The sequence below is a fragment of the Scylla paramamosain genome, chromosome 24 (assembly GCF_035594125.1).
Source record: "Scylla paramamosain isolate STU-SP2022 chromosome 24, ASM3559412v1, whole genome shotgun sequence".
NCBI classification, from domain to species: Eukaryota; Metazoa; Arthropoda; class Malacostraca; order Decapoda; family Portunidae; genus Scylla; species Scylla paramamosain.
In genome coordinates, this window is record NC_087174.1 from 15,796,100 (window position 1) to 15,868,188 (window position 72,089).

Sequence of the window (72,089 nt, forward strand, 5' to 3'; positions counted from 1 at the left end):
AGTGTTTTTGAGCTCCTTATATACTAAACCACTAAAACGCATGTAAAACAAACTTTATGGGGAAACAGAATAAAATTACCAAAAACATGTATTTTGAGTGTTTTTGATCGTGTTATCTATAAAAACGCTTAAATACATGCAAAGAACCTTATGTTTGGGAAAGAAAAGGACATTACGAGAAACGTATATTATGAGTGTTTTTAAGTTTGTTAAGTACCAAAAACCTAAAACCCACTCTTTATTTAGAAAAATAAATAAATAAAAAAATAAAAAAATAGGAATTTTTTTTTTTTTTTTGTTATTCATCTTCATAGGTACCGAAATGCCAAAATTCAAGGCAATTATATGATAAGAGAATATTATCAAAAAAGTTGATTTTAGCTTTTTTTTTGGACTGTTATGTACCAAACCCTAAACTGCCTCTTATATAAGGAAATTAAACGACCTTACCAGAAATCTGTCTTTTGGGTGTTTTTCAGCATGTTAGTCACCAAAATGATAAATAATAAGGAACTCACATTATATGGGAATGCAAAACAAAATTACTGAAAACGTGTCTTCCCAGTGTTTTACGTAGAAAAACGCTAAAATAAATGCAAACCAACCAATATCAAGAAATAGAAAAAACATTACCAAAAAGGTATATTTTGATTGTTTTTGAGCTTGTTACCTACAAAAAAAAACGCTAAAATTGATACAATGCACTCTATATTGGGAAACAAAGGGACATTGCAAGAAAAGTATATAATGAGTGTATTATAGTTCAAAAGAACAACAAGGTAAAAAACGCAAAAACTCGTGTATATGGAGAAGTTTCTTAGATACCAAAATGCTGAAACTCATGAATAACACATGAGAAACAGAACAACCTTACCAAATTCGTGTATTTTGAGTGTTTTTCATATTCTTAGTTACCAAAAACCCAAATTTCATGCGAAACCAGATTTATGTGCGAAAACATGACATTTCCAGAAAAATGTCTTTTGAGTGTTTTTGAGCGTGATAGGCAATAAAGCACTAAAAAGTAGGGCAATAACTTTTCATTGGAATAAAACCAATTTTTTTTAGCAAGAACTTGCCTTTAAATGTTTTTGAGCTCCTTATATACCAAACCGCTAAAACGTATGCAAAACAAACTTTATGGAGAAACAGAATAACATTACCAAAAACATGTAATTTGGGTGTTTTTTATTATGTTATCTATAAAAACGCTTAAATACATGCAAAGAACATTATGTTTGGGAAACAAAAGGACATTACGAGAAACGTGTATTATGAGTGTTTTTTTTAAGTTCCTTAAGTACCAAAAAGGTAAAACAATAACACTCTTTATTTAGAAAAAAAAAAAAATAGGAATTTTTTTTTCATCTTCATAGGTGCCGAGATGCCAAAATTCTGGAAAAATTCAGGAAAGTTATATGAACAAAAGAATATTATCAAAAAAGTTAATTTTAGCTCTTTTTTTCGGACTGTTATGTACCAAACCCTAAAGTGCATGCAAAGTCTCCTATATGAGGAAACTGAACGACCTTACCAGAAATCTGTCTTTTGAGTGTTTTTCAGCATGTTAGGCACTAAAACGATAAATAATAAGGAACTCACTCTATATGGGAATCCAAAACAAAATTACTGAAAATGTATCTTCTCAGTGTTTTACATAGAAAAACGCAAAAACTCGTGTATATAAAGAAGTTTCTTAGATACCAAAATGCTAAAACTCATGAATAACAATCTTAATTGAGAAACCGAACAACCTTAGTAAATGCGTGTAGTTTGAGTGTTTTTCATATTCCTAGTTAGCAATACCCAAAATTGCATGCAAAATTAGCTTTATGAGGGAAAAAAATGAAATGACCAGAAGTGTCTTTTAATTGTTTTTGAGCGTGTTAGGCAATGAAGTACTAAAAAGCAGGGCAATCACATTACATGGGAATAAAACCAACTCTTACCAAGAACTTGCCAATATGTGTTTTTGAGCTCCTTACATACCAAACCGCTAAAACGAGTTTTTTTGAGCTTGTTACGTAAACAAACGCCAAAATATATGCAAAGTCCTCTATTTTGGGAAACGAAAGGACATTATGAAAGATCTATTATAATCGTTTTCTTTTTTTTTTACCTTTTTAGGTACAAAGACGCTAAAACGCATTGACAGCACTTAATAAAAAAAAATATATTACCTAAAACTTATATTTTAAGTGTATTTAACAAAATGCCAAAATGCATGCAGAGCAACGTATATGGCAATATAAAACATCATTACGAAAAAACGTGTCTTTTGAATGTTATAGAGCTTCCTACGTACAAAACGCTATAACGAATACAAAACACTTTATGGAGAAAACGAATAATATTACAAAAAATAACTATTTCGAGTGTTTTTAGCGTGTTACGTACAAAAATGCAAAAATGCATGAAAATAACGTTATATGGGGAAACGAAAGGACATTACGAAGAAAATCTATTATAAGTGTTTTGAACATCACGAGGTAACAAAATGCTGAAACTCAGGAATAGTACTCGATATCGAGACCAAATAACGTGTATTTTGAGTTTCACATTAATAAATAGCAAATCGCCAAAATACATCGAAAATCCTCTATATGGGTAAAAACGAGATTTCCAGAAACGTATCTTTTAAATGTTTTTGAGCGTGTTAAACACCAGTACGCTAAAAAGCATGGAAATCACCTTATTTGGGAATACAAAACGACTTAACGAAAAACATGACTTTTTGAGTGTTTTTGAACTTCTTATGTACCAAAAAGGTAAAATGCATGCAAAACACCCTTTATGCAGAAAACAGAATAACATTACCAAAAACAAGTATTTTGAGTGTTTTTGAGCTTGTTACAGAATAAAACCAAAATATATGAAATGTATACTATGTGGGGAAACAAAAAAGACATTAGAAGAAAAGTGTATTACAAGTGTTTTTGAGCTTCCCAGGTACCGAAATGCGAAAACGCGTTAATACCACCTTATACAAAGAAACAGAACAACATTACCAAAAACCGCGCAATTTGAGTGTTTTTTTTTTCCACATTGTTAAGTACCAATATATTTGGAAACGATACTACATTTCAAGAAATGTTTTTTTTTTAGTGTTTAAAATGCAATGGTAAACACCCTAAATGGGAATAGAAAACAACTTTACCAAAAAACGTGTCTTTTGAGTGTTTTTCAGCCTCTTACGTACCGAAACCCTAAAAAAGCATGCAAAACACCTTTAATGTAGAAGAATATCATTACCAAAAACAAGTATTTTGAGAGTTTTTTGAGTTTGTTGCATACAAAAACATTAAAATGGATGCAAAATAATCTTAATAGGTAGACGTAATGACATTACGAAAAACATGTATTATAATTATTTTTTTTAACATTTTAGGTATTGAAACGCTAAACCTATAAACAGCACTCTATGAAGAAACAGAACAACATTAACAAAAACGTGTGTTTTGAGCATATTTCACATTATTAGGTACCGAAACGCCAAAATGCATGGAAAGGCCTTGATATGGGGAAATGAAATTGTTACAAGAAAGCATGTTTCGAAACGAAAAGACTTTACGAGAAACGTGTATTATGAAAGTTTTTGGTTCTTAGGTACAAAAACGCTAAAACGCATGAATAACACTTTATATGAAGACACATAACATTATTAATAACATATATTTTGAGTCTATTTCGCTCAAAAAGACCGAAGAGAAACGTTTTTGGTAATGATGTTTCTTTTTTCCATATAGGGTACTTTTCATGCTTTTTTAACCGTTTTGGTGCCTAACACGCTCATAAACACTCAAAAAACACATTTCTGGATATATCGTTTCCTTTTCCTATAAAGTGTGCTTTGCGTACATTTTGGCATTTTGGTACCTAACCATGTGAAATACACTCAAAATGCAAGTTTTTATAATGTTAATTTTCTCCATATATTTAGGCGTTTTAGCGTTTCAATACCTAAGAAACTGAAAAAAACACTCATAACACAAGTTTCTCGTAATGCGTTTTTGTTTCTTCAGATCGTGTAATCAAGGATTTTGGCGTTTTTCTAGGTAATAAGCTCAAAAACTCTCAAAATACTTGGTTTCAGTAATATTATCATGTTTTCTACATGAAGAGTGTTTGCATGCATTTTTGCGTTTTGGTAATTAACAAGATCATAATCACTCAAAAAAACATGTTCCTGGAAATGTCTTTTTTTTTTTCCTCATATAGGGTACCTTACTTATATTTATGCATTTAATTACTTAACAGTGTAAAAGAATACACAAAGCACGTTTGTTTTTTCTTTTGATGTTGTTCTGTTTCTCCATTTAGAGTGTTATTACAGGGTTTTCGCGTTTTCGTAGACAGGAAACTCAAAAACACTCATAACACACATTTCTCGCAATGTCTTTTCATTTCCTCATTCTTTGCATGCATTTTGGCGATTTTGTACGTAACAAGCTCAAAAGCATTTAAATACTTGTTTTTAAAAGGGTGTTTTCCATTCCTTTTATGGTTTTTGTACATAAATAGCTCAAAAACACACCAAACACACGTTTTTAGAAATGTTGTTTTGCTTTCCCCATGGAGGAACTTTTCCATGCCTTTTAGCGTTTTTGTGCCTAACACGCTCATAAACACTTAAAAAAAAAAAAAATACATGTTTCTGGAAATTTCGTTTCGTTTCCCTAGAGAGGGCACCTTGCATGCATTTTGGCGTTTTTGCTATCTTACAATGTAAAATAAAACTCAAAAATCACGTTTTTGGTAAGTGTTTTTATTTTATTTATTTTTTTTTCCATATAGAGTAATACTATTTATGTCTTTTAGCGTTTTGGTACCTAAAAAGCTTAAAAACACTGATAATACACTTTTCTTGTAATGTCTTTTCGTTTCTTAATATTAGGTACTTTGGATACATTTTGGCGTTTTCGTAGGTAACAAACTGAAAACCCTTAACACACTTCTTTTTCGTAATTTTATTGTTTCTCCATAAATCATGTTTCACGTGCGTTTTAGCTTTTTGGTATGTAAGAAGCTTAAAAACATTTTGGTGGCTAACACGATCATAAACACTCAACAGACACGTTTCACGATATATCATTTTCTTTCCCAACTATAGCCTATTTTTCCTGTTTTTTGGCTTTTTGGCACCTAATAATGTGTAATACACATAAAACGCAAGTTTTTGGTAATGTTTTTTTTTTCCACTGATACCTTTTAACATTTTGGTACCTAAGAAGCTCAAAAGCACTAATAATACACGTTTCAGGTAATGCCCTTTCGTTTCTCAGAGTGTAGTTTGGGTGCATTTCGTCGTTTTTTGTAACAAAAACATTTTTTTTTTTTCGCAAATATATAATGTTTCGCCATAAATGTTTTTTTTTGCATGCGTTTTAGCATTATGACACGTAATTACCTGAAAACACTGAAAAGAGACGGTTTCGGTTACGTTTAGTTATCCATATAGGGTGTTTTTTTTTTTTTTTTTTTTTTTTTTATTTATTTTTATTTATTTTTTTTTTTTTTTTGTCGTATCAGAAAAGTGTCTTTTGAGTGTTTTTGAGCGTGATAGGCAATAAAGCACTAAAAAGGAGGGCAATCACATTACATTGGAGGAAAACGAATTTTACCAAGAACTTGCCTTTAAGTGTTTTTGAACTCCTTATATACCAAAACACTAAAACGTATGCAAAACACTCTTTATGGTGAAACAGAATAACTTTACCAAAAACATGTATTTTGAGTGTTTTTGATCATGTTACCAATAAAAACGCTTAAATACATGCAAAGAACAGTATTTTTTGGAAACAAAAGGAGATTACGAGAAACGTGTATTATGAATGTTTTTAAGCTCATTAATTACCAAAAAGCTAAAAGCCATTGAGAAACAATAAATAAATTTAAAAAATACAATATTTATTTTTTCTTTCTTATTCATCTTCACAGGTACCGAGATGCCAAAAATCGGGCAAAATTCAGGAAATGATGTGAAATAAGAACATTATCAAAAAAGTTAAATTTAGCTTTTTTTTTCGGACTGTTATGTACCAAACCCCTAAAGTGCATGCAAAGCGACCTATATGGGGAAATTAAACGTCTTTGCCAGAAAACGGTCTTATGAGTGTTTTTCAGCATGTTAGGAACCAACACGATAAATAACATGAAAGTCAATCTATATGGGAATCCAATACAAAATTACTAAAAACGTGTCTTTTCGGTGTTTTACGTAGAAAAACGCTAAAAGGGATGCAAACTAACCAATATGAAGAAATAAAATAACATTACCAAAAAGGAATATTTTGAGTGTTATTGAAATTGTTACCTAAAAAAACGCGAAAATGGATGGAAAGCACTCTATATTGGGAAGCAAAAGGACATTACGAGAAACGTGTATAATGAATGTTTTATAGTTTCACAAGAACTACAAGGCAAAAAACGCAAAAACTCGTGTATATAGAGAAGTTTGTTTACATTCCAAAATGCTGAAACTCTGGAACAACACTCTTAATTGAGAAACAGAACAATATTACTAAATGCGTGTATTTTGAGTGCTTTTCACATCCTTAGTTACTAAAACCCCAAATTGCATGCGAAACCAGCTTTATGTGGGAAAAAAATGACATTACCAGAAAAAATGTCTTTTGAGTGTTTTTGAGCATGTTAGGCAATAAAGCACTAAAAAGCAGAGCAATCACATTACATTGGAATAAAACCAATTTTTAACAAGAACTTGCCTTTAAGTGTATTTGAGCTCCTTATATACCAAAACACTAAAATGCATGCAAAAAACACTTTATGGTGAAACAGAATAACATTACCAAAAACATGTATTTTGAGTGTTTTTGATCATGTTTCCAATAAAAACGCTTAAATACATGCAAAGAACCCTATTTTTGGGAAACGAAAGGACATTACGAGAAACGTGTATTATGAGTGTTTTTAAGTTCCTTAAGTACCAAAAAAGCTAAAACCCACAAACCCACTCTTTATAGAGAGAGAAAAAAAAGAAAATAAAGTATATATATTCTTTTTTTATTTTTGTTTTTCATCTTCATAGGTACTAAGATGCCAAAATTCTGGCAATATTCTTTGGGAATCGAAAACAAAATTACTGAAAACGTGTCTTTTCGGTGTTTTACGTAGAAAAACGCTAAAACAGATGAAAACCAACCAATATGAAGAAATAGAATAACATTACCAAGAATCAGAAAAGCATTACCAAAAATGTATATTTTTAGTGTTTTTGAGCTTGTTACCTACAAAAAACGCGAAAATGGATGCAAAGCACTCCTTATTGGGAAAGAAAAGGACATTACGAGAAACATGTATAATGAGTGGCTTATTTTTTTTGAGCAAAAGAACTTGTGGTTCACAAGAACTACAAGTCAAAAAATGCAAAACTCGTGTATATAAAGAAGTTTATTAGATACCAAAATACTGAAACTCATGAATAACAATCTTAATTGAGAAACAGAACAACATTACCAAATGCGTGTATTTTGAGTGTTTTTTCACATGATTCGCAAAACCCTAAATAGCATGCGAAACTAGCTTTATGTGGGACAAAAATGACATTACCAGAAGTATCTTTTCAGTGTTTTTGAGCGTGTTAGGCAATAAAGCACTAAAAAGCAGGGCAATCATATTACATTGGAATAAAACCAACTTTTACCAAGAACTTGCCTTGAAGTGTTTTTCAGCTCCTTATATACCAAATCACTAAAACGCATGCAAAAAACTCCTTTTTGGAGAAGCTGAATAACATTACCAAAAACAAGTGTTTTGAGTGTTTTTTATCATGTTACCTATAAAAACGCTTAAATACATGCAAAGATCCCCATATTTGGGAAACGAAAGGACATTACGAGAAATGTGTATTATGAATGTTTTTAAGTTCCTTAAGGACCAAAACGTTAAAACCTACAAATAACACTCTTTATAGAGAAAAAATAAAAAAAATAAAAAAATAGCATTTTTATTTTTTTGTTATTGATGTTCATAGGTACCAAGATCCCAAAACTCTGCCAAAATTCAAGGAAATTATGTGGAAAAACATTATCGAAAAAGTTAATTTTACATTTTTTTTCGGAGTTATGTTTCAAACCATAAAGTGTATGCAAACCCACTTATCTGATAAAATTGAACGAATTTACAAGAAACCTGTCTTTTGAGTGTTTTTCTGCATGTTAGGCACCAGAACGATAAATAATGTGAAATTCACTCTATATGGAAATCCAAAACAAAATTACTGAAAACGTGTCTTTAAAAAGATTTACGTATAAAAACGCTAAAACGGATGCAAACCAACCAATATGAAGAAATAGAATAACATTACCAAAAAAGTATATTTTGTGTGTTTTTGAGCTTGTTACATGAAAAAAAGCGCGAAAATGGATGAAAAGTACTCTATATAAGGAAAAAAAAAGACATAACGAAAACGTGTATAATGAATGTTTTATAGTTTCACTAGAATCACAAGGCAAAAAACGCAAAAACTCGACTGTATGGAGAAGTTTCTAAGATAGCAAAATACTGAAACTCATGAATAACACTCTTAATCAAGAAACAGAACAACCTTACTAAATGTGAGTATTTTGAGTGTTTTTTTACATTCTTAGTTACCAAAACCCCAAATTCCATGCGAAACTAGCTTTATGTGGAAAAAAATGACATTACCAGAAAAGTGTCTTTCAGTGTTTTTGAGCGTGTTAGGCAATAAAGCACTAAAAAGCAGGGCAATCACATTACATGGGAATGAAACCAACTTTTACGAAGAACTTGCCTTTTAGTGTTTTTGACACCCATTTAGTAAGAATGCTCTTTTTCTCAATTAAGAGTGTTATTCATGAATTTTAGCATTTTTGTATATAGGAAACTTCTCCATATACACGAGTTTTTGCGTTTTTTGAATTGTGTTTTTTTTTAACTATAAAACATTCATTATACACATTTCTCGCAATGCCCCTTTATTTCCCAATATAGAGTGCTTTGTATCAATTTTCGCGTTTTTTTGTAGGTAACAAGCTCAAAAACACTCAAAATATACATTTTTGGTAATGCTTTTCTGATTCTTGATATTGGTTGGTTTGTATCAGTTTTAGCGTTTTTCTACGTAAAACACTGAGAAGACACGTTTTCAGTAATTTTCTTTTGGATTCCCACATAGAGTGAGTTCCTAATTATTTATCGTTTTGGTGCCTAACATGCTGAAAAACACTCAAAAGACAGATTTCTGGTAAGGTCTTTAATTTCCTCATATGGGAGTGTTTGCTTGTCTTTTCAGTATTTTTGAGCGTGTTACGCAATAAAGCACTAAAAGCCAGAGAAATCACATTACATGGGAATAAAACCAAATTTTACCAAGAACTTGCCTTTAAGTGTTTTTGAGCTCCTTACATAACAAAACGCTAAAACGCTTGCAAAATACATTTTATGGAGAAACAGAATAACATTACCAAATACATGTATTTTGAGTGTTTTTGATCATGTTATCTATAAAAACGCTTAAATACATGCAAAGAACCTTATGTTTGGGAAACGAAAGAACATTACGAGAAACGTGTATTATGAGTGATTTTTAAGTTCTTTCAGTACCATACAGCTAAAACCAACAAATAACACTCTTTAGAAAAAAAAAAATAATAAATAAAAAAATAAAAAAATGGTATTTTTTTTTTGTTATTCATCATCATAGGTACCGAGATGCCAAAATTGTGCCAAAATTCAGGGAATTTATGTGGAAAAAAGAACATTATCATAAAAGTTAATTATAGTTTTTTTTTCGGATTGTTATATACCAAACCCTAAAGTGCATGCAAAGCCACATATATAGGGAAGTTAATCGACTTTACCAGAAACCTGTCTTTTCAGTGTTTTTTCAGCATGTTAGGCACCAAAACGATAAATAATATGGAAGTCAGTCAATATGTGAATCCAAAAGAAAATTACTGAAAACGTGTCTTTTCAGTGTTTTACGTAGAAAAACGCAAAGTGGATACAAACCATCCTATATGAAGAAATAGAATACCATTACCAAAAAGATATATTTTGAGTGTTTTTGAGCTTGTTACCTACAAAAAATGCAAAAATGGATGTAAAGCACTCTATATTAGGAAACAAAAGGACATTACGAGAAACGTGTATAATGAGTGTTTTATAGTTTTTAAAGAACCACAAGGCAATAAACGCAAAAACTCGTGTATATAGAGAAATTTCTTACATAACATAATGAATAAATGCATGAATAACACTTTTAATCGATAAACAGAACTACCTTACTAAATTGTGTATTTTGAATGTTTTTCACATTCTTAGTTACGAAAATGCCAAATTACATGCGAAACTAGCATCATTTGGGAAAAAAAAATGACATTACCAGAAAAGTGTCTTTTGAGTGTTTTTCAGCGTGATATCCAACAAAGAACTAAAAAGCAGAACGATCACATTACATGGAATAAAACCAACTTTTACGAAGAATTTGCCTTTAAGTGTTTTTTAACCCCTTATATATTAAACCGTTAAAACGCATGCAAAACAAACTTTATGGAGAAACAGAATAACATTACCAAAAACATGTGTTTTGAGTGTTTTTGATCATGTTATCTATAAAAAACGGTTAAGTATATGCAAAGAATATTATGTTTGGGAAACAAAAGGACATTACGAAAAACTTGTATTATGAGTGTTTTTTTTTTAAGTTCCTTAAGTACCAAAAAGCTAAAACCCACAAATAACACTCTTTATTTAGAAAAAAAATAAAAAATAAAAATAATAAAATAAAATAAATAGGATTTTTTTTTTCTTATTCATCTTCATAGGTACCAAGATGCCAAAATTCTGGAAAAATTCAGGGCAATTATGTGATAAAAGAATATTATCAAAAAAATTACTTTCAGCTTTTTTTTTTTTTCGGACTGTTATGTACCAAACCCTAAAGTGCATGCAAAGCCTCCAATATGAGGAAATTAAACGACCTTACCAGAAATCTGTGTTTTGAGTGTTTTTTTTTTTAGCATATTAGGCACCAAAATGATAAATAAAAAGCAACTCACTCTATATGGGAATCCAAAACAAACTTACTGAAAACGTGTCTTCTCAGTGTTTTACGTAGAAAAACGCTAAAACTGATGCAAAGCAACCAATATCAAGAAATAGAAAAAAGTTACTAAAAAGGTATATTTTGAGTGTTTTTGAGCTTGTTACCTACAAAAAACGCGAAAATTGATGCAAAGCACTCTAGATTGGGAAACAAAAGGACATTGCAAGAAAAGTGTATAATGAGTGTTTTATAGTTCAAAAGAACCATAAGGTAAAAAACGCAAAATCTCGTGTATATGGAGAGGTTTCCTAGATACAAAAATGCTAAAACTTATGTATAACACTCTTAATTGAGAAACAGAACAACCTTACTAAATGCGTGTATTTTGAGTGCTTTTAACATTCTTAGTTACCAAAACCCCAAATTGCATGCAAAAATAGATTTGTGGGAAAAAAAAACTACCATAAAAGTGTCTTTTGAGTGTTTTTGAGCGTGCTAGGCAATAAAGCACTAAAAAGGAGGGCAATCACATTACATTGGAGTAAAACGAATTTTTACCAAGAACTTGCCTTTAAGTGTTTTTGAGCTCCTTATATACCAAAACACTAAAACGCATGCAAAACACACTTTATGGTGAAACAGAATAACATTACCAAAAACATGTATTTTGAGTGTTTTTGATCATGTTTTCAATAAAAACGCTTAAATACATCCAAAGAACCCTAGTTTTGGGAAACTAAAGGACATTACGAGAAACGTGTATTATGAGTGTTTTTAAGTTCATTAAGTACGAAAAAGCTAAAAGCCACAAATTACACTCTTTATTGAGAAAAAATAAATAAATAAAAAAATACGATATTTTTTTTTTCATTCTTATTCATATTCACAGGTAACGAGGTGCCAAAATTCGGGCAGAGTTCAGGAAATTATATGAAATAAGAACATTATCAAAAAAGTTAAATTTAGCTCTTTTTTTCGGACTGTTATTTACCAAACCCCTAAAGTGCATGCAAAGCCACCTATATAGGGAAATTAGACCTCTTTGCCAGAAAACTGGCTTATGAGTGTTTTTCAGCATGTTAGGAACCAACACGATAAAACCCAAGGAAGTCAGTCTATATGGGAATCCAAAACACAATTACTGAAAACTTGTCTTTTCGGTGTTTTACTTACAAAAACGCTAAAACGGATGCAAACCAACCAAAATGAAGAAATAGAATAACATTACCAAAAAGGTATATTTTGACTTTTTGAAATTGTTACCTACAAAAAACGCGAAAATGGATGGAAAGCACTCTATATTGGGAAGCAAAAGGACATTACGAGAAACGTGTATAATGAGTGTTTTATAGTTTCCCAAGAACCACAAGGCAAAAAACGCAAAAACTCGTGTATGTAAAGAAGTTTCTTACATTCCAAAATGCTGAAACTCATGAATAAGACTTTTAATTGAGAAACAGAACTATCTTACCAAATGTGAGTATTTTGAGTGTTTTTAACATTCTTAGTTACGAAAATCCGAAATTACAAGCAAAACTAGTTTTATGTGGGAAAAAATGACATTACCAGAAAAGTGTCTTTTGAGTGTTTTAGAGCGTGATATGCAACAAAGCACTAAAAAGCAGAACAATCATATCACATGGGAATAAAACCAACTTTTACCAAAAACATGCCTTTAAGTGTTTTTAACTCCTTACATAACAAAACGCTAAAACGCATACAAAGCACCCTTTATGGAGAAACAAAATAACATTACCAAAAAACATGAATTTTAAGTGTTTTTGGTCATGTTACCTATAAAAACGCGTAAATACATGCAAAGAACCCTATGTTTGTAAAAGGAAAGGATATTACGAAAATTGTATATTATGAGAGTTTTTAGGTTCCTTAAGTACCAAAAAGCTAAAACACACAAATAACACTCTTTATAGACAAAAAATAAATAAATAGAACAATTTTTTTTTTTTTTGTTATTCATCTTCATAGGTACCGAGATGTTAAAATTCTGGCAAAATTTAGGGAAGTTAGATAAAGAAAAAAAATAAAACAAAAAAAATAATTTTTTTCTTTTTTCCGGAGTTATGTACCAAACCCTGAAGTGCATGCAAAGTCACCTATATGGGAAAATTACACGAGTTTACCAGAAACCTGTACCAGAAGCAATTTCAACAATATTACTGAAAACGAGTCTTTTCAGAGATTTACGAAGAAAAACGCTAAAACGGATGCAAACCAACCAATATGAAGAAATAGAATAACATTACCAAAAAGATATATTTTGAGTGTTTTTAAGCTTGTTACCTACAAAAAAATGCAAAAATGGATGGAAAACACTCTATATTAGGAAACAAAAGAACATTTCGAGAAACATCTATAATGAGTGTTTTATAGTTCCACAAGAACCACAAGGCAATAAACGCAAAAAAACGTGTATATAGAAAAATTTCTTACATACCAAAGTGAAGAAATGCATGAATAACACTTTTAATCGAGAAACAGAACTACCCTTCCAAATTGTGTATTTTGAGTGTTTTTCACATTCATAGTTACGAAATTGCCAAATTACATGCGAAACTAGCTTTATGTGGGAAAAAAAATGACATTACCAGAAAAATGTCTTTTGAGTGTTTTTGAGCGTGATATACAACAAAGCACTAAAAAGCAGAACAATCACATTACTTGGGAATAAAATCAACTTTTACGAAGAACTTGCCTTTAAGTGTTTTTTTTAACTCCTTACATACCAAAACGCTAAAACGCATGTAAAACAGCCTTTATGGAGAAACAGAATAACATTACCAAAAATATGTATTTTGAGTGTTTTTGATCATGTTACCTATAAAAACATGTAAAGAATCCTATGTTCCTATAAGAAAAGGACATTACGAAAATCGTGTATTATGAGTGTTTTTAAGTTCCTTAAGTACCAAAAAGCTAAAACTCACAAATAACACTTTATAGAGAGAGAAAAAAAATTGTTATTCATCTTCATAGGTACCGAGATATTAAAATTCTGGAAAAATTCAGGGAAATTTTGTAAAAAAAAAAATCATTATAAAAAATAATTTTAGCTTTTTTCCGGAGTTATGTACCAAACTCTGAAGTGCATGCAAAGCCACCTATATGGAGAAATTACTCGACTTTACCATAAACCTGTCTTTTGAGTGTGTTTTCAGCAAATTCAACAATATTAATAAAAACGTGTCTTTTCAGTGATTTACGTAGAAAAACGCTAAAACGGATGCAAATTAACCAATATGAAGAAATAGAATAACATTACCAAAAAGATATATTTTGATGTGTTTTTGAGCTTGTTACCTACAAAAAAAAAATGCGAAAATGGATGAAACGCACTCTATATTAGGAAAGAAATGGACATTACGAGAAACGTGTATAATGAGCGTTTTATAGTTTCACAAGAACCACAAGGCAAAAAAACTCAATAGCTTGTGTACATAAAGAAGTTTCTTACATACCAAAATGCTGAAACTCATGAATAACACTTTTAATTGCGAAACAGAACTACCTTACCGAATGTGTGTATTAGAGAAGTTTCTTACATACCAAAATGCTGAAACTCATGAATAACACTTTTCATTAAGAAACAGAGCAACCTTACTAAATGCCTGTATTTTGAGTGTTTTTCACATTCTTAGTTACCAAAACCCCAAATTCCATGCGAAACTAGTTTTATATGGGAAAAAAAATAATATTACCAGAAAATGTCTTTCGAGTGTTTTTGACCGTGTTAGGCAATAAACCACTAAAAAGCAGGGCAATCACATTACATTTGAATAAAACTAACTTTTACCAAGAACTTGCCTTTAGGTGTTTTTGAGCTCATTACATACAAAAACGCTAAAACGCATGCAAAACACCTTTTATGGAGAAACAGAATAACATTACCAAAAACATGTATTTTGAGTGTTTTTGATCGTGTTATCTATAAAAATGCTTAAATACATGCAAAGAACCTTATGTTTGGGAAACGAAAGGACATTACGAGAAATATGTCTTATAAGTGTTTTTTTAGTTCCTTAAGTACCAAAAAGCTAAAACCCACAAATAACACTCTTTATTTAGAAAAATAAATAATTAAAAAATAGAAAATACGATTTATTTATTTATTTTTTTTGTTATCTTCATAGGTAACGAGATGCCAAAATTCTGGGAAAATTCCGGGCTATTATATGATAAAAGAAAATTATCAAAAAAGTTAATTTTAGCCTTTTTTTCGGACTGTTATATACCAAACCCTAAAGTGCATGCAAAGCCTCCTATATGAGGAAATTACACGACCTTAAAAGATATCTGTCTTTTGAGTGTTTTTCAGAATGTTAGGCACCAAAACGATAAATAAATAAGGATCTCACTCTATATGGGAATCCAAAACAAAACTACTGAAAACGTGTCTTCTCAGTGTTTTACGTAGAAAAACGCAAAAGCGGATGCAAACCAACCAATATAAAAAAAATAGAAAAACATTACCAAAAAAGTATATTTTGAGTTTTTTTGAGCTTGTTACCTACAAAAAAACGCGAAAATTGATGCAAAGCACTCTATATTAGGAAATAAAAGGACATTATAAGAAAAGTGTATAATGAGTGTTTTATAGTTCAAAAGAACCAAAAGGCAAAAAACGTAAAAACTTGTGGATATGGAGAAGTTTCCTAGATACCAAAATGCTGAAACTCATGAATAACATTCCTAATTTAGAAACAGAACAACCTTACTATATGTGAGTATTTTGAGAGCTTTTCACATTCTTGGTTACCAAAACCCCAATTTGCATGCGAAACCAGCTTTATGTGAGAGAAAAATGATATTATCAGGCTCAAAACACTCAAAATGTCCTTTGAGTGTTTTTGAGCCTGATAGGCAATAAAGCACTAGAAAGCAGGGCAATCCTATTATATTTGAATAAACCCAATTTTTATCAAAAACTTGCCTTTAAGTGTTTTTGAGCTCCTTATATACTAAACCGCTAAAACGCAAGTAAAAAAAACTTTATGGAAAAACAGAATAAAATTACCAAAAACATGTATTTTGAGTGTTTTGATCATATTATCTATAAAAACGCTTAAATACATGAAAAGAACATTATGTTTGGGAAACAAAAGGACATTACGAGAAACGTATATTATGAGTGTTTTTAAGTTTGTTAAGTCTAAAATCTAAAACCCACTCTTTATTTAGAAAAAAATAAATAAATAAAAAAATAAAAAAAATAGGATTTTTATTTTATTTATTTATTTTTTTGTTATTCATCTTCATGGGTACTGAAATCCCAAAATTTTGGGAAAATTCAAGGCAATTATATTATAAGAGAATATTATCAATAAAGTTGATTTTAGCTTTTTTTCGGACTGTTATGTACCAAACCCTAAAGTGCATGCAAAGCCTCCTATATGAGGAAATTAAACGACCTTACCAGAAATCTGTCTTTTGTGTGTTTTTCAGCATGTTAGGCACCAAAACGATAAATAATAAGGAACTCACTCTATATGGGAATCCAAAACAAAATTACTGAAAATGTATCTTCTCAGTGTTTTACGTAGAAAAACGCAAAAACTGGTGTATATAAAGAGGTTTCTTAGATACCAAAATGCTGAAACTCATGAATAACAATCTTAATTCAGAAACAGAACAACCTTAGCAAATGCCTGTATTTTGAGTGTTTTTCATATTCCTAGTTAGCAATACCCAAAATAGCATGCGAAACTAGCTTTATGAGGGAAAAAAATGACATTACCAGAAGTGTCTTTTAATTGTTTTTGAGCGTGTTAGGCAATGAAGTACTAAAAAGCAGGACAATCACATTACATGGGAATAAAACCAACTTTTACCAAGAACTTGCCAATATGTGTTTTTGAGCTCCTTACATACCAAACTGCTAAAACGCATCGAAAACAAACTTCATGGAGATACAGAATAACATTACCAAAAACATGTATTTTGAGTGTTTTTGATTATGTTATCTATAAAAACGCTTAAATACATGCAAAGAACCTTATGTTAAGGAAACGTAAGGACATTACGGGAAACGTGTATTATGAGTGTTTTTAAGTTCCTTAACTACCAAAAAGCTAAAACCTAAAAATAACACTCGTTATTTAGAAAAAAATAAAAAATAAATAAATAAATAAAAAGGTTTTTTTTTTTTATTCTCCTTCATAGGTACCGAGATGCCAAAATTCTGCGAAAAATTAGGGCAATTATATGATAAGAGAATATTATCAAAAAGGTTGATATTAGCTTTTTTTTTTCGGACTCTTATATAGCAAACATTAAAGTGCATGCAAAGCCTCCCATATAAGAAAATTAAACGACCTTACCAGAAATCTGTGTTTTGAGTGTTTTCAGCATGTTAGGCACCAAAACGATAAATAATAAGGAACTCACTCTATATGGCAAATCAAAACAAAATTACTGAAAACGTGTCTTCTCAGTGTTTTACGTAGAAAAACGCTAAAACGGATGCAAACCAACCAACTTCAAGAAGCAGAAAAACATTACCAAAAAGGTATATTTTGAGTGTTTTTTAGCTTGTTACCTACAAAAAAACGCGAAAATTGATGCAAAGCACTGTATATTGGGAAAGAAAGGGACATTGCGAGAAAATGGTATAATGAATGTTTTATAGTTCAAAAGAACCACAAGGCAAAAAACGCAAAAAAACTCGTGCTAAAACCTCTTTATAGAGAAAGAAAAAAAAAATAATAAAAAAATAGGATTTTTTTTTTCTTCTTCTTTATAGGTACCGAGATGCTACAATTCTGGCAAAATTCAGGGAAATTATGTGAAAAAAGAACATTATCAAAAAAGTTAATTTCAGCTTTTTTTTTCGGACTGTTATGTACCAAACCCCAAAGTACATGCAAAGCTAACTATATGAGGAAATTAAACGACTTAATGAGATACCTGTGTTGTGAGTGTTTTTCAGCATGTTAGTCACCAAAACAATAAATAATATGGAAATCATTCTATGTAGGAATCCAAAACAAAATTACTGAAAACGTGTCTTTTCCGTGTTTTACGTAGAAAAACGCTAAAACGGATGCAAACCAAGCAATATGAAGAAATAGAATAACATTACCAAAAAGGTACATTTTGAGTGTTTTGAGCTCTTTACTTACAAAAAACGCGAAAATGGATGCAAAGCTCTCTATATTCGTTAACAAAAGGACATTACGAGAAATGTGTGTAATGAGTGTTTTATATATTCTGAAGAACCACAAGGCAAAAAACGCAAAAAACTCGTATATATAGAGAAGTTTCTTAGATACCAAAATGCTGAAACTCCTGAAGAACACTCTTAATTGAGAAACAGAACAACCTTACCAAATGCGTGTATTATGAATGTTTTTCACATTCTTAGTTACCAAAACCCCAAATTGCATGTGAAAGTAGCTTTATGTGGGAAAAAAATGACATACCAGAAAAGTGTCTTTTAAGTGTTTTTTTTTTAGCATGATAGGCAATAAAGCAATAAAAAGCAGGGTAATCACATTACATAGGAATAAAATCAACTTTTAGCAAGAACTTGCCTTTAAGTGTTTTTGAGCTCCTTATATACCAAAACGCTAAAAAAAAGCATGCAAAACACCCTATATGGAGAAACATCATAACATTACAAAAAACATGTATTTTGATTGTTTTTGATCATGTTACCTATAAAAGCGCTTAAGTACATGCAAAGAACCTTATGTTTGAGAAACGAAAGAACATTTCGAGAAACGTGTATAATGATTGTTTTTAAGTTCCTCAAGTACCAAAAAGCTAAAACCGACAAATAACACTCTTTATAGAGAAAAAAAAATAAATAAAAAAAATAGGAATTTTTTTTTTTTGTTATTCATCTTAATAGGTACCGAGATGCCAAAATTCTGGAAAAATTCAGGGAAATTATATGAAAAAAGAACATTATGAAAAAAAATTAATTTTATCTTTTTTTCAGACTGTTATGTACCAAACCTTAAAGTGCATCGAAAGCCTCCTATATTGGGAAATTAAACGATTTTACCAGAAACCTGTCTTTTGAGTGTTTTTTAGTATGTTAGGCACCAAAACGATAAATAATATGGAAGTCACTCAAAATGGGAATCGATCACAAAATTGCTGAAAAAAAGTGTCTTTTTACGTTTTACGTCTTTCTACGTTTACGTAGAAAAACGCTAAACAGGATGCAAACCAACGAATATGAAGAAATAGAATAGTATTACCAAAAAGGTATATTTTTAATGTTTTTGAGCTTATTACCTTAAAAAAATGCGAAAATGGATGGAAAGCACTCTATATTTGGATACAAAAGGACATTACGTGAAATGTGTATAATGAGTGTTTTATAGTTTCACAAGAACCACAAGGCAAAAAACGCAAAAACTCGTGTATATAAAGAATTTTCTTATATACCAAAATGCTGAAACTCAGGAATAAAACTCTTAATTAAGAATACAGAACAGCTTTACCAAATGCGTGTATTTTGAGTGCTTTTCACATTCTTAGTTACCAAAACCCCAAATTGCATGCGAAACTAGCTTTATGTGGAAAAAAAATGACATGACCAAAAAGTTTTTGAGCGTGATAAGCAATAAAGCAGTAAAAAGCACGGGAATCACATTACATGGGAATAAAACGAACTTTTACTAAGAACTTGTGTTTTTGAGCTGATTACATACCAAAACGCTAAAACGCATGGAAAACACCCTTTATGGAGAAACAGAATAATATTACCAAAAAACATGTATTTTGAGTGTTTTTCATCATGTTAACTATAAAAAAAGCTAAAATACATGGAAAGAACCCTATATTTCGAAAATGGAAGGACGTTACGAGAAACGTGTATTATGAGTTTTTTTTTAAGTTCGTTAAGTATGAGAAAGCTAAAACCCACAAATGACACTCTTTATAGAGTGTTTTCGTACCTAACAATGTGAAAAACACACAAAAAGCACATTTTTGGTAATCTTGTTCTCTTATCCATATAGACTGTTCTTCAATGCGTCAAATAGGTCTTGGTACCTAAGAAATAAAAAAAAAACTTATTATAAAAGTTTCTTCTAATGTCTTTTCGTTTCCTTATGCAAAGTATTTTGCATGCATTTATGTTTCTTTTTATATGTAAAAAGAAAAAAAAATTGTTTATGGTAATAAAGGGTGTTTTGCATACAGCTCAGCGTTATGGTACGTAAGTAGCTGAAAATACCCAAAAAATAAATTTTTGGTTGACTTGTTCTTTCATATAGGTAGCTTTCCATGTTTTTTATAACTTTGGTACCTAACAACAACAATCGACACTCAAAAGACATGTTTCTGGAAATATCGTTTCATATCCTCATAGATGGTGCTCTGGAGTCATTTTGACGTTTTGGTACATAAAATTGTGAAAAAAACACAAAATAAACGTTTTTGGTAATGTTCTGTTTCTCCATATACAGTGGTACTAAATAGTTTTCGCGTTTGGTACCTAAGACGCTCAAAAACACTAATGGCATCTTTCTCGTAATGTCCTTTATTTTATCCATATTGGGTGATTTCCATGCATTTTGGCGTTTTTGTTACGTAACAATGTGAAAAAACACTCAAAATATTCGTTTTCTGTAATGTTCTGTTTCTTCATATATAATGTTATACATGCGTTTGTGCATTTTGCTACCTAAGAATATCAAAAACACTGATAAATGAAGTGTCTTTATTTCTTTTCGTATCGCCATTTAGGTTACTTTGCATGCATTTTTGCTTTTTTTTTATACGTAAGATAAAAAAAAAACTCAAAATGCATATTTCTGGTAATGTTATTCTGTTTCTTCATAAAATGTGCTTTGCATGCATTTTAGCGTTTTGGTACGTACGTAGCTGTAAAAACTCTCAAAAGACACGCTTTTGGTAATGTTTTGCTTTTCCAAATAGGGAGCTTTCGTTGGTTTTTAGCGTTTTGGTATCTAATATTCTTGAGTTTCTCTAAAGAGAGTATTATTTATGCATTTTCGCGTTTTGGTACCTGAGAAGCTCAAAAACGCTCTTTATATAAATTTCTCATAATGTCATTGGTTACTTCTTTTTTTTGCGTAACAAGCTCAAAACACTGAAAATACACGCTTTTTTGGTAATGTTATTCAGTTTTTCCAAGGCGTTTTGGATGCGTTTAAGTGTTCTTGTATGTAAGTAGCTCATAAGCACTGAAATTAAAAGTTTTTGTAATATTTTGTTTTCTCCTATATGGTGCTTTCCTTGGTTTTTAGCTTCTTGGCACCTAACATGCTCATAAACAGTGAAAGGACATGTTTCTGGAAATGTTTCCTTTCCCCATATAGTATGCTTTGCATGCATTTTCGCGTTGCGGTACCTAATAACGTGAAAAAAGCCTTAAAACACAAGGGTTGGTTAATCTTGTTCCGTTTCTCCATATAGAGTATTATTCATACGTTTTAGTGTTCTGGTACCTATGAAGCTCAATACCACTCAAAATATACGTTTCTTTTAATGTTTTCTTTTCCCATTTTAGGGTTATTTGCATGTATTTTATCGTTTTTGTACGTAACAGGCGCAAAATCTCTCAAAATGCATGTTTTTGGTAAAGCTGTTGAGTTTCTCCATAAAGAGTGTTTTGCAACCGTTTTAGCGGTTTGGTATGTAAGTACCTCAAAACACTTAATTTTTTCCCATTTACGACACTTTCCATGCTTTTTAAGAGCTTTTTGTGCCTAACACACTCATAAACTCTCAAAAGACATATTTCTGGAAATATCGTTTATTTTCCCCATATCGAATGCTTTGCATGCATTTTGGCGTTTTGATACCTAACAAAGCTAAATACACTTAAAATGCACGTTTTCTCCATACAGAGGGCAAATCGTGCGTTTTATCGTTTCGGTACCTAATAAGCTAAAAAAAAAAAAAACTCATAATGCTGGTTTCTCTTAATGTCTTTTCGTTTTCTTATATAGGGTACTTTGTATACATTTTGACGCTTTTGTACAAAACAAGCTGAAAAATTGCCCAAAATGCTCGTTTTTGGTAATGTTTTTATATTTCTGCAAGAAAGGAGTTTTGCATGTTTTATCGTTTTGGTACATTATAAATTTAAAAACTACCAAAGCGTGTTAGGCAATAAAGCACTAAAAAGCAGGGCAATCACATTACATTGGAAAAAAAAAAAACAATTTTTAACAAGAACTTGCCTTTAAGTGTATTTGAGCTCCTTATATACCAAAACACTAAAATGCATGCAAAATACACTTTATGGTGAAACAGAATAACATTACCAAAAACATATATTTTGCGTGTTTTTGATCATGTTACCAATAAAAACGCTTAAATACATGCAAAGAACCCTATTTTTGGGAAACGAAAGGACATTACGAGAAACGTGTATTATGAGTGTTTTTAAGTTCATTAACTACGAAAAAGCTAAAAGCCACAAATTACACTCTTTATTGAGAAAAAATAAATAAATAAAAAAATACTATTTTTTTTTTCATTCTTATTTATCTTCACAGGTAACGAGGTGCCAAAATTCGGGCAAAGTTCAGGAAATTATATGAAATAAGAATATTATCAAAAAAGTTAAATTTAGCTTTTTTTCGGACTGTTATGTACCAAACTCCTAAAGTGCATGCAAAGGCACCTATATGGGGAAATTAAACGTCTTTGCCAGAAAACTGCTTTATGAGTGTTTTTCAGCATGTTAGGAACCAACACGATAAAACCCAAGGAAGTCAATCTATATGGGAATCCAAAACAAAATTACTGAAAACGTGTCTTTTCGGTGTTTTATGTAGAAAACGCTAAAACGGATGCAAACCAACCAAAAAGAAGAAATAGAATAACATTACCAAAAAGGTATATTTTGAGTGTTTTTGAAATTTTTACCTACAAAAAACGCGAAAATGGATGGAAAGCACTCTATATTGGGAAGCAAAAGGCACCAAAAAGTATGTTAGGCACCAAAACGATAAATATTATGAAAGTCACTCTATATGGAAATCCAAAATAAAATTACTGGAAACGTGTCTTTTAAAAGATTTTCGTAGAAAAACGTTAAAACGATGCAAACCAACCAATATAGAATAACATTAACAAAAAAGTATATTTTGTGTGTTTTTGATCTTGTTACATAAAAAAAACGCGAAAATGGATCCAAAGCACTCTATATAAGGAAAAAAAAGGCCATAACGAGAAACGTGTATAATGAGTGTTTTATAGTTTCACCAGAATCACAAGGCAAAAAACGCAAAAACCCGACTGTATGGAGAAGTTTCTAAGATACGAAAATTCTGAAACTCATGAATAACACTCTTAATCAAGAAACAGAACAACCAGAAAAAAATGCGTGTATTTTGAGTGTTTTTTTACATTCTTAGTTACCAAAACAATAAATTCCATGCGAAACTAGCTTTATGTGGGAAAAAAAATGACATTACAAGAAAAAGTGCCTTTGAGTGTTTTTGAGCGTGTTAGGCAATAAAGCACTATAAAGCAAGGCAATCACATTACATAGGAATAAAACCAACTTTTACGAAAAAAAACTTGCCTTTTAGTGTTTTTGACACGCATTTAGTAAGGTTGCTCTGTTTCTCAATTAAGAGTGTTATTCATGAGTTTCACCATATACAAGAGTTTTTGCGTTTTTTGCCTTGTGGTTTTTTTGAATTATAAAACATTCATTATACACCTTTCTCGCAATGTCCCTTTGTTTCCCAATATACAGTGCTTTGTATCCATTTTCGCGCTTTTTTGTAGGTAACAAGCTCAAAAACACTCAAAATATACATTTTGGTAATGTTTTTCTGCTTCTTGATATTGGTTGGTTTCTATCAGTTTTAGCGTTTTTCTACGTAAAACACTGAGAAGACACGTTTTCAGTAATTTTGTTTTGGATTCCCACATAGAGTGAGTTCCTTATTATTTATTGTTTTGGTGCCTAACATGCTGAAAAACACTCAAAAGACAGATTTCTGGTAAGGTTCCTAGTTTCCTCATATAGGAGGCTTTGCATGTCTTTTTAGTGTCTTTTGAGCGTGTTACGCAATAAAGCACTAAAAGCCAGGGCAATCACATTACATGGGAATAAAACCAAATTTTACCAAGAACTTGCCTTTAAGTGTTTTTGAGGTCCTTACATACCAAAACGCTAAAACGCATGCAAAATACATTTTATGGAGAAACAGAATAACATTACCAAATACATGTATTTTGAGTGTTTTTGATCATGTTATCTATAATAATGCTTAAATACATGCAAAGAACCTTATGTTTGGGAAACAAAAGGACATTACGAGAAACGTGTATTATGAGTGTTTTTTTAAGTTCCTTTAGTACCAAAAAACTAAAACCCACAAATAACACTTTTTAGAAAAAAAAATAATAAATAAAAAAATAAAAAAATGGGAATTTTTTTTTTTTTCATCTTCATAGGTACCAAATTGCCTAAATTCTGCCAAAATTCAAGGAATTTATGTGGAAAAAAGAACATTATCATGAAAGTTAATTATAGCTTTTTTTTCTTATTGTTATGTACCAAAACCTAAAGTGCATGCAAAGCCACCAATATAGGGAAGTTAAACAACTTTACCAGAAACATTTCTTTTCAGTGTTTTTCAGCATGTTATGCACCAATACGATAAATAATATGAAAATCAGTTAATATGTGAATCCAAAACAAAATTTCGTGTCTTTTCAGTGTTTTACGTAGAAAAACGCTAAAGCGGATGCAAACCATCCTATATGAAGAAATAGAATAACATTATCAAAAAGATATATTTTGAGTGTTTTTGAGCTTGTTACCTACAAAAAATGCAAAAATGGATGTAAAGCACTCTATATTAGGAAACAAAAGGACATTACGAGGAAGGTGTATAATGAGTGTTTTATAGTTTTAAAAGAACCATAAGGCAATAAACGCAAAAACTCGTGTATATAGAGAAATTTTTACATACCAAAATGATGAAATGCATGAATAACACTTTTAATCGATAAACAGAACTACCTTACCAAATTGTGTATTTTGAGTGTTTTTCACATTCTTAGTTACGAAAATGCCAAATTACATGCGAAATTAGCTTCATGTGGGAAAAAAAATGACATTACCAGAAAAGTGTCTTTTGAGTGTTTTTGAGCGTGATATGCAACAAAGCACTAAAAAGCAGAATAATCACATTACATGGGAATAAAACCAAGTTTTAAGAAGAATTTGCCTTTAAATGTTTATTAACCCCTTATATACCAAACAGCTAAAACGCATGCAAAACAAACTTTATGGAGAAACAGAATAACATTACCAAAAACATGTATTTTGAGTGTTTTTGATCATGTTATCTATAAAAACGCTTAAGTACATGCAAAGAACATTATGTTTGGGAAATAAAAGGACATTACGAGAAACGAGTATTATAACGTGTTTTTATAAGTTCCTTAAGTACCAAAAAGCTAAAACCCACAAATAACACTCTTTATTTAGTAAATAAAAAAATAAAAAAAATAAAATAAATAGGATTTTTTTTTTTTTTTTGTTATTCATCTTCATAGGTACCGGGATGCCAAAATACTGGGAAAATTCAGGGCAATTATGTGATAAATGAATATTATCAAAAAAGTTAATTTCAGCTTTTTTTTCGGACTTTTATGTACGAAACCCTAAAGTGCATGCAAAGCCTCCAATATGAGGAAATTAAACGACCTTACCAGAAATCTGTGTTTTGTGTGTTTTTTTTAGCATGTTAGGCACCAAAACGATAAATAATAAGGAACTTACTCTATATGGAATCCAAAACAAAGTTACTGAAAACGTGTCTTCTCAGTGTTTTACGTAGAAAAACGTTAAAACGGATGCAAACCAACCAATATCAAGAAATAGAAAAACGTTACCAAAAAGGTATATTTTGAATGTTTTTGAGCTCTTTACCTACAAAAACGCGAAAATTGATGCAAAGCACTCTATATTGGGAAAGAAAAGGACATTGCAAGAAAAGTGTATAATGAGTGTTTTATAGTTCAAAAGAACCACAAAGCAAACAATGCAAAAACTCGTGTATATGGAGAGATTTCCTAGACACCAAAATGCTGAAACTCATGAATAACACTCTTAATTGAGAAACAGAACAACCTTACTAAATGCGTGTATTTTCAGTGCTTTTCACATTCTTAGTTACCAAAAACCCCTAATTACATACGAAAATAGCTTTGTGGGGAAAAAAAAAGACTTTACCAGAAAAGCGTCTTTTGAGTGTTTTTCAGCGTGATTGGTAATAAAGCACTCTAAAGCAGGGGAATCACATTACATTGTAATAAAACCATTTTTTACAAATAACTTGCCTTTAAGTGTTTTTGAGCTCCTTATATACAAAACTGCTAAAACGCATGCAAAACACACTTTATGGATAAACAGAATAACATTACCAAAACCTTGTATATATGGATAAGTTTCTTAGATACCAAAATGCTGAAACTCATGAATAACACTCTTAATTGAGAAACAGAACAACCTTACTAAATGCGTGTATTTTGAGAGCTTTTCACATTCTTAGTTACCAAAACCCCAAATTGCATACGAAACCAGATTTATGTGGGAAAAAATGACATTACCAGAAAAGTGTCTTTTGAGTGTTTTTGAGCGTGATAGGATATAAAGCACTAAAAAGCAGGGGAATCACATTAGATTCGAATAAAACCAATTTTTACAAAGAACTTGCCTTTGAGTGTTTTTGAGCTCCTTATATACCAAAACACTAAAACGCCTGCAAAACACACTTTATGGAGAAACATAATAACATTACCAAAAACATGTATATTGAGTGTTTTTGATCATGTTATCTATAAAAACGCTTAAATACATAAAAAGAACCTTATGTTTGGGAAACGAAAGTGTTTTTAAGTTCCTCAAGTACCAAAAAGCTAAAACCCACAAATAACACTCTTTATTTAGAAAAAATAAATAAATAAATAAATAAAAAATATATATAATTTTTTTTTTTTTTGTCATTCATCTTGATAGGTACCGAGATGACAAAATTCTGGGAAAATTCAGGGCAATTATATGATAAAAGAATATTATCAAAAAAGTTGTTTTTTGTTTTTTTTTACGGACTGTTATGTACCAAACCCTAAAGAGCATACAAAGCCTCCTATATTAGGAAATTGAATGACTTTACCAGAAAATTGTCGGGAAAAATTCATGATATTTTGTGAAATAAGAACATTATCAAAAAAGTTAATTTTAGCTTTTTTTTCTTCGACTCTTATGTCGCAAACCCTATAGTGCATGCAAAACCACTTATATGGGGAAATCAAACGTCTTTGCCAAAAAACTGTCTTATGAGTGTTTTTCAGCATGTTAGGCACCAAAACGATATATAACATGGAAGTCACTTTATATGGAAATCTATAACAAAATTTCTGAAAACGTGTCTTTTCGGTGTTTTACGTAGAAAAACGCTAAATCGGATGCAAACCAACCAATATGAAAAAAAAAAAAATAGAATAACATTACCAAAAAGGTATATTTTGAGTGTTTTTTAGCTTGTTACCTACAAAAAAGGTGAAAATGGATGGAAACCACTCCCTATTGGGAAACAAAAGAACATTACGAGAAACGTGTATAATGAGTGTCTTATTATTTTCGAGCAAAAGAACTTGTGGTTCACAAGAACCACAAGGCAAAAAACGCAAAAAACTCGTGTATATAAAGAAGTTACTTAGATACCAAAATGCTCAAACTCATGAATAACAATATTTATTGAGAAAAAGAAAAACCTTACCAAAAGCGTGTATTTTCAATGTTTTTCACATTCTTAGCAAAATCCCAAATACCATGCGAAACTAGCTTTATGTTGTAAAAAAATGACATTACCAGAAGTGTCTTTTGAGTGTTTTTTGAGCGTGTTAGGCAATAAAGCACTAAAAAGCAGGGCAATCACATTACATGAGAATAAAACCAACTTTGACCAAGAACTTGCCATTATGTGTTTTTGAGCTCCTTACATACCAAAACGCTAAAACGCATGCAAAACACTACTTTATGGAGAAGCAGAAAAACATTACAAAAAACATGTGTTCTAAGTGTTTTTGATCATGTTACCTATAAAAACGCTTAAATACATGCAAAGAAACCTATCTTTCGGAAACGAAAGGACATTACGAGAAACGTGTATTATGACTGTTTTTAAGTTCCTTAAGTACCAAAACGTTAAAACCCACAAATAACACTCTTTAAAGAGAAAATAAAATAAAATAAATAAATAAATAAAAAATTGCATTTTTTTTTTTATTGATTTGCATAAGTACCGAGATGCCAAAATTCTGCCAAAATTCAGGGAATTTATGTGTGAAAAAGAACATTATCAAAAAAGTTAATTATAGCTTTTTTTCGGATTGTTATTTACCAAACCCTAAAGTACATGGAAAGCCACCTATATGAGGAAATTAAACGAGTTTACCAGAAACCTGTCTTTTCAGTGTTTTCAGCATGTTAGGCACTAAACCGATAAATAATATGGAACTCAGTCAATATGTGAATCCAAAACAAAATTACTGAAAACGTGTCTTTTCAGTGTTTCACGTAGAAAAAACGCTAAAAGGGATGCAAAGCAACAAATATGAAGAAATAGAATAACATTACCAAAAAGTGTTTTTGAGCTTTTTACCTACGAAAAACGCGAAAATGGATGTAAAAGCACTCTATATTGGGAAGCAAAAGGACATTTAGAGAAACGTGTATAATGATTGTTTTATAGTTTCACAAGAACCACAAGACAAAAAACGCAAAAACTCGTGTATATAGAGAAGTTTCTTACATACCAAAATGCTAAAACTCATGAATAACACTTTTAATTGAGAAACAGAACTACCTTACCAAATGTGTGTATTTTGAGTGTTTTTCACATTCTTAGTTACGAAAATCCCAAATTACATGCGAAACTAGCTTTATGTGGGAAAAAAATGACATTATCAGAAAAGTGTCTTTTGAGTGTTTTTGAGCGTGATATGCAACAAAGCACTAAAAAAACAGAATAATCACATTATATAGGAATAAAACTAACTTTTACGAAGAAATTGCCTTTAAGTGTGTTTAACTCCTTACATACCAAAACGCTAAAACGCATGCAAAACACCCTTTATGGAGAAACAGAATAACATTACCAAAAACATGTATTTTGAATGTTTTTTATCATGTTACCCATAAAAACGCTTAAATACATGCAAAGAACACTATGTCTGTGAAACAAAAGGACATATAAAAAAAAAAAAAATAGGTTTTTTCCGGAATTATGTACCAAACCCAGAAGTGCATGCAAAGCCACCTATATGGGGAAATTACAAGACTTTACCAGAAATCTGTCTTTTGATTGTTTTTCAGCAATTTCAACAATATTACTAAAAACGTGTTTTTTCAGTGATTTACGAAGAAAAACGCTAAAACGGATGCAAACCAACCAATATGAAGAAATAGAATAACATAACCAAAAAGATATATTTTGAGCGTTTTTCAGCTTGTTACCTAGAAAAAATGCGAAAATGGATGGAAAGCACTCTATATTGGGAAAGAAAAGAACATTACGAGAAACGTGTATAATGAGTGTTTTATATAGTGTGTATATAGAGAAGTTTCTTACATACTAAAATGCTGAAATGCATGAATAACACTTTTAATTCAGAAACAGAACTACCTTACCAAATGTGTGTATTTTGAGTGTTTTTCACATTCTTAGTTACGAAAATCGCAAATTACATGCAAAACTAGCTTTATGTGGGAAAAAAAATGATATTACCAGAAAAGTGTGTTTTGAGTGTTTTTGAGCGTGATTTGCAACAAAGCACTAAAAAGCAGAACAATCACATTACATGGGAATAAAACCAACTTTTACGAAGAACTTGCCTTTAAGTGTTTTTTTTAACTCCTTACATACCAAAACGCTAAAACGCATGCAAAACAACCTTTATGGAGAAACATTACCAAAAACATGTATTTTGAGTGTTTTTGATCATGTTATTTATAAAAACGCTTAAATACATGCAAAGAACCTTATGTTTGGGAAACGAAAGGACATTACGAGAAACGTCTATTATGAGTGTTTTTAAGCTCCTTAAGTACCAAAAAAGCTAAAACTCACAAATAACACTCTTTATAGAGAAAAAAAAATAAAATAAAATATTTCTTTTTTTTTATTCATCTTCATAGGTACTAAGATGCCAACATTCTGGTAATATTCTTTGGGAATCGAAAACAAAATGACTGAAAGCATGTCTTTTCGTTGTTTTACGTAGAAAAACGCTAAAACGGATGCAAACCAACCAATATGAAGAAATAGAATAACATTACCAAAAAGGTATATTTTGAGTGTTTTTGAGCTTGTTACCTACAAAAAACGCGAAAATGGATGCAAAGCACTCCCTATTGGGAAAGAAAAGGACATTACGAGAAACGTGTATAATGAGTGTCTTATTATTTTCCGGCAAAAGAACCTGTGGTTCACAAGAACCACAAGGCAAAAAACGCAAAAACTCGTGTATATAAAGAAGTTTCTTAGATACCAAAATGCTGAAACTCATGAATAACAATCTTAATTGAGAAACAGAACAACATTACCAAATGCGTGTATTTTGAGTGTTTTTTCACATTCTTAGTTAGCAAAACCCCAAATAGCATGCAAAACTAGCTTTATGTGTGAAAAAAAACTGACATTACCAGAAGTGTCTTTTGAGTGTTTTTGAGCGTGTTAGGCAATAAAGCACTAAAAAGCAGGGCAATCATATTACATTGGAATAAAACCAACTTTTACCAAGAACTTGCCTTGAAGTATTTTTCAGCTCCTTACATAACAAATCGCTAAAACGCATGCAAAACACTCCTTTATGGAGAAGCAGAATAACATTACCTTAAAACAAGTGTTTTTGAGTGTTTTTTATCATGTTACCTATAAAAACACTTAAATACATGCAAAGATCCCTATATTTGGGAAACAAAAGGACATTACGAGAAATGTGTACTATGAATGTTTTTAAGTTCCTTAAGTACCAAAACGTTAAAACCTATAAATAACACTCTTTATAGAGAAAAAAAAATAGTATTTTTTATTTTTTTGTTATTGATGTTCATAGGTACAAAGATGCCAAAATTCTGCCAAAATTCAGGGAAATTATGTGGAAAAAAGAACATTATCGAAAAAGATAATTTTACCTTTTTTCGGAGTTATGTACCAAACCATAAAGTGTATGCAAAGCCACCTATTTGGGAAAATTTAACGACTTTACAAGAAACCTGTCTTTTGAGTGTTTTTTCGCATGTTAGGAACTTGCTTATAAGTTTTTTTGAGCTCCTTATATACCAAAACACTAAAACGCATGCAAAATACACTTTATTGTGAAACAGAATAACATTACCAAAAACATGTTTTTTGAGTGTTTTTGATCATGTTACCAATAAAAACGCTTAAGCACATGCAAAGAACCCTATTCTTGGGAAACGAAAGGACATTACGAGAAAAGTGTATTATGAGTGTTTTTAAGTTCATTAAGTACGAAAAAGCTAAAAGCCACAAATTACACTCTTTATTGAGAAAAAATAAATAAAGAAATAAAAAAATACGATATTTTTTTTTTCATTCTTATTCATATTCACAGGTAACGAGGTGCCAAAATTCGGTCAAAGTTCAGGAAATTATGAAATAAGAACATTATCAAAAAAGTTTAATTTAGCTTTTTTTTCGGACTGTTATGTACCAAACCCCTAAATTGCATGCAAAGCCACCTATATGGGGAAATTAAACCTCTTTGCCAAAAAACTGTCTTATGAGTGTTTTTCTGCATGTTAGGAACCAACACGATAAAACCCAAGGAAGTCAATCTATATGGGAATCCAACACACAATTACTGAAAACGTGTCTTTTCGGAGTTTTACGTACAATAACGCTAAAACGGATGCAAACCAACCAAAATGAAGAAATAGAATAACATTACCAAAAAGGTATATTTTGAGTGTTTTTGAAATTGTTACCTACAAAAAACGCGAAAATGGATGGAAAGCACTCAATATTGGGAAGCAAAAGGACATTACGAGAAACGTGTATAATGAGTGTTTTATAGTTTCACAAGAACCACAAGGCAAAAAACGCAAAAACTCGTGTATATAAAGAAGTTTCTTACATTCCCTAATGCTGAAACTCATGAATAAGACTTTTAATTGAGAAACAGAACTATCTTACCAAATGTGAGTATTTTGAGTGTTTTTCACATTCTTAGTTACGAAAATCCAAAATTACAAGTGAAATTAGTTTTATGTGGGAAAAAAATGACATTACCAGAAAAGTGTCTTGTGAGTGTTTTAGAGCGTGATATACAACAAAGCACTAAAAAGCAGAACAATCACATTACGTGGGAATAAAACCAACTTTTACCAAAAATATGCCTTTAAGTGTTTTTAACTCCTTATATAAAAAAACGCTAAAACGCATGCAAAACACACTTTATGGAAAAACAAAATAACATTACCAAAAGCATGAATTTTAAGTGTTTTTGATCATGTTACCTATAAAAACGCTAAAATACATGCAAAGAACTCTATGTTTGTGAAACGAAAGGATATTTCGAAAATTGTGTACTATGAGAGTTTTTAGGTTCCTTAAGTACCAAAAATCTAAAACACACAAATAACACTCTTTATAGAGAAAAAAAATAAATAAATGAATACAAAATTTTTTTTTTGTTATTCATCTTCATAGGTACCGAGATGCCAAAATTCTGGCAAAATTCAGGAAAATTAGGTAAAGAAAAAAAAAAAAAAAATTTTTTTTAGCTTTTTTCCGGAGTTATGTACCAAACCCTAAGGTGCATCCAAAGCCACCTATATGGGAAAATTACACGATTTTACCAGAAACCTGTACCAGAATTAATTTCAACAAAATTACTGAAAACGAGTCTTTTCAGAGATTTACCAAGAAAAAAGCTAAAACGGATGCAAACCAACCAATGTGAAGAAATAGAATAACATTACCAAAAAGATATATTTTGAGTGTTTTTATGCTTGTTACCTACAAAAAATGCAAAAATGGATGGAAAACACTCTATATTAGGAAACAAAAGAACATTACGAGAAACGTGTATAATTAGTGTTTTATAGTTTCACAAGAACCACAAGGCAATAAACGCAAAAACTTGTGTATATAGAGAAGTTTCTTACATACAAAAATGAAACTAGCGAACGAAACTAGCTTTATGTGGTAAAAAAAATGACATTACCAGAAAAATGTCTTTTGAGTGTTTTTGAGCGTGATGCAACAAAGCACTAAAAAGCAGAACAATCACATTACTTGGGAATAAAACCAACTTTAACGAAGAACTTGCCTTTAAGTGTTTTTTAGCTCCTTACATACCAAAACGCTAAAACGCATGTAAAAACACCCTTTATGGAGAAAAAGAATAACATTACCAAAAATATGTATTTTGAGTGTTTTTGATCATGTTACCTATAAAAACGCTTAAATACATGTAAAGAACCCTATGTTTGTATAAGAAAAGGACATTACGAAAATCATGTATTATGAGTGTTTTTAAGTTCCTTAAGTACCAAAAAGCTAAAACTCACAAATAATACTTTATAGAGAAAAAAAAATTGTTATTCATCTTCATAGGTACCGAGATATCAAATTATGGAAAAATGCAGGGAAATTTTGTAAAAAAAAATCATTATGAAAAAAATAATATTAGCTTTTTTCCGGAGTTATGTTCCAAACCCTGAAGTGCATGCAAAGCCACCTATTTGGAGAAATTACTCGAATTTACTAGAAACCTGTCTTTTGAGTGTTTTTTTCAGCAATTTCAACAATATTACTGAAAACGTGTCTTTTCAGTGATTTATGTAGAAAAACGGTAAAACGGATGCAAACCAGCCAATATGAAGAAATAGAATAACATTACCAGAAAAATATATTTTTATGTGTTTTTGAGCTTGTTACCAACAAAAAATTTCGAAAATGGATGAAACGCACTCTATATTAGGAAAGAAAAAGGCATTACAAGAAATGTGTATAATGAGTGTTTTATAGTTTCACAAGAACCACAAGGCAAAAAACTCAAAAACTCGTGTACATAAAGAAGTTTCTTACATACCAAAATGCTGAAACTCATGAATAACACTTTTAATTGAGAAACAGAACTACCTTACCAAATGTGTGTATTAGACAAGTTTCTTACATACCAAAATACTGAAGCTCATGAATAACACTTTTAATTAAAAAACAGAACAACCTTATTAAATGCCTGTATTTTGAGTGTTTTTCACATTTTTAGTTACCAAAACCCCAAATTCCATGCGGGAAAAAAATAATATTACCAGAAAATGTCTTTCGAGTGTTTTTGAGAGTGTTAGGCAATAAACCACTAAAAAGCAGGGCAATCACATTACATGGGAATAAAACCAACTTTTACTAAGAACTTGCTTTTAGGTGTTTTTGAGCTCATTACATACCAAAACGCTAAAAATGCATGCAAAACACCTTTTATGGACAAAAAGTATAACATTACCAAAAACATGTATTTAAATACATGCAAAGAACCTTATGTTTGGGAAACGAAAGGATATTACGAGAAATATGTATTATGAGTGTTTTTAAGTTCCCTAAGTATTAAAAAGCTAAAACCCACAAATAACTCTCTTTATTTAGAAAAAAAAAACTAAACAAATATAAAATAAAAAAATAGGATTTTTTTTTTTTTTTGTTAATCATCTTCATAGATACCGAGATGCCAAAATTCTGGGGAAATTCCGGGCTATTATATGAGAAAAGAAAATTATCAAAAAAGTTAATTTTAGTTTTTTTTTTTTTTTCGGACTGGTATATACCAAACCCTAAAGTGCATGCAAAGCCTCCTATATGAGGAAATTAAACGACCTTAAAAGAAATATGTCTTTTGAGTGTTTTTCAGAATGTTAGGCACCAAAAAGATAAATAAATAAGGAATACTTTATATGGGAATCCAAAACAAAATTACTGAAAACGTGTCTTCCCGGTGTTTTACGTAGAAAAACGCTAAAATGGATGCAAACCAACCAATATCAAGAAATAGAAAAAAAAAAAAAAACATTACCAAAAAGGTATATTTTGAGTGTTTTTGAGCTTGTTACCTACAAAAAAAATGCTAAAATTGATACAAAGCACTCTATATTGGGAAACAGAGGGACATTGCGAGAAAAGTGTATAATGAGTGTATTATAGTTCAAAAGAACAACAAGGCAAAAAACGCAAAAACACGTGTATATGGAAAAGTTTCCTAGATACCAAAATGATGAAACTCATGAATAACACTCTTAATTGAGAAACAGAACAACCTTACCAAATTCGTGTGTTTTGAGTGTTTTTCATATTCTTAATTACTAAAAACGCAATTTTCATGCGAAACCAGATTTATATGGGAAATCATGACATTTCTAGAAAAATGTCCTTTGAATGTTTTTGAGCGTGATAGGCAATAAAGCACTAAAAAGCAGGGCAATCACTTTTCATTGGAATAAAATCAATTTTTACCAAGAACTTGCCTTTAAATGTTTTTAAGCTCCTTATATACAAAACCGATAAAACGCATGCAAAACAAACTTTATGGAGAAACAGAATAACCTTACCAAAAACATGTAATGTCGGTGTTTTTTTATCATGTTATCTATAAAAAACGCTTAAATACATGCAAAGAACATTATGTTTGGGAAACAGAAGGACATTACGAAAAATGTGTATTATGAGTTTTTTTTTTAAGTTCCCTAAGTACCAAAAAGCTAAATCCTAGAAATAACACTCTTTATTTAGAAAAAAAAAGGAATTTTTTGATTTTCATCTTCATAGGTACCGAGATGCCAAAATTCTGGGAAAATTCAGGAAAATTTTATGAACCAAAGAATATTATTAAAAAAGTTAATTTTAGCTTTTTTTTCGGAATGTTATGTACCAAACCCTAAAGTGCATGCAAAGCCTCCTATATGAGGAAATTAAACGACCTTACCAGAAATCTGTCTTTTAAGTGTTTTTCAGCATGTTAGGCACCAAAACGATAAATAATAAGGAACTCACTCTATATATGAATCCAAAAAGAAAACTACTGAAAATGTATCTTTTCAGTGTTTTACGTAGAAAAACGCAAAAACTCGTGTATATAAAGAAGTTTCTTAGATAGAAAAATGCTGAAACTCATGAATAACAATCTTAATTGAGAAACAGAACAACCTTAGCAAATGCATGTATTTTGAGTGTTTTTCATATTCCTAGGTAGCAATACACAAAATAGCATGCGAAACTAGCTTTATGAGGGAAAAAAATGACATTACCAGAAGTGTGTTTTAATTGTTTTTCAGCATGTTAGGCAATGAAGTACTAAATAGCAGGGCAATCACATTACATATGAATAAAACCAATTTTTACCAAGAACTTGCCAATATGTGTTTTTGAGCTCCTCACATACCAAACCGCTAAAACGCATGGAAAACAAACTTTATGGAGAAACAGAATAACATTACCAAAACATGTATTTTGAGTGTTTTTGATAATGTTATCTATAAAAACGCTTAAATACATGCAAAGAAGCTAATGTTTGGGAAACGTAAGGACATTACGAGAAACGTGTATTATGAGTGTTTTTAAGTTCCTTAACTACTAAAAAGCTAAAACCCACAAATAACACTCGTTATTTAGAAAAAACAAAATAAAAAAAATAAATAAAAGGACTCTTTTTTTTTTTTTTGTTATTCACCTTCATAGGTACCGAGATGCTAAAATTCTGGGAAAAATTAGGGCAATTATATGATAAAAGAATATTATCAAAAAAGTTGATATTAGCTTTTTTTCTGACTGTTATGTACCAAACAGTAAAGTACATGCAAAGCCTCCTATATGAGGAAATTAAACGAACTTACTAGAAATCTGTGTTTTGAGTGTTTTTCAGCATGTTAGGCACCAAAACGATCAATAATAAGGAACTCACTCTATATGGCAAACCAAAACAAAATTACTGAAAACGTGTCTTCTCAGTGTTTTACGTAGAAAGACGCTAAAAAGAATGCAAACCAACCAATATCAAAAAGTAGAAAAACATTACCAAAAAGATATATTTTGAGTGTTTTTGAGCTTGTTACCTATAAAAAAACGCGAAAATTGATAAAAAAGCACTTTATATTGGGAAACAAAAGGACATTGTGAGAAAAGTGTATAATTAATGTTTTATAGTTCAAAAGAACCAAAAGGCAAAAAACGCAAAAACTCGTGTATATGGAGAAGTTTCCTAGATACCAAAATGCTTAAACTCATGAATAACACTCTTAATAATTGAGAAACAGAACAACTTTACTAAATGCGTGTATTTTCAGTGCTTTTCACATTCTTAGTTACCAAAATCCCAAATTGCATGCGAAACCAGCTTTATGTGGGAAAATAATGACATTACCAGAAAAGTGTCTATTGAGTGTTTTTGAGCGTGATAGGGAATAGAGCACTAAAAAGCAGCACTTTACATGGCAATAAAAAAAATTTTTACGAAGAACTTGCCTTTAAGTGTTTTCAGCTCCTTATATACGGATGCAAACCAACCAATAAGAAGAAATAAAATTACATTACCAGAAAGGTACATTTTGAGTGTTTTTGAGCTTGTTACCTACAAAAAACGCGAAAATGGATGCAAAGCACTCCCTATTGGGAAACAAAAGGACATTACGAGAAACGTGTATAATGAGTGTCTTATTATTTTTCAGCAAAAGAACTTGTGGTTCACAAGAACTACAAGGCAAAAAACGCAAAAATTACTGTATATAAAGAAGTTTCTTAGATACCAATATGCTGAAACTCATGAATAACAATATTAATTGAGAAACAGAACAACCTTACCAAATGCGTGTATTTTGAGTGTTTTTCACATTCTTAGTTAGCAAACCCCAAATAGAACGCGAATCTATGTTGGAAAAAAAATGACATTACCAGAAGTGTCTTTTGAGTGTTTTTGAGCGTTTTAGCAATAAATTATAAAAAAAAAAAAACAGGGCAATCACATTACATGGGAATAAAACCAACTTTTACCAAGAACTTGCCTTGAAGTGTTTTTGACCTCCTTACAAACCAAAACGCATGCAAAAAACTCCTTAATGGAGAAGCAGAATAACATTACTAAAAACATGTGTTTTAAGTGTTTTTGATCATGTTATCTATAAAAACGCTTAAAAACATGCAAAGAACCCTATGTTTGGGAAACGAAAGGACATCACGAGAAACGTGTATTAGGACCGTTTTTAAGTTCCTTAAGTAACAAAACGTTAAAACCCACAAATAACACTCTTTATAGAGAAAAAAATAAATAAATAAAATAATAGCTTTTTTTTATATTGATTTTCATAGGTACCAAGATGCCAAAATTCTGCCAAAATTCAGGGAATTTATGTGGAAAAAAGAACATTATCAAAAAAGTTAATTATCGCTCTTTTTCGGATTTTTATGTTCCAAACTCTAAAGTGCATGCCACCTATATAAGGAAGTTAAACGACTTTACTAGAAACCTGTCTTTTCAGTGTTTTCCAGCATGTTAGGCACCAAAACGATAAATAATATGGAAGTCAGTCAATATGTGAATCAAAAACAAAATTACTGAAAACGTGTCTTTTCAGTGTTTTACGTAGAAAAACGCTAAAACGGATGCAAACCAATAAATATGAAGAAATAGAATAACATTACCAAAAAGTGTTTTTTAGCTTTTTACCTACAAAAAACGCGCAAATGGATGGAAAGCACTCTATATTGGGAAGCAAAAGGACATTACGAGAAACGTGTATAATGAGTGTTTTATAGTTTCACAAGAACCACAAGGCAAAAAACGCAAAAACTCGTGTATATAGAGAAGTTTCTTAGATACCAAAACGCTAAAACTCATGAATAACACTTTTAATTGAAAAACAGAACTACCTTACCAAATGTGTGTATTTTGAGTGTTTTTCACATTCTTAGTTACGAAAATTCCAAATTACATGCGAAACTACCTTTATGGGGGAAAAAAAATTACATTACCAGAAAAGTGTCTTTTGAGTGTTTTTGAGCGTTATATGCAACAAAACACTAAAAAGCAGAACAATCACATTACATTGGAATAAAAACAAATTTTACGAAGAACTTGCCTTTAAGTGTTTTTTAACTCCTTACATACCAAAACGCTAAACGCATGCAAAACAACCTTTATGAAGAAACAGAATAACATTACCAAAAACATGTATTTTGATTGTTTTTGATCATGTTACCTATAAAATCGCTTAAATACATTCAAAGAACCCTATGTTTGTGAAACGAAAGGACATTACGAAAATCGTGTATTATGAGTATTTTTAAGTTCCTTAAGTACCAAAAATCTAAAACCCACAAATAACACTCTTTATAGAGAAAAAAAATAATTAAAAAAATAGATTTTTTTTTTTTATTCATCTTCATAGGTAACGAGATGCCAAAATTCTGAGAAAATTTAGGGAAATTATTTGAAAAAAACATGAAAAAAAAATGATTTTAGCTTTTTCCGGAGTTATGTACGAAACCTGGAAGTGCATGCAAAGCCACCTATATGGGGAAATTACACGACTTTACAAGAAACGTGTCTTTGGGTGTTTTCAGCAATTTCAACAATATTACTGAAAACGTGTCTTTTCAGTTTTAGCGTAGAACGCTAAAACGGATGCAAACCAACCAATATGAAGAAATAGAATAACATTACAAAAAAGTAGAGTGTTTTTGAGCTTGTTACCTACAAAAAACGCAAAAATGAATACAAAGCAGTCTATATTGGTAAGCAAAAGGATATTACAAGAAAATTCTATAATGAATGTATTAATAGTTTTCAAGAACCATAAGGCAAAAAACGCAAAACTCGTATATATGGAGAAGTTTCTTAGATACCAAAATGCTGAAACTCATGAATAACACTCTAAATTGAGAAACAGAACAATTTTAGGAAATGAGTGTATTTTGAGTGTTTTTTTCACATTCTTAGTGGTCCAACCCCAAATTACATGCGAAACTGTGGAAAAAAAATGAAATTACTAGAAAAGTGTCTTTTTAGTGTTTTTCAGCGTGTTAGGCAATATAGCATTAAAAAGCAGAGCAATCACATTACATGGGAATATAACCAAGTTTTACCAAGAACTTGCCTTTAAGTTTTTTTGAGGTCCTTACATACTAAAACGCTAAAACCCATGCAAAACACCCTGTATGGAAAAACAGAATAACATTATCAAAAACATGTATTTTGAGTGTTTTTGAGCTTGTTACCAATAAAAACGCTTAAGTACATGCAAAGAACCCTATGTTTGGGAATAAAAGGACATTACGAGGAATGTGTATTATGAGTGTTTATAAGTTCCTTAAGTACCAAAAAGCTAAAACCCACAAATAACACTCTTTATACAGAAAATAAATAAATAAAAATAAATAAAAAAATAACATTTTTTTTATTGATCTTCATAGGCAACGAGATGCCAAAATTCTGGCAAAATTCAGGAAAATTACATGAAAAAAGAATATTATGAAAGAGGTTAATTTTATCTTTTTTTCCGACTGTTATGTACCAAACCCTAAAGTGTATGCAAAGCCACCTATATAGGGAAATTAAACGACTTTACAAGAAACCTGTCTTTTGAGTGTTTTTCAGCATGTTAGACATCAAAACGATAAATAACATGGAAGTCACTCTATATGGGAATCCAAAAATTACTGAAAACGTGTCTTTTCTGTGTTTACGTAGAAAAACGCTAAACACGGACGGAACCCAACCAATATGAAGAAATAGAATAACATTACCAAAAAGGTATATTTTGAGTGTTTTTGATCATGTTACCTATAAAAACGCTTAAATACATGTAAAGAACCTTATCTTTAGGAAACAAAAGGACATTACGAGAAACGAGTATTAAGAGTGTTTTTACGTTCCTTAAGTACCAAAAAGCTTAAACCCACAAATAACACTCTTTATAGAGAAAAAAAATAAATGAAAAAATAGCATTTTTTTTTTTTGTTATTGATCTTCATAGGTATCGAGATGCCAAAATTCTGGCAAAATTCAGGGAAATTATGTGAAAAAAGAATATCATAAAAGTTAATTTTAGCTTTTTTTTAGACCGTTATGTACCAAACCCTAAAGTGCATGTAGAGCCACCTATATGGGGAAATTAAACGACTTTACCTGAAACCTTTCTTTTGCCTGTTTTTCAGTATGTTAGGCACCAAAACAATAAATAATATGGAAATCACTCTCTTTGGGAATCCAAAACAAAATTACTGAAAACGTGTCTTTTCAATGTTTTACGTAGAAAAACGCTAAAAAGAAAGCAAATTAACCAATATCATGAAATAAGATAATATTACCAAAAAGGTATTTTTTGTGTTTTGAGCGAGAATGGATGCAAATCTCTCTATATTGGGAAACAAAAGGACATTACAAGAAACGTTTATAATGCTTTTTACCTACAAAAAACGCGAAAATGGATGTAAAAGCACTCTATATTAGGAAGCAAAAGGACATTTAGAGAAACGTGTATAATGATTGTTTTATAGTTTCACAAGAACCAGAACACAAAAAACGCAAAAACTCGTGTATATTGAGAAGTTTCTTACATACCAAAATGCTAAAACTCATGAATAACACTTTTAATTGAGAAACAGAACTACCTTACCAAATGTATGTATTTTGAGTGTTTTTCACATTCTTAGTTACGAAAATCAAAAATTACATGCGAAACTAACTTTATGTCGGAAAAAAAATGACATTATCAGAAAAGTGTCTTTTGAGTGTTTTTGAGCGTGATATACAAAAAAGCACTAAAAAGCAGACTAATCACATTATATAGGAATAAAACTAACTTTTACGAAGAACTTGCCTTTAAATGTTTTTAACTCCTTACATACCAAAACGCTAAAACGCATGCAAAACACCCTTTATGGAGAAACAGAATAACATTACCAAAAACATGTATTTTGAGTGTTTTTGATCATGTTACGCTTAAATACATGCAAAGAACACTATGTCTATGAAATGAAAGGATATATAAAAAAAAAAATTAGCTTTTTTCCGGAATTATGTACCAAACCCAGAAGTGCATGCAAAGCCACCTATATGGGGAAATTACACGACTTTACCAGAAATCTGTCTTTTGAGTGTTTTCAGCAATTTCAACAATATTACTAAAAACGTGTCTTTTCAGTGATTTACGAAGAAAAACGCTAAAACGGATGCAAACAAACCAATATGAAGAAATAGAATAACTTTACCAAAAAGATATATTTTGAGTGTTTTTCAACTTGTTACCTAGAAAAAATGCGAAAATGGATGGAAAGTACTCAATATTGGGAAACAAAAGAACATTACGAGAAACGTGTACAATGAGTGTTTTATAGTTTCACACGAACCACAAGGCAAAAAACGCAAAAAACTAGATATTACCAAAAAAGTGTCTTTTGAGTGTTTTTGAGCGTGATATGCAACAAAGCACTAAAAAGCAGAACAATCATATTACATGGGAATAAAACCAACTTTTACGAAGAACTTGCCTTTAAGGTTTTTTTTTTTAACTCATTACATACCAAAACGCTAAAACGCATGCAAAAACACCCTTTTATGGAGAAACAGAGTAACATTACCAAAAACATGTATTTTGAGTGTTTTTGATCATGTTATTTATAAAAACGCTTAAATACATGCAAAGAACCTTATGTTTGGGAATCGAAAGGACATTACGAGAAACGTGTATTATGAGTGTTTTTAAGTTCCTTAAGTACTAAAACGGCTAAAACCCACAAATAAAGCTCTTTATAGAGAAAAAAATAAATAACTTTTTTTTTTTTTTTTTGTTATTCATCTTCATAGGTACTAAGATGCAAAAATTCTGGCAATATTCTTTGGGAATCGAAAACAAAATTACTGAAAACGTGTTTTTTCGGTGTTTTTCTTAGAAAAACGCTAAAACGGATGCAAACCAACCAATATGAGGAAATAGAATAACATTACCAAAAAGGTATATTTTGAGTGTTTTCGAGTTTGTTACCTACAAAAAAACGCGAAAATGAATGCAAAGCACTCCCTATTAGGAAAGAAAAGGACACTACGAGGAACGTTTCATAGGTTTCTTGTTATGTCCTTTTTTTTCCTAATATACAGTGCTTTGCATCCATTTTTTTCGTTTTTTTTTTTATGTAACAAGCTCAAACACACAAAATATACTTTTCTGGTAATATTATTCTATTTTTTCATATTGGTTGGTTTGCATCCGTTTTAGCGTTTTTCTACGTAAATCTTTTAAAATACACGTTTTCAGTAATTTTGTTTTGGATTTCCATATAGAGTGACTTTAATATTATCTATCGTTTTGGTGCCTAACATGCGTAAAAACACTCAAAAGACAGGTTTCTTGTAAAGACGTTAAATTTTCCCAAATATGTGGCTTTGGATACACTTTATGGTTTGGTACATAACTCCAAAAAAAAGGTAAAATTAACTTTTTCGATAATGTTCTTTTTTCGACATAATTTCCTTGAATTTTGGCAGAATTTTGGCATCTTGGTACCTATTAACATGAAAAACAAAAAAATAAAAAAGACATTCTTTTATTTATTTAATTTTTTTCTCTATAAAAAGTGTTATTTGTAGGTTTTAACTTTTTGGTACTTAAGCAACTTAAAAACATTCATAATACACATTTCTCGTAATGTCCTTTCGTTTCCCAAATATAGGGATCTTTGCATGTATTTAAGCGTTTTTATACGTAACATGATCAAAAACACTCAAAAACACTTGTTTTTCGAAATGTTATTCTGCTTCTCCAAAAAGGAGTGTTTTGCATGCGTTTTAGCGATTTGTTATGTAAGGAGCTGAAAAACACTTCAACGCAAGTTCTTGGTAAAAGTTGGTTTTATTCCAATGTAATATGATTGCCCTGCTTTTTAGTGCTTTATTGGCTAACACGCTCAAAAACACTTAAAAGACACTTCTGGTAATGTCATTTTTTTCCCTCATAAAGCTAGTTTCGCATGCTATTTGAGGTTTTGCTAAGAATGTGAAAAAACACTCAAAATACACGCATTTGGTAATGTTGTTCTGGTTCTGAATTAAGATTGTTATTAATAAGTTTCAGCATTTTGGTGTCTAAGAAACTTCTTTATATACACGACTTTATGCGCTTTTTGCCTTGTGGTTCTTGTGAACCACAAGTTTTTTTCCCCGAATATAAAAAGACACCCATTATAGACGTTTCTAGTAATGTCCTTTTCTTTCCCAATAGGGAGTGCTTTGCATTCATTTTCGCGTTTTTTCTAGGTAACAAGCTCAAAAACACTCAAAATATACTTTTTTGGTAATGTTATTCTATTTCTTCATATTGGTTGGTTTGCATCCGTTTTAGCGTTTTTCTACGAAAAACACCGAAAAAACACGTTTTCAGTAATTTTGTTTTCGATTCCCAAAGAATATTGCCAGAATTTTTGCATCTTAGTACCTATGAAGATGAATAAAAAAAAAAATTATTTTATTCATTTTTTTCTCTATAAAGAGCTTTATTTGTGGGTTTTAGCTTTTTTAGTACTTAAGGAACTTAAAAACACTCATAATACACGTTTCTCGTAATGTCCTTTCGATTCCCAAACATAAGGTTCTTTGCATGTATATAAGCGTTTTTATAAATAACATGATCAAAAACACTCAAAATACATGTTTTTGGTAATGTTACTCTGTTTCTCCATAAAAGGGTGTTTTTGAATGCGTTTTAGCGTTTTGGTATGTAATGAGTTAAAAAAAAAACCTTAAAGGCAAGTTCTTCGTAAAAGTTGGTTTTATTCCCATGTAATATGATTGTTCTGCTTTTTAGTGCTTTGTTGCATATCACGCTCAAAAACACTCAAAAGACACTTTTTTGGTAATATCTAGTTTTTTGCGTTTTTTGCCTTGTGGTACGTGTGAAACTATAAAACACTCATTGTACACGTTTCTCGTAATGTTCTTTTGTTTCCCAATATTGAGTACTTTCCATCCATTTTTTCTAGGTAACAAGTTGAAAAACACTCAAAATATATCTTTTTTGGTAAAGTTATTCTATTTCTTCATATTGGTTTGTTTGCATCCGTTTTAGCGTTTTTCTTCGTAAATCACTGAAAAGACACGTTTTTAGTAATATTGTTGAAATTCCTGAAAAACACTCAAAAGACAGATTTCTGGTAAAGTCGTGTAATTTCCCCATATAGGTGGCTTTGCATGCACTTCTGGGTTTGGTACATGATTCCGGAAAAAAAGCAAATTTTTTTTTTTTATATGTCCTTTCATTTCATAGACATAGGGTTCTTTGCATGTATTTAAGCGTTTTTATAGGTAACATGATCAAAAACACTCAAAATACATGTTTTTGGTAATGTTATTCTGTTTCTCCATAAAGGGTGTTTTGCATGCGTTTTAGCGTTTTGGTATGTAAGGAGTTAAAAACATTTAAAGGCAAGTTCTTCGTAAAAGTTAGTTTTATTCCTATATAATGTGATTACTCTGCTTTTTAGTGCTTTTTTTGCATATCACGCTCAAAAACACTCAAAAGACACTTTTCTGATAATGTCATTTTTTTCCGACATAAAGTTAGTTTCGCATGTAATTTTGGATTTTCGTAACTAAGAATGTGAAAAACACTCAAAATACATACATTTGGTAAGGTAGTTCTGTTTCTCAATTAAAAGTGTTATTCATGAGTTTTAGCATTTTGGTATGTAAGAAACTTCTCAATATACACGAGTTTTTGCGTTTTTTGTGTTCTGGTTCTTGTGAAACTATAAAACAATCATTATACACGTTTCTCTAAATGTCCTTTTGCTTCCCAATATAGAGTGCTTTTACATCCATTTTCGCGTTTTTTGTAGGTAAAAAGCATTATAAACGTTTCTCGTAATGTCCTTTTGTTTCCCAATATAGAGAGATTTGCATCCATTTTCGCTCAAAACACAAAAAATACCTTTTTGGTAATATTATCTTATTTCATGATATTGGTTGATTTGCTTTCTTTTTAGCGTTTTTCTACGTAAAACACTGAAAAGACACGTTTTCAGTAATTTTGTTTTGGATTCCCAAACAGAGTGATTTCAATATTATTTATTGTTTTGGTGCCTAACATACTGAAAAACAGGCAAAAGACAGGTTTCAGGTAAAGTCGTTTAATTTCCCAATATAGGTGGCTCTACATGCACTTTAGGGTTTGGTACATAACGGTCTGAAAAAAAGCTAAAATTAACTTTTATGATATTCTTTTTTCACATAATTTCCCTGAATTTTGCCAGAATTTTGGCATCTCGATACCTATGAAGATCAATAACAAAAAAAAATGCTATTTTTGCATTTTTTTTTTCTCTATAAAGAGTGTTATTTGTGGGTTTAAGCTTTTTGGTACTTAAGGAACGTAAAAACACTCTTAATACTCGTTTCTCGTAATGTCCTTTTGTTTCCTAAAGATAAGGTTCTTTACATGTATTTAAGCGTTTTTATAGGTAACATGATCAAAAACACTCAAAATATACCTTTTTGGTAATGTTATTCTATTTCTTCATATTGGTTTGTTTCCATCCGTGTTTAGCGTTTTTCTATGTAAACACAGAAAAGACACGTTTTCAGTAATTTTTGGATTCCCATATAGAGTGACTTCCATGTTATTTATCATTTTGATGCCTAACATGCTGAAAAACACTCAAAAGACAGGTTTCTTGTAAAGTCGTTTAATTTCCCTATATAGGTGGCTTTGCATACACTTTAGGGTTTGGTACATAACAGTCGGAAAAAAAGCTAAAATTAACCTCTTTCATAATATTCTTTTTTCATGTAATTTTCCTGAATTTTGCCAGAATTTTGGCATCTCGTTGCCTATGAAGATCAATAAAAAAAATGTTATTTTTTTATTTATTTTTATTTATTTATTTTCTGTATAAAGAGTGTTATTTGTGGGTTTTAGCTTTTTGGTACTTAAGGAACTTATAAACACTAATAATACAAATTCCTCGTAATGTCCTTTTATTCCCAAACATAGGGTTCTTTGCATGTATTTAAGCGTTTTTATTGGTAACAAGCTCAAAAACACTCAAAATACATGTTTTTGATAATGTTATTCTGTTTTTCCATACAGGGTGTTTTGCATGGGTTTTAGCGTTTTAGTATGTAAGGACCTCAAAAAAACTTAAAGGCAAGTTCTTGGTAAAACTTGGTTATATTCCCATGTAATGTGATTGCCCTGCTTTTTAATGCTATATTGCCTAACACGCTGAAAAACACTAAAAAGACACTTTTCTAGTAATTTCATTTTTTTTCCACAGTTTCGCATGTAATTTGGGGTTGGACCACTAAGAATGTGAAAAAAAAACACTCAAAATACACTTATTTCCTAAAATTGTTCTGTTTCTCAATTTAGAATGTTATTCATGAGTTTCAGCATTTTGGTATCTAAGAAACTTCTCCATATATACGAGTTTTGCGTTTTTTGCCTTATGGTTCTTGAAAACTATTAATACATTCATTATAGAATTTTCTTGTAATATCCTTTTGCTTACCAATATAGACTGCTTTGTATTCATTTTTGCGTTTTTTGTAGGTAACAAGCTCAAAAACACTCTACTTTTTTGTAATGTTATTCTATTTCTTCATATTGGTTGGTTTGCATCCGTTTTAGCGTTCTACGCTAAAACTGAAAAGACACGTTTTCAGTAATATTGTTGAAATTGCTGAAAACACCCAAAGACACGTTTCTTGTAAAGTCGTGTAATTTCCCCATATAGGTGGCTTTGCATGCACTTCCAGGTTTCGTACATAACTCCGGAAAAAGCTAAAATAATTTTTTTTTTAATGTTTTTTTCACATAATTTCCCTAAAGTTTCTCAGAATTTTGGCATCTCGTTACCTATGAAGATGAATAACAAAAACAAATATTTTTTTTATTATTTTTTTCTCTATAAAGAGTGTTATTTGTGGGTTTTAGATTTTTGGTACTTAAGGAACTTAAAAATACACATAATACACGATTTTCGTAATGTCCTTTCGTTTCACAAACATAGGGTTCTTTGAATGTATTTAAGCGATTTTATAGGTAACATGATCAAAAACAATCAAAATACATGTTTTTGGTAATGTTATTCTGTTTCTTCATAAAGGTTGTTTTGCATGCGTTTAGCGTTTTGGTATGTAAGGAGTTAAAAAACACTTAAAGGCAAGTTCTTCGTAAAATTTGTTTTTATTCCAATGTAATGTGATTGTTCTGCTTTTTAGTGTTTTGTTGCATATAACGCTCAAAAACACTCAAAAGACACTTTTCTGGTAATGTCATTTTTTTTTTCCCCATAAAGGTAGTTTCGCATGTAATTTGGGATTTTCGTAACTAAGAATGTGAAATACACTCAAAATACACACATTTGGTAAGGTAGTTCTGTTTTTTAATTAAAAGTGTTATTCATGAGTTTTAGCGTTTTGGTATCTAAGAAACTTCTCTATATACACGAGTTTTTGCGTTTTTTGCCTTGTGGTTCTTGTGAAACTATAAAACACTCATTATACACGTTTCTCGTAATGTCCTTTTGTTTCGCAATATAGAGTGCTTTCCATCCATTTGCGCGTTTTTTGTAGGTAAAAAGCTAAAAAACACTTTTTGGTAATGTTATTCTATTTCTTCATATTTATTGGTTTGCATCCGTTTTAGCGTTTTTCTACGTAAAACACTGAAAAGACACGTTTTCAGTAATTTTGTTTTGGATTCACTGACTTTCATATTATTTATCGTTTTGGTGCCTAACATGCTGGAAAACACTGAAAAGACAGGTTTCTGGTAAAGTCGTTTAACTTCCTTATATAGGTGGCATGCACTTTAAAGTTTGGAACATAAAAATCCGAAAAAGAGCTATAATTAACTTTTTTGATAATGTTCTTTTTTCCACATTAACTGAATTTTGGCAGAATTTTGGCATCTTGGTACCTATGAAAATCAATATAAAAAAAAGCTATTATTTTATTTATTTATTTTTTTTCTCTATAAAGAGTGTTATTTGTGGGTTTTAACGTTTTGTTACTTAAGGAACTTAAAAACGGTCCTAATACACGTTTCTCGTGATGTCCTTTCGTTTCCCAAACATAGGGTTCTTTGCATGTTTTTAAGCGTTTTTATAGATAACATGATCAAACTTAACTTACTTAAAACACATGTTTTTAGTAATGTTATTCTGCTTTTCCATTAAGGAGTTTTTTGCATCCGTTTTGGTTTGTAAGGAGGTCAAAAACACTTCAAGGCAAGTTCTTGGTAAAAGTTGGTTTTATTCCCATGTAATGTGATTGCCCTGTTTTTTTTTTTTTTATATAATTTAATAATTTAATAATTTAATAAATTAATAATTTTAATAATAAAACGCTCAAAAACACTCAAAAGACACTCCTGGTAATGTCATTTTTTTTCCAACATTGATTCGCGTTCTATTTGGGGTTTGCTAACTAAGAATGTGAAAAACACTCAAAATACACGCACTTGGTAAGGTTGTTCTGTTTCTCAATTAATATTGTTATTCATGAGTTTCAGCATATTGGTATCTAAGAAACTTCTTTATATACACGAATTTTTGCGTTTTTTGCCTTGTAGTTCTTGTGAACCACAAGTTCTTTTGCTGAAAAATAATAAGACACTCATTATACACGTTTCTCGTAATGTCCTTTTGTTTCCCAATAGGGAGTGCTTTGCATCCATTTTCGCGTTTTTTGTAGGTAACAAGCTCAAAAACACTCAAAATGTACCTTTTTGGTAATGTAATTTTATTTCTTCTTATTGGTTGGTCTGCATCCGTTTAAGCGTTTTCTACGTAAAACACCGAAAAGACACGTTTTCAGTAATTTTGTTATAGATTCCCATATAGAGTGACGCATGTTATGGTGCCTAACAAGCTGAAAAACACTCAGTCTTTGCCAGTTTTCTGGCAAAGACGTTTAATTTCCCCATATAGGTGGCTTTGCATGCACTTTAGGGTTTGGTACATAAAAGCTAAAATTAACTTTTTTGATCATTGACTCATAATTTCCTGAATTTTGCCCAAATTTTGCCAAAAACATGCAAAATGTATGGTTTTGGTAATGTTATTCTCTTTCTCCATAAAGTGTGTTTTGCATGCGTTTTAGCGTTTTTGTACATAAGGAGCTGAAAACACTTAAAGGCAAGTTCTTCGTAAAAATTTTTTTTATTGCCATGTAAAGTGCTGCTTTTTAGTGCTCTATTCCCTATCACGCTCAAAAACACTCAATAGACACTTTTCTGGTAATGTCATTATTTTCCCACATAAAGCTGGTTTCGCATGCAATTTGGGATTTTGGTAACTAAGAATGTGAAAAGCACTGAAAATACACGCATTTAGTAAAGTTGTTCTGTTTCTCAATTAAGAGTGTTATTCATGAGTTTAAGCATTTTGGTATCTAGGAAACTTCTCCATTTACACGAGTTTTTGCGTTTTTTGCCTTTTGGTTCTTTTGAACTATAAAACATTAATTATACACTTTTCTCGCAATGTCCTTTTGTTTCCCAATATAAAGTGCTTTTTTATCAATTTTCGCGTTTTTTTTATAGGTAACAAGCTCAAAAACACTCAAAATATATCTTTTTGATAATGTTTTTCTACTTTTTGATATTGGTTGGTTTGCATTCTTTTTAGCGTCTTTCTACGTAAAACACTGAAAAGACACGTTTTCAGTAATTTTGTTTTGGTTTGCCATATAGAGTGAGTTCCTTATTATTGATCGTTTTAGTGCCTAACATGCTGAAAAACACTCAAAACACAGATTTCTAGTAAGGTCGTTTAATTTCCTCATATAGGAGGCTTTGCATGTACTTTACTGTTTGGTACATAACAGTCAGAAAAAAAGCTAATATCAACTTTTTTGATAATATTCTCTTATCATATAATTGCCCTAATTTTTCCCAGAATTTTGGCATCTCGGTAACTATGAAGGTGAATAACAACAAAAAAAAAAAAAAGAGTCCTTTTATTTATTTATTTATATTTTTTTTCTTAATAACGAGTGTTATTTGTGGGTTTTAGCTTTTTAGTAGTTAAGGAACTTAAAAACACTCATAATACACGTTTCTCGTAATGTCCTTACGTTTCCCAAACATTAGGTTCTTTGCATGTATTTAAGCGTTTTTATAGATAACATTATCAAAAACACTCAAAATACATGTTTTTGGTAATGTTATTCTGTTTCTCCATAAAGTTTGTTTTCCATGCGTTTTAGCGGTTTGGTATGTGAGGAGCTCAAAAACACATATTGGCAAGTTCTTGGTAAAAATTGGTTTTATTCCTATGTAATGTGATTGCCCTGCTATTTAGTACTTCATTGCCTAACATGCTGAAAAACAATTAAAACACACTTCTGGTAATGTCATTTTTTTCCCTCATAAAGCTAGTTTCGCATGCTATTTTGGGTATTGCTACCTAGGAATATGAAAAACACTCAAAATACATGCATTTGCTAAGGTTGTTCTGTTTCTCAATTAAGATTGTTATTCATGAGTTTTAGCATTTTTCTATCTAAGAAACTTCTTTATATACACGAGTTTTTGCGTTTTTCTACGTAAAACACTGAGAAGATACATTTTCAGTAATTTTGTTTTGGATTCATATATAGAGTGAGTTCCTTATTATTTATCATTTTGGTGCCTAACATGCTGAAAAACACTCAAAAGACAGATTTCTGGTAAGGTCGTTTAATTTCCTCATATAGGAGGCTTTGCATGCACTTTAGGGTTTGGTACATAACATTCCGAAAAAAAAGCTAAAATTAACTTTTTTGATAATATTCTTTGGTTCATAAAATTTTCCTGAATTTTCCCAGAATTTTGGCATCTCAGTACCTATGAAGATGAAAATAAAAAATTCCTATTTTTTTTTTCTAAATAAAGAGTGTTATTTGTGGGTTTTAGCTTTTTGGTACTTAGGGAACTTAAAAAAAACACTCATAATACACGTTTTCGTAATGTCCTTCTGTTTCCCAAACATAATGTTTTTTGCATGTATTTAAGCGTTTTTTATAGATAACATGATAAAAAACACCCAAATTACATGTTTTTGGTAATGTTATTCTGTTTCTCCATAAAGTTTGTTTTGCATGCGTTTTATCGGTTCTGTATATAAGGAGCTCAAAAACATTTAAAGGCAAGTTCTTGGTAAAAATTGGTTATATTCCAATGAAAAGTGATTGCCCTGCTTTTTAGTGCTTTATTGCCTATCACGCTCAAAAACATTCAAAGGACATTTTTCTAGAAATGTCATGATTTCCCATATAAATCTGGTTTCGCATGAAATTTGCGTTTTTAGTAACTAAGAATATGAAAAACACTCAAAACACACGAATTTGGTAAGGTTGTTCTGTTTCTCAATTAAGAGTGTTATTCATGAGTTTCATCAATTTGATATCTAGGAAACTTTTCCATATACACGTGTTTTTGCGTTTTTTGCCTTGTTGTTCTTTTGAACTATAATACACTCATTATACACTTTTCTCGCAATGTCCCTCTGTTTCCCAATATAGAGTGCTTTGTATGAATTTTAGCATTTTTTTGTAGGTAACAAGCTCAAAAACACTCAAAATATACCTTTTTGGTAATGTTTTTTTTTTTCTATTTCTTGATATTGGTTGGTTTGCATCCATTTTAGCGTTTTTCTACGTAAAACACCGGGAAGACACGTTTTCAGTAATTTTGTTTTGGATTCCCATATAAAGTGTTCCTTATTTATTTATCTTTTTTGGTGCCTAACATTCTGAAAAAACACTTAAAAGACAGATTTCTTTTAAGGTCGTTTAATTTCCTCATATAGGAGGCTTTGCATGCACTTTAGGGTTTGGTACATACCAGTCCGAAAAAAAAAACTAAAATCAACTTTTTTGATATTCTCTTATCATATAATTACCCGGAATTTCCCCAGAATTTTGGCATTTCGGTACCTATGAAGATGAATAACAAAAAAAAAATCCTATTTTTTATATTTTTTTATTTATTTATTTTTTTCTAAATAAAGAGTGGGTTTTAGGTTTTTGGTACTTAACAAACTTGAAAACACTCATAATATACGTTTCTCGTAATGTCCTTTTGTTTCCCAAACATAAGGTTCTTTGCATGTATTTAAACGTTTTTATAGAGAACATGATCAAAAACACTCAAAATACATGTTTTTGGTAATTATATTCTGTTTCTCCATAAAGTTTGTTTTACATGCGTTTTAGCGGTTTAGTATATAAGGAGCTCAAAAACACTTAAAGGCATGTTCTTGATAAAAATTGGTTTTATTCAAATGTAATGTGATTGCCCTACTTTTTATTGCTTTATTGCCTATCAGGCTCAAAAACACTCAAAAGACATTATTCTGGTAATGTCATTTTTTTCTCACATCAAGCTGGTTTCGCATGCAATTTGGGGTTTTGGTAACAGAATGTGAAAAGCTCTCAAAATACACGCATTTAGTAAGGTTGTTCTGTTTCTCAATTAAGAATGTTATTCATGAGTTTCAGCATTTTGGTATTAAGGAAACTTCTCTATATCCACATGTTTTTGCGTTTTTTGCCTTTTGGTTCTTTTGAACTATAAAACACTCATTATACACTTTTCTTGCAATGTCCTTTTATTTCCTAATATAGAGTGCTTTGCATCAATTTTTCGCGTTATTTGTAGGTAACAAACTCAAAAACACTAAAAATATACCTTTTTCTTAATGTTTTTTTTATTTTTTTTTATATTGGTTGGTTTGCATCCGTTTTAGCGTTTTCTACGTAAAACACTGAGAAGACACGTTTTCAGTAATTTTGTTTTGGATTCCCATATAGAGTGAGTCCCTTATTTATTTATCGTTTTGGTGCCTAACATTCTGAAAACACTCAAAAGACAGATTTCTTTTAAGGTCGTTTAATTTTCTCATATAGGAGGCTTTGCATGCAATTTAGGGTTTGGTATATAACAGTCCCAAAAAAAAGCTCAAATTAACCTTTTTAATAACTTTCTTTTATCATATAATAGCCCGGAATTTTCCCAAAATTTTGGTATCTCGGTACCTATGAAGATGAATAAAAAAAAGAAAAAAAAAATTTATTTATTTATTTTTCTAAATAAAGAGTGTTATTTGTGGGTTTTAGCTTTTTGGTACTTAAGGAACTAAAAAACAATCATAATACATATTGCTCGTAATGTCCTTTCGTTTCCCAAACATAAGGTTCTTTGCATGTATTTAAGCGTTTTTATAGATAACATGACCAAAAACAATCAAAATACATGTTTTTGGTAATGTTATTCTGTTTGTCCATAAAAGGTGTTTTGCATGCGTTTTAGCGTTTTTGTATGTAATGAGCTCAAAAACACCTAAAGCCAAGTTCTTGGTAAAAGTTGGCTTTACTCTCATGTAATGTGATTGCCCTGCATTTTAGTGGTTTATTACCTAACACGCTCAAAAACACTCGAAAGACATTTTCTGGTAATATTATTTTTTTCCCACATGAAGCTAGTTTCGCATTGAATTTGGGATTTTGGTAACTAAGAATGTGAAAAACACTCAAAATACAGTCATCTAGTAAGGTTGTTCTGTTTCTTAATTAAAAGTGTTATTCATGAGTTTCAGCATTTTGCTATGTAAGAAACTTCTCTAATACACACATTTGGTAAGGTAGTTCTGTTTCTCAATTAAAAGTATTACTCATGAGTTTCAGCATTTTGGTATATAAGAAACTTCTTTATGTACACGAGTTTTTTGAGTTTTTTGCTTTGTGGTTCTTGTGAAACTATAAAACACTCATTATACACGTTTTTCATAATGTCCTTTTTTTTTCTTAATATAGAGTGCGTCTCATATATTTTCGCATTTTTTTGTAGGTAACAAGCTGAAAAACACATCAAAATATATCTTTTTGTAATGTTATTCTATTTCTTCATATTAGTTGGTTTGCATCCGTTTTAGCGTTTTTCTACGTAAATCACTGAAAACACATGTTTTCAGTAATATTGTTTAAATTGCTGAAAAAAAAAAAACACTCATAAGACAGGTTTATGGTAAAATCGAGTAATTTCTCCATATAGGTTGCTTTGCATGCACTTCAGGGTTTGGTATATAAAAGCTAAAATTATTTTTTTATAATTTTATAATAATTTCCCTGAATTTTTCAGAATTTTGGCATCTCGGTACCTATAAAGATGAATAACAATTTTTTTTTTTTTGTATAAAGTGTTATTTGTGAGTTTTAGCTTTTTGGTACTGAAGGAACTTTTAGCGTTTTGGTATGTAAGGTGTTAAAAAACACTTAAAGGCAAGTTCTTCGTAAAAGTTGGTTTTATTCCCAAGTAATGTCATTGTTCTGCTTTTTAGTGCTTTGTTGCATATGCACATTGCATATCACGCTCTAAAACACTCAAAAGACACTTTTCTGGTAATGTCATTTTTTCCCACATAAAACTAGTTTCGCTTGTAATTTCGGATTTTCGTAACTAAGAATGTGAAAAACACTTAAAATACTCACATTTGGTAAGATAGTTCTGTTTCTCAATTAAGTCTTATTCATGAGTTTCAGCATTTTAGAATGTAAGAAACTTCTTTATATACACGAATTTTTGCGTTTTTTGCCTTGTGGTTCTTGTGAAACTATAAAACACTCATTATACTCGTTTCTCGTAATGTCCTTTTTCTTCCCAATATAGAGTGCTTTCCATCCATTTTCGCGTTTTTTGTAGGTAACAATTTCAAAAACGCTCAAAATATACCTTTTTGGTAATGTTATTGTATTTCTTCATTTTGATTGGTTTGCATCCGTTTTAGCGTTTTTTACGTAAAACACCGAAAAGACACGTTTTCAGTAATTTTGTTTTGGATTCCCATATAGATTGACTTCCTTGGGTTTTATTGTGTTGGTTCCTAACATGCTGAAAAACACTCATAAGACAGTTTTCTGGCAAAGACGTTTAAATTCCCCATATAGGTGGGTTTGCATGCAATTTAGTAGTTTGGTACATAAAAGTCCGAAAAAAAGCTAAATTTAACTTTTTTGATAATATTCTTATTTCATATAATTTCCTGAACTTTGCCCGAATTTTGGCACCTCGTTACCTGTGAAGATGAATAAAAATGAAAAAAAATATCATATATTTTTTTTCTCAATAAAGAGTGTAATTTGTAGCTTTTAGCTTTTTTTTTACTTAATAAACTTAAAAACACGCATAAAAACACTTTTCTCGTAATGTCCTTTCATTTCCCAAAAATAGGGTTCTTTGCATGTATTTAAGCTATTTTATACGTAATATCATAAAAAACACTCAAAATACATGTTTTTGGTAATGTTATTTTGTTCCACCATGAAGTGTATTTTGCATGCATTTTAGTGTTTTGGTATATAAGGAGCTCAAAAACACTTAAAGGCAAGATCTTGTTAAAAATTAGTTTTATTCCAATGTAATGTGATTGCCCTGCTTTTTAGTGATTTATTGCCTAACACGCTCAAAAAAAATCAAAAGAGATTTTTCTGGTAATGTCATTTTTTTTCCCACATAAAGCTGGTTTTGCATGCAATTTGGGGTTTCAGCATTTTGGTATCTACGAAACTTTTTCAGATACACTAGTTATTGCATTTTTTGCCTTGTGGTTCTTTTAAACTATAAAACACTCATTATACACTTTTCTTGCAATATCCTTTTGTTTCCCAATATTGATGCTTTGCATCAATTTTCGTGTTTTTTGGAGGTAAAAAGCTCAAAAACACTCAAAATATACCTTTTTGGTAACGTTTTTCTATATCATGATATTGCTTGTTTTCCATCCGTTTTAACGTTTTTCTACACAAAACACTGAGAAGACACGTTTTCAGTAACTTTGTTTTGGATTCCCATATAGAGTGAGTTACTTATTATTTATCGTTTTGGTGCCTAATATGCTAAAAAGAACACTCAAAACACAGATTTCTGGTAATGTCGTTTAATTTCCTAATATTGGAGGCTTTCCATGCACTTTAGGGTTTGGTACAATAGAGTCCGAAAAAAAAGCTGAAATTAACTTTTTTTATAATATTTTTTTATCACATAATTGCCCTGAATTTTCCCAGAATTTTGGCATCTCGTTACTTATGAAGATCAAAAAAAAAAAAAAAAAATCCTATTTATTTGATTTTTTATTTTATTTTTTTCTAAATAAAGAGTGTTATTTGTGAGTTTTAGCTTTTTGGTACTTAAGGAACTTATAAAAAAACACTCATAATACACGTTTCTGGTAATGTCCTTTTGTTTCCCAAACATAATGTTTTTTGCATGTACTTAAGCGGTTTTATAGATAACATGATCAAAAACACTCAAAATACATGTTTTTGGTAATGTTATTCTGTTTCTCCATGAAGTTTGTTTTGCATGCGTTTTAGCTGTTTGGTATACTCGTATAAGGGGTTAAAAACACTTAAAGGCAAATTCTTCGTAAAAGTTGGTTTTATTTCCATGTAATGTGATCGCTCTACTTCTTAGTGCTTTGTTGCATATCACGCTGAAAAAACAATCAAAAGACACTTTTCTAGTAATGTCATTTTTCTTCCCACATGAAGCTAGTTTCGCATGTAATTTGGCATTTTCGTAACTAAGAATGTGAAAACACTCAAAATACACAATTTGTTAAGGTAGTCCTGTTTATCAATTAAAAGTGTTATTCATGCATTTATTCATTTTGGTATGTAATGAATTTCTCTATATACACGAGTTAATGCGTTTATTGCCTTGTGGTTCTTTTAAAACTATAAAACACTCATTATACACGTTTCTCGTAATGTCCTTTTTTTTTTTTACATCCATTTTTTGCATTTTTTGTAGGTAACAAGCTCAAAAACACTCAAAATATATCTTTTTTGGTAATGTCATTCTATTTCTTCATATAGGATGATTTGTATCCGCTTTAGCGTTTTTCTACGTAAAACAATGAAAAGACAGGTTTTCAGTAATTTTCTTTTGGATTCACATATTGACTGACTTCCATATTATTTATCGTTTTCTTGCCTAACATGCTGAAAAACACTGAAAAGACAGGTTTCTGGTAAAGTCGTTTAACTTCCCTATATAGATGGCTTTGCATGGATTTTAGGGTTTGGTACATAAGAATCCGAAAAAAAGCTATAATTAACTATTATGATAATGTTCTTTTTTCCAAATAAATTCCCTGAATTTTGGCAAAATTTTGGCATCTCGGTACCTATGAAGATGAATAACAAAAAACAAAAATACCATTTTTTTTGTTTATTTATTTATTTATTTTTTTCTAAAGAGTGTTATTTGTGGGTTTTAGCTTTTGGTACTGAAGGAACTTAAAAAATCACTCATAATACACGTTTCTCGTAATGTTGTTTCGTTTCCCAAACATAAAGTTCTTTGCATATATTTAAGCGTTTTTATAGATAACATGATCAAAACACTCAAAATACATGTATTTGGTAATGTTATTCTGTATCTCCATAAAATGTATTTTGCATGCGTTTTAGTGTTTTGTTATGTAAGGAGCTCAAAAACACTTAAAGGCAAGTTCTTGGTAGAGTTTTTTTTTATTCTCATGTAATGTGATTGCCCTGCCTTTTAGTGCTTTATTGCGTAACACGCTCAAAAACACTGAAAAGACATGCAAAGCCTCCCATATGAGGAAATTAAAGACCTTACCAGAAATCTGTCTTTTGAGTATTTTTCAGCATGTTAGGAACCAAAACAATAAATAATAAGGAACTCACTCTATGTGGGAATCCAAAAGAAAATTACTGAAAACTTGTCTTCTCAGTGTTTTACGTAGAAAAACGCTAAAACTCATACAAACCAACCAATATCAAGAAGCAGAAAAACATTACCAAAAATGTATATTTTGAGTGTTTTTGAGCTTGTTACCTACAAAAAAAACGCGAAAATGGATACAAAGCACTCTATATTGAGAAACAAAGGGACATTGCGAGAAAACTGTATAATGAATGTTTTATAGTTCAAAAAAAACACAAGGCAAAAAACGCAAAAACTCGTGTATATGCTGAAACTCTTAATTGAGAAACAGAGCAACCTTACTAAATGCGTGTCAAAAACACCAAAAAGGCAAGTTCTTCGTAAAAGTTAGTTTTATTCCCATGTAATGTGATTGCCCTGCTTTTTAGTGCTTTATTGCCTAACACGCTCAAAAACACTCAAAGACATTTTTTGGTAATGTCATTTTTTTCCCACATCAAGCTAGTTTCGCATGGAATTTGGGGTTTTGGTAAATAAGAATGCTAAAAAACACTCAAAATACACGCATTTAGTAAGGTTGTTCTGTTTCTTGATTAAGAGTGTTATTCATGAGTTTCTCTATTTTGGTATCTTAGAAACTTCTCCATACAGTCGAGTTTTTGCGTTTTTTGCCTTGTAATTCATGTGAAACTATAAAACACTCATTATACACGTTTCTCGTTATGTCCTTTTTTTTTTCCTCATATAGAATGCTTTACATCCATTTTCGCGTTTTTTTTTTCTTTGTAACAAGCTCAAAAACACTTAAAATATACTTTTTTGGTGATGTTATTCTATTTCTTCATATTGGTTGGTTTGCATCCGTTTTAACGTTTTTCTACATAAATCTAAAAGATTTATGTAGAAAAACGTTAAAGACACGTTTCCAGTAATTTTGTTTTGGATTTCCATATTGAGTGACTTTCATATTATTTATCGTTTTGGTACCTGACATGCTTTTTGGTGCCTTTTGCTTCCCAATATAGAGTGCTTTTTATCCATTTTCGCGTTTTTTTGTAGGCAACAATTTCAAAAACATTCAAAATATACATTTTTGGTAATGTTATTCTATTTCTTCATTTTGGTTGGTTTGCATCCGATTTAGCGTTTTCTACGTAAAACATCGAAAAGTGTTCAGTAATTTTCTTTTGGATTCCCATATAGACTGACTTTCTTGGGTTTTATTGTGTTGGTTCCTAACATGCTGAAAAACACTCATAAGACAGTTTTCTGGCAAAGACGTTTAATTTCCCCATATAGGTGGTTTTGCATGCACTTTAGGGGTTTGATACATAAGTCCGAAAAAAAAGCTAAATTTAACTTTTTTGATAATGTTCTTATTTCATATAAGTTCCTGAACTTTGCCCAAATTTTGGCACCTCGTTACCTGTGAAGATGAATAAAAATGAAAAAAAATATCGTTTTTTTTTTTTTTTGCCAACAAAGAGTGTAATTTGTGGCTTTTAGCTTTTTCTTACTTAATAAACTTAAAAACACTCATAAAAACACTTTGTAATATCCTTTCATTTTCCAAAAATAGGGTTCTTTGCATGTATTTTAGCGTTTTTATTGGTAATATGATCAAAAACACTCAAAAAACATGTTTTTGGTAATGTTATTCTGTTTCACCATAAAGTTTATTTTGCATGCATTTTACTGTTTTTGTATATAAGGAGCTCAAATACACTTAAAGCCAAGTTCTTGTTAAAAATTGGTTTTATTCCAATGTAATGTGATTGCCCTGCTTTTTAGTGTTTTATTGCCTAACACGCTCAAAAACACTCAAAAGACATTTTTCTGGTAATGTCATTTTTTTTTCCCACATAAAGCTGGTTTCGTATGCAATTTGGGGTTTTGGTGACTAAGGATGTGAAAAGCACTCAAAATACACGCATTTAGCAAGATTGTTCTGTTTCTCAATTAAGAGTGTTGTTCCAGAGTTTCAGCATTTTGGAATGTAAGAAACACGAGTTTTTGCGTTTTTTGCCTTGTAATTCTTGTGAAACTATAAAACACTCATTATACACGTTTCTCGTAAGGTCCTTTTGCTTCCCAATATAGAGTGCTTTCCATTCATTTTCGCGTTTTTTGTAGGTAACAATTTCAAAAACACTCAAAATATATCTTTTTCGTAATGTTATTTTATTTCTTCACATTGGTTGCTTTGCGGTTGTTTTCGCGTTTTCCTACGTAAAACACCGAAAAGACACGTTTTTAGTAATTCTGCTTTGGATTCCTATATAGATTGACTTCCATGTTATTTATCGTATTGTTTCTTAACATGCTGAAAAACACTCATAAGACCGTTTTCTGGCAAAGACGTTTAATTTCCCCATATACAGTGTAGGTGGCTTTGCATGCACTTTAGGGGTTTGGTACATAACAGTCCGAAAAAAAGCGAAATTTAAATTTTTTTTTAATAATGTTCTTATTTCACATAATTTCCTGAGTTTTGCTCGAATTTTGGCATCTCGGTACCTGTGTAGATGAATAAGAAAGAAAAAAATATTGTATTTGTTTTTATTTATTTATTGTTTCTCAATAAAGAGTGTTATTTGTGGCTTTTAGCTTTTTGGTAATTAATGAACTTAAAAACACTCATAGTACACGTTTCTCTTAATCTCCTTTTGTTTCCCAAAAATAGTGTTCTTTGCATGTATTTAAGCGTTTTCATTGGTAACATGATCAAAAACACTCAAAATACATGTTTTTGGTAATGTTATTCTGTTTCACCATAAAGAGTGTTTTGCATGCGTTTTAGTGTTTTGGTATATAAGGAGCTCAAAAACACTTAAAGGCAAGTTCTTGGTAAAAAATCGTTTTCCTCTAATGTAATGTAATTGCCCTCCTTTTTAGTGCTTTATTGCCTATCACGCTCAAAAACACTCAAAAGACACTTTTCTTGTAGAGTCATTTTTTTTCCCCACAAATCTATTTTCGCATGCAATTTGGGGTTTTGGTAACTAAGAATGTGAAAAGCACTGAAAATACACGCATTTATTAAAGTTGTTCTTTTTCTCAATTATGAGTGTTATACATAAGTTTTAGCATTTTTGTATCTAAGAAACCTCTCCATATACACGAGATTTTGCGTTTTTTGCCTTGTGGTTCTTTTGAACTATAAAACACTCATTATACACTTTTCTTGCAATGTCCTTTTGTTTCCCAATATAGAGTGCTTTGCATCAATTTTCGCGTTTTTTGTAGGTAACAAGCTGAAAAACACTCAAAATATTCCTTTTTAGTAACGTTTTTCTATTTCTTGATACTGGTTCCTTTGCATCCGTTTTAGCGTTTTTGTACGTAAAACAATGAGAAGACACGTTTTCAGTAACTTTGTTTTGGATTCCCATATAGAGTGAGTTCCTTATTATTTATCGTATGCTAAAAAAAAAAAACACTCAAAACACAGATTTCTGGTAAGGTCGTTTAATTTCCTCATATAGGAGGCTTTGCATGCACTTTAGGGTTTGGTATATAACAGTCCGAAAAAAAAAAGCTGAAATTAACTTTTTTGATAAAATTCTTTTATCATAAAATTGCCTTGAATTTTCCCAGAATTTTGCATCTCGGTACCTATGAATATGAATAACAAAAAAACAAAAACAAAAAAAATCCTATTTTTTTTTTTTCTAAATAGTGTTAAAAAGAAACTTAAAAAAAACACTCATAATAGACGTTTATCGTAATGTCCTTTTGTTTCCCAAACATAAGGTTCTTTGCATGTATTTAAGCGTTTTTATAGATAAGATGATCAAAAACACTGAAAATATATGTTTTTGGTAATTTTATTCTGTTTCTCTATAAAAGGTGTTTTGCATACGTTTTAGCGTTTGGTATGTAATGAGCTCAAAAACACTTAAAGGCAAGTTCTTGGTAAAAATTGCTTTTATTACCATGTAATGTGATTGACCTGCTTTTCAGTGCTTTATTGCCTAACAAGCTCAAAAACACTCAAAAGACATTTTTCTGGTAATATCATTTTTTTCCCCACATAAAGCTTGTTTTGCATGGAATCTGGGGTTTCGGTAACTAAGAATGTGAAAAAAAAAATTAATAAGGTTGTTCTATTTCTTAATTAAAGTGTTATTCATGAGTTTCAGCATTTTGGTATGTAAGAAACTTTTCTAATATACACATTTGGTAAGGTATTTCTGTTTCAAAATTAAAAGTGTGATTCATGAGTTTCAGCTTTTTTTTATGTAAGAAACTTCTTTATGTACACGAGTTTTTGAGTTTTTTACCTTGTGGTTCTTGTCAAACTATAAAACACTCATACACGTTTCTCGTAATGTCCTTTTCTTTGCCAATATAAAGTGCTTTCCATCCATTTTTGCATTTTTTGTAGGTAACAAGCTCAAAAATATATCAAAATATATCTTTTTGGTAATGTTATTCTATTTCTTCATATTGGTTGGTTTACATCCGTTTTAGCATTTTTATACGTAAATCACTGAAAAGACACGTTTTCAGTAATATTGTTGAAATTGCTGAAAAACACTCAACTCCGGAAAAAAAAAAAAAATTTATAATGATTTTTTTTTATAAAATTTCCATGAATTTTGCCCGAATTTTGGCATCTCGGTACCTATGAAGATGAATAACAAAATTTTTTTCTCTCTCTTAATAAAGAGTGTTATTTGTGGGTTTTAGTTTTTTGGTACTTAAGGAACTTAAAAACACTCATAATACACGATTTTCGTAATGTCCTTTTGTTATACAAACATAGGGTTCTTTACAAGCATTTAAGCGTTTTTATAGGTTACATGATCAAAAACACTCAAAATACATGTTTTTCGCAATGTTATTCTGTTTCTCCGTAAAGGGTGTTTTGCATGCGTTTTAGCGATTTGGTATGTAAGGAGTTAAAAAACACTTATATGCAAGTTCTTCGTAAAAGTTGATTTTATTCCCATGTAATGTGATTGTTCTGCTTTTTAGTGCTTTGTTGCATATAACGCTCAAAAACACTAAAAAAGACACTTTTTTGGTAATGTAATTTTTTTCCCACATGAAGGTAGTTTCGCATGTAATTTGGCATTTTCGTAACTAAGAATGTGAAAAACACTCAAAATACATAATTTGGTAAGGTAGTTGTGTTTATCGATTAAAAGTGTTATTCATGCATTTCATCATTTTGGTATGGAAGATATTTCTCTATATACACGAGTTTTTGCGTTTATTGCCTTGTGGTTCTTTTAAAACTATAAAACACTCATTATACACGTTTTTCGTAATGTCCTTTTGTTTCCTAATATAGTGTGCTTTACATTCATTTTTGCATTTTTTTTGTAGGTAACAAGCTCAAAAAAACTCAAAATATATCTTTTTGGTAATGTTATTCTATTTCTTTATATAGATTGGTTTGCATCAGCTTTAGTGTTTTTCTACGTAAAACACTGAAAAGACACGTTTTCAGTAAGTTTCTTTTGGATTCACATATTGACTAACTTCCATATTATTTATCGTTTTCGTGCTTAACATGCTGAAAAAACACTGAAAAGACAGGTTTTTGGTAAACTCGTTTAACTTCCCTATATAGGTGGCTTTGCATGCACTTAAGGGTTTGGTACATAACAATCCGAAAAAAAAGCTATAATTAACTTTTTTGGTAATGTTCTTTTTTCCACATAAATTCCCTGAATTTTAGCAGAATTTTGGCATCTCGGTACCTATAAGGATGAATAACAAAAAAAAAATCCTATTTTTGTTTATTTTTTGTTTATTTTTATTTTTCTCTAAATAAGAAGTTTTATTTGTGGGTTTTAGCTTTTAGGTACTGAAGTAACTTGAAAAACACTCATAATACACGTTTCTCGTAATGTTCTTTCGTTTCCCAAACATAAGGTTCTTTGCATGTATTTAAGCGTTTTTATAGATAACATGATCAAAAACACTCAAAATACATGTATTTGGTAATATTATTCTGTTTCTCTATAAAATGTATTTTGCATGCGTTTTAGCGTTTTGGTATGTAAAGAGCTCAAAAACACTTAAAGGCAAGTTCTTGTTAAAATTTGGTTTTATTCCCATGTAATGTGATTGCCATTCCTTTTACTGCTTTATTGCGCAACACGTTCAAAAACACTCAAAAGACATGCAAGGCCTCGCATATGAGGTAATTAAAGACCTTACCAGAAATCTGTCTCTTGAGTGTTTTTCAGCATATTAGGCACAAAAATGATAAATAATAAGAAACTCACTGTATGTGGGAATCCAAAAGAAAATTACTGAAAACCTGTCTTCTCAGTGTTTTACGTAGAAAAACGCTAAAACTGATGCAAACCAACCAATATCAAGAAGCAGGAAAACATTATCAAAAATGTATATTTTGAGTGTTTTTGTTACCCACAAAAAAACGGAAAAATTGATACAAAGCACTCTATTTTGGGAAACAAAGGGACATTGTGAGAAAAGTGTTTAATGAATGTTTTATAGTTCAATAAAACCACAAGGCATAAAACGCAAAAATTCGTGTATATGGAGAAGTTTCCTAGATACCAAAATGCTGAAGGTCATGAATAACACTCTTAATTGAACCTTACCAAATGCGTGTCAAAAACACTAAAAGGCAAGTTCTTCGTAAAAGTTGGTTTATTCCCATGTAATATGATTGCCCTGCTTTTTAGTGCTTTATTGCCTAACACGCTCAAAAACACTCAAAGACACTTTTCTGGTAATGTCATTTTTTTCTCTCACATAAAGCTAGTTTTGCATGGAATTTGGGGTTTTGGTAACTAAGAATGTAAAAAAAAAAAACACTTAAAATACACGCATTTAGTAAGGTTGCTCTGTTTCTTCATTAAGAGTGTTATTCATGAGTTTCAGCATTTTGGTATCTTAGAAACTTCTCCACACAGACGAGCTTTTGCGTTTTTTTTCCTTGTGATTCTGGGGAAACTATAAAACACTCATTATACACGTTTCTCGTTATGTCCTTTTTTTTCTAATATACAGTGCTTTGCATGCAATTTTGCGTTTTTTTTATGTAACAAGCTCAAAAACACACAAAATATACTTTTCTGGTAATGTTATTCTGTTTTTTCATATTGGTTGGTTTCCACCCGTTTTAGCATTTTTCTACGTAAATCTTTTAAAAGACACGTTTTCATTGATTTGGTTTGGATTTCCATATAGAGTGACTTTCATATTAGCTATCGTTTTGGTGCCTAACATCCGAGAAAACACTCAAAAGAAAGGTTTCTTGTAAAGTCGTTAAATTTTCCCAAATAGGTGGCTTTGCATACACTTTATGGTTTGGTACATAACTCCGAAAAAAAGGTAAAATTAACTTTTTCGAGAATGTTCTTTTTTCCACATAATTTCCCTGAATTTTGGCAGAATTTTGACATCTTGGTACCTATGAACATCAATAACAAAAAAAATATAAATAAAAATGCTATTATTTTATTTATTTATATTTTTTTCTCTATAAAGGGTGTTATTTGTAGGTTTTATCGTTTTTGTACTTAAGGAACTTAAAAACATTCATAATACACATTTCTCGTAATGTCCTTTCGTTTTCCAAATATAGGGATCTTTGCATGTATTTAAATGTTTTTACAGGTAACATGATAAAAAACACTCAAAAACACTTGTTTTTGGTAATGTTATTCTGCTTCTCCATAAAGGAGTGTATTTTGACATTTTAGTTCGTAAGAACCTAAAAAAACACTCTAAAGAGACGTTTTAGTAGTTTTGTATTCCCCTATAGGGTGATTTCGTTGCTTCTTACTGATTTGATGCCTAACACGCTAAAAAATAACAAAAAACAAGTTTCGTTTCATTTCTTCATATAGGTTGATTTACATGCATGTTGGCATTTTGGTAATTATCAATGTAAAAAAATACACGTTTTTGGTAAGTTTGTTCTTTTTCTTCAGAGCACTATTCAAGCTTTTTACTGATTTGGTACTTAAGAGAGTAATAATAAAAAAAAAAAAAACATAACAAACGTTTCTCGTAATATCCTTTCATTTCCATATGCAGGGTGTTTTGTTTGATGGTAGGCGATTTTGTACATGATAAGCTCAAAGACACTTAAAATACATGTTTTGGGTAATTGTAGGGTATTTTCATGCGTTTTTAATGTCGTTTCATATATCTATATATGGGTCTTTGCATGTATTTTGGCTTTTTGGTAACTAACAATGTCATAACACTCAAAATGCACGTTTTTTTTTTTTTTTGGCAATATTGTTCTTTTTCTCCATATAGAGCGTTATTCATGCGTTTTACCCTTTTGATACTAAGAAGGTCAAAAACACTCATAATACACGTTTCTCGTAATATCTTTTGATTTTTCCCATATAGGGTATTTTCGATTCATTTAGGCGTTTTTTCCGTAACAATCTTATAAAACATTAAAAATACTTGTTTTTGGTAATATTATTCTGTTTCTCCATAAAGGATGTTTCCTGTTTTTTTTTTATCGTTTTCGTACGTAGGACACTCAAAAGAAACGTTTTCTTTATGTTGTTTTGTATTCCCATATCAGGTGATTTGTATACTTTTTAGCATTTTTGTGCCTAACACGCTGAAGAACACATTTTAGACACGTTTCTGAAATCTCGTTTCCTTTCCACAAATAGGGGGCTTTACATGCATTATGGCGTTTTCATTCATAACAATGTGAAAACACTGAAAATATCCGTTTTTGGTAATGTTATTTCATATAGAGTGTTATTCATGCATTTTAGCGACTCCGTACCTGATAAGTTAAAAAAAAAAAAAACACCAATAGTACACATTTTAGTAACGTCTTTTCATTTTCCCATTTAAGATTTTGGCGTTTTTCTACTTAACTAACTCAAAAACACTCGAAATATTTGTTTTTGATATTATTTCTCCATGTTTTTTTTTTCATGTGATTTAGCTTTTCGGTAGGTAAGAAACTCAAAAACACTGAAAACAGATGTTTTTGGTTAAGTTGTTTTGTTTTCCTTCATAGGGTGCTTTCCATGCTTTTTAGCGTTTAGGTGCCTAGCACGCCAATAAACATTCAAAAGACACTTTTCTGGAAATCGCGTTTCCTTTCCTCATTTAGGGTACAAAAATATATATTAGTAGTGTTTTCAAAAGCGCCAAAGTGCATGTAAAGTAAGCTATACTGGAGAAACAAACAAAAACGTGTCTTTTGAGTGTTTTCAGCTTTTTACGTACCAAAACACTATAATGCATAAAAAAGAAAATTCATGGAGAAACAGAATAACGTGTATTTTGAATGTTTTCCAGCTTATTTCGTACCAATACGCAAAAATTCATCCATTTCACCCTCTATAGGGTAAAGAGACGACATTCCCAGAAAAAATGTTATTTCGGGGCTTTTCAGCGTTAGGCACCAAAACTCTAAAGAGCATGGAAGACACTCTATATAAAAATCAAAACAACATTATCAAAATGGTGTCTTTTGAGTGTTTTTGAGCTTCTTACGTTCCAAAATGCTAAAACGCGTGCACAATAGCCTTTATCGGGAGACATTACCAAAAACGTATGATTTAAGCGTTTTCCAGCTTTTTAGAAACCAAAACGCCTAAATGGATGTGCTAATCACATCCATTTAGATATATATATATATATATATATATATATATATATATATATATATATATATATATATATATATATATATATATATATATATATATATATATATATATATATATATATATATATATATATATATATATATATATATTTAAAAAATGTGTCGAGTGTTTTTCAGCTTACGTACAAAAACGGTAAAACGCATGGAAAACACTGTTTGTGGAGAAAAAAAAATACCAACAATGTGTATTATCAGCGTAATAAGTAGTAAAACGCCAAAATGCTTGCAGAGCGCCTTATATTAAGTAACGAAACGACATTTCCAAAAACGTGTCATTTAGGTGTTTTTTTTTAGGGTATTAGGCACCAAAACGCTAAAAAAAAAAAAAAATGGAAAATACCCTATATAGGAAAACGAAACAACTTCAACAAAAACGTGTCCTTTGTGTGCTCTTGAGCTTTTTACGTACCAAAACGATAACAATTTATGAAAAAAAAAAACAGAACAATATTAGCAAAAAACGTGTGCTTGAGTGTTTTTGAGCTTGTTAGATAACTAATCACCAAAATGCATGCAAAGTTTCAGATATGGGGAAAAGAAAAGATATTAACGCTGTTTTTTTCAGCTTCTTATGTAACGAAACGTTAAAACACGTAAATAGCATTCTATATGAGGAAACAGAGCTTCATTACGAAAAACGTGTATTATGGGTGGTTTTCCCCATGTTAGGGACCAAAACGCCAAAATACATATAAAGCCCCCTATGTAAAGCCCCCTATGTGAGTGCTATTCACAAGCATTAGTGTTTTGGTACCTAAGAAACTAAAAAAACAAAACAAAAAAAAAAAAACAATGCACATTTCTCAAAATATACTTTCTTTTTTCCATATATGGTGCTTTGCAATTATTTTGGCGTTTTATTTTAGATAACAAGCTAAAAAGACTCAAAATTCACGTTATTGTGTTTCTCCACAAATTTTGTATGCGTTTTAACGTTTTGGTACGTAAGAAGCTCAAAAACACTCAAAAAACACTTTCTTAGTGATGTTTTTATTCCCATATAGGGTTATTCCCCTGCTATCTGGCGGTTTGGTGCCTACCACTCTCAAAAACATCCAAAACACATCTTTTCTCGTAATGTCCTTTCGTTTCCGCACATAGGAGCCTTTGGTCCTATAATAATACACGTGTCTCGTAATGTCCTTTTGTTTCTCCATATAGAGTGCTTTCCATGCATTATGGCGTTTTTTTGTAGGAAAAATTTTTTTTTTTTTGTAATGTTATTCTTTTCTCTATAAAGGGTGTTTTACATGCGTTTTAAGGATTTTGAAAATATTCAAAAAACACGTTTTTGGTGATGTTGTTTTGTATTCCCATATCCGTTGTTTTGAATGCTATTTAGCGTTTTGTTGCTTAACACGCTGAAAATCACGCAAAAGACGTTTCAGGAATTATAGTTTCATTTCCCTATATAGGGAATTTTGCATCCATTTTGTCGTTTTAGTACCTAACACTGTAAAGAATATTTTAATTACACGTTTTTGGTAATGTCATTTTTCTCCATAGAACGCTATTTATGCGTATTAGCGTTTTGGTACCTAAGAAGCTCTAAAACACTTATAATACACGTTTTTCGTAATGTCCTTTGGTTTCGCCATATAGGGTGCTATGCATGCATTTTTAGTGTTTCGTTACATAACATGGTGAAAAACACTCAAAAACCACGTTTTTGGTAATGTTATTATGTTTCTCCATTAAGAGTGCTATTCAGTTGATTTAATGTTTTGTACTTTAAGAAACTTAGAAACTCATAATACACGTTTCTCGTAATTTCCTTTCGTAATTTCGTAATTTCGTAATTTCCTTTCCTTTTCGTTTCCCCTTTGCATGTTTTTTGGTGTTTTTGTATGTAACAAGCTCAAAACACTCAAAATACACGTTTTTGGTGATGTTATTCTGTTCCTCCATAAAAGGTGTTTTGGAACGTAAGAAGCAAACGCTTAAAAGACACGTTTTTGGTGATATTATGTTGTATTCTCATATAGGATACTTTCCATGCTAATTAGGATGTGTTGAAAAAATACAAAAGACACTTTTCTTGTCATGTTTCATTTACCCCTGTAGAGGAATTTGCAAGCACTTTGGCATTTTATAACCTAACAATGTGAAAAACACTCAAATTACACGTTTTTTTTTTTTTTTCGTAATTATGTACTGTTTCTCCAAACAGTGTGCTACTCATGCGTTTTAGCGTTTTCGAACCTAAGAAGCGCAAAATCACTCATAATACACGTTTCTCGTAATATCTTTTCGTTTCCCCATATAGGATGCTTTTGCATGCATTTTGTCGTTTCGGTACCTGAGATGGTTAAAAATACACACACACACACACACACACACACACACACACACACACACACACACACACACACACACACACACACAAAATATATATATATATATATATATATATATATATATATATATATATATATATATATATATATATATATATATATATATATATATATATATATATATACTCGTATATTCTTTTTCTCCATTAAGAGTGCTGTTCACGCTTTGTAGCGTTTTGGTACCTAAGAAACTCAAAAACACTCATAATACGTGTTTTTGTAATGTCGTTTTGCTTCATCATATAGGGTGCTTTCGATGCACTTTGGTCTTTTCGTACGTAAGAAGCTAAAAAACACTAGAAATAGCCGTTTTTTTTTATTTATGAAATACACGTTACTTTATGATGGTTGTTTTGCACGCATTTTAGCGTTTTGGTACATACAGAACATTACCAAAAATGTTTATTTTGAGTGTTTTTGTTTTTGTGCATAAGTCCGAAAAAAAAGCTAAAATTAACTTTTTTAATAATGTTCTTTTTTCATATAATTTCCCTGAATTTTGCCAGAATTTTGGAATCTCGGTACCTATGAAGAATAAAAAAAAAAAAATAATCCTATTTATTTATTTACTTTTTTTTTTTCTCTCTATAAAGAGGTTTTAGCTTTTTGATACTTATGGAACTTAAAAACACTCATAATACACGTTTCTCGTAATGTCCTTTCGTTTCCCAGACATAAGGTTCTTTGCATGTATTTTAGCGTTTTTAGAGGTAACATGATCAAAAACACTCAAAATACATGTTTTTGGTAATGATAATCTGTTTCTCCATAAAGGGTGTTTTCCATGCGTTTTAGCGTTTTGGTATATAAGGAGCTCAAAAACACTTAAAGGCAACTTCTTGGTAAAAGATGGTTTTATTCCCATGTAATGTGATTGCCCTCCTTTTTAGTGCTTTATTGCCTAACACGCTCAAAAACACTTAAAAGACACTTTTCTGGTAATGTCATTTTTTTACCACATAAAGCTAGTTTTGCATGCAATTTGGGGTTTTGGTAACTAAGAATGTGAAAAACAGTCAAAATACACGCATATCGTAAGGTTGTTCTGTATTCTCAATTAAGAGTGTTATTCCTGAGTTTCAGCATTTTAATATCTAAGAAACTTATCCATATACACGAGTTTTTGCGTTTTTTGCCTTGTGGTTCTTGTGAAACTATAAAACACTCATTTTACAAGTTTCTCGTAATGTCCTTTTGTATCTCAGTATAGAGTGCTTTCTATCCATTTTCGCGTTTTTTGTAGGTAAGAAGCTCAAAAACACTGAAAATATACCTTTTTTGGTAATGTTATTCTATTTCTTCATATTCGTTAGTTTGCATCCATTTAACGTTTTTCTA